The sequence below is a fragment of the Uloborus diversus genome, unplaced genomic scaffold, assembly GCF_026930045.1.
Source record: "Uloborus diversus isolate 005 unplaced genomic scaffold, Udiv.v.3.1 scaffold_17, whole genome shotgun sequence".
Classification (NCBI taxonomy): domain Eukaryota; kingdom Metazoa; phylum Arthropoda; class Arachnida; order Araneae; family Uloboridae; genus Uloborus; species Uloborus diversus.
Window position 1 is genome coordinate 974,944 of NW_026558318.1, and position 72,089 is coordinate 1,047,032.

Sequence of the window (72,089 nt, forward strand, 5' to 3'; positions counted from 1 at the left end):
TAAATTTGCGTGTTGACATCTAGTAGTTACATTGTTTGTATCAAACAGCGCTGGTTTATCTTTGCTCAACTTTATGGAATTTGCATTATGTGGAATATTATGCGACGGAATTCGCATTAATAGTTCTGCGTGAGTAACTAGTTGATACTTCAAACAGGCAAAAAAAGTGTGAAGAATGTTCTTGGATAAATATATACAAAAATCATAGTTTAAATGAACATACGGAAGCAGAGTAGTAAATGCGAGTAGAAAAATATTCGGTTATTTCTTATCTCTTGGTCAGGCGCTTCTATTTATGACTAGTGGCACCCGCACGGCTTTGCCCGTAGTTGAAAATTAAAAGGTCTTTTGGTTCCCCTGTATATTTACAAATGTATGATTAATTTCTCGCCAATTGGCTTGCCCACGTTACGGTTCCACATTATGATAACTTGGTAATTTAGTCGTACATCTTGTGATAATTTTGCTCGGGAAAATGTTAAAATTGGAATAGAGAAAGAACAAAATCGAATTTTCGAAAAATCGCTTAAAGGTGCACCCCCCCCCCCCCCCAGCTATAAACTAATCCTTTGCCAAATTTCATGAAAATCGGTCGAACGGTCTAGGTGCTATGCGCGTCAGAGATCCTGACAGAGAGAGTTACAGCTTTATTAGTAAAGATAAAGAAGACAGAAAAAAATGCGAAAATGAAGAAAAAAAAGTCGGGGAATTTTATAAGAAAATTTGGTTATTTGGGGAAATTTTTTTTCAAAAGACAAAAATATCGGAGGGAGTCGATTCATTTCATAAAAATATTAGTGGAAAAATAATTTTTGAATTTGGGGAATTTTGATAGAAAACATCGCTTTTTGGGGAAAAGTTGGTAGTGAATTGGGGAAATCTGGATTTGACCATCTGGCAACACTGGTTATAAGGTATACGAGTAAGCATAATCAGTCTGCTTGCAAGTCTAAAACTCTTAAGGTAAGTTTTTGATCATGCTAGTTTTTAAATAGCATCTGGAAGTCTCTGGGGGAAATTTTAAACCCGGATATGTTGATTGAACTGAACTGAATATAGTTTATTTTTTTATTTTAAAATACGTATTGTGTTCTTGAAAAGAATTTGCCCATAGTTATGTTACTTGTTTCTGAAAATATAAATACTCTATTCAGTAAGTTACCGCCCTATAGCCAGGGCTAAGGCAGAAATACATGAAATACACCGCCAGCTCAGTCAATTCCAGCCGAGGACTGCAGTTTCGTGCTTATTAGCACTCAGCCCGGCATAGGAGTGACTGACTGAGTATTTACTGAATATACTTGCCTTTGCCTTCAAAATTCGAGTTGAACCGAACCATTATTTCGGTCACTCGTCTGGTCAGTGCTAATTCTGTATTAGTTACCAGTTTGTTTGGCTCTCTTGGCTTCCTTAAGAGGTTTTTCTATCTCCAGCTCAGTCACTCCTATGCCGGGCTGATGAGTGCTAATAAGCACGAAACTGCAGTCCTCGGCTGGAATTGACTGAGCTGGCGGTGTATTTCATAAACATACTCTAGTTTGAAATGCAGGTATCCAGTTCACTGACCCTCAGTGCACTGAGATAAAGGACCGTGAAAACTGCACTTTTAAGCATTTTTCAAAAGAAAAACTGCCAATTTTTGGCAGCGCAGAGGGTGAGCCAAGCGACTAATGAGGGTATTGAATAATTTATATATACAGTCGGACCTCCATATATCGAAGTAGCAAATTACCGGGAAAAAATTCGATATATGGAAACTCTTATTTTATCTTAAAAGTATCCTGAAACTTTAAAATAAAAGCTAATTTTCGTGAATGAAACCAAATTTATAATTTATACGAGTATCGGATTAAATGCAAGTTAATAATTAAAAATGTAATTTCTGTTAATTTTTTTACGCCAACTACACATCTTCATACTCTTCGGCAATTCAACTTGATCGCAACTTTAGGGGATTTTCGTTTTAACAATGTGATCGAGAGAAAAGTAAATCTATCTACTTAACTTGAATGATTTTTACTGAAGCTAAGAAGACTAGAAATGATAATCAACAAACAAAAGCGATAATTTGAAACTGATTTTACAGGTTTACTGGTTACAGCTAAGATTTGAAATAAACTTGAGGGAATTTAAGAACTTCAGAACGAAACAACGACTTAACTACACCCCCTTCAACCCCAGATTTCTTACGAGTTCCGTAGCAACCTTTAGTGAGCGTAATTTTCTCCTAACCTTCATTTTTCATGAGACAGTCTAAAGTGGAAAAAATAATCTACGAATGTCTCTACATTTTTTTCAATATATAGATTTTTTCGATATATAGAAACAATTTTTCTATATAATGAACATAGAAGTTTGCTAGGACTTCGATATGTAGAAAATTTCGATAAGTGGAAGTTCGATATATGGAGGTTCGACTGTATATTATTGTACGAATTACGTACAAAACCCATGGTAGAGCCTCAGTGCATGGAACCAGGTCTCAAACATGACGCAATTTCACTTTCTTCGACCCAGTTTGGCCACCCCTGCCAGGGTCCATTGCAGGTCAATCACAAAATTTAAGATACTTCAATCCATGTGGTAAATGTCATTGTCAACACAAGAATTTTTTGGAGGATGCTCAATACACAGAAGTAATCCACTATATAATTAAAATCTGTTCGCGTCTGTCTGTCTGAAGATCGATCTTCTCGAGAACCGCTGCGAATCGAGAGTCAAACGAGATACCGATAAATTCGAAATTTTCCAAAGAAAACAATAGGAGCAATCTCGTAATTGTGCGACTGTAATTAGCGGATATATTAATTAAAACGTTAATTAACATAACGTTATTCAGGATTTTTTATCTTTCCTGTTGTCATTTTGCATATGCGTGAGCAAGTAAAATTCTAATTGTTTCAAAAGAGATTTTTTTGACTGCTGTCCAAATCTTAAAACAAAGTTTCCATCTAGAATTTCATTTTAAATTAGTTTAAAATTGGTTGCCCTATTCGGACGTAGCCTTTATTTTATCGTCTGTCCTGTTTTTATTTTTTACATTCAACATTCTTAATTATTTTCAGCATATGAAAGTTGTTTCTTTGGCTATGTTTATTGATTGTAGTGTAAGTTTATCATTTACCAGCCTCATATTTTGGTACACTTAGGATGTGCGACTAATTAAGTTTATTTTGTTGGACTTTTTCCCGTCATATGGGGGAGTTTTCGAATTGTAATAACTCTTTTTCCTTCCTGTTTCTATTTTTAAAATACAGTTTATATTGTTAAAAGAAAATGTTAAATTAAGATTGTTTGGATTTCTTTGTGAAACAGAGTTGAACAAAAAAGATTGTTTTTAAGGATTTTAACTAAAGCTAAATTGGAATCTGACTTGGTATTAAATTAATGCTTATTGGTAGTTATTTAGTCTTGGTGCTTTAGTTTCACGTAATAGACCAAAAAGTATGTGCCATTCTATGCAAAAAGCTGATTGTAATTGTACATAAATAGTTCAGATATAGTCTGTCAGATGTAATTCATTTAAACGTGAGCACAGATTATAGTTGATAATGAATATATTTTCATCTTTTGTGCTAATTGAAAATACTCATAACTTGTATCATTGATAACTATGATTAACGTTAAAGAGATTTTTGCCAAAAATATGCTCTACTGATGTTTTGCAAACCTTGCATTACGCGTATTTATTTACTCCTTAGCGCTTTAAAAACTGATGTCAGAGCAATACAAAAACATCAATTGGACATCTCTTTCACTTTTTAAGTAGCTCGTGCAACGCCGGGCACCCAGCTAGTAGAATTTTAAACTCTGATTTGGAAACACCTCTACGTCGGGCTCCAATTTACGAATTTTTACAGATCCCCAAAAATGTTTGGGGAGGAAAAGAAAAGATACGTGTGTTCTAAAATCTTCAAAAGAATCCACCATAAAAATTTGAGCAAAATCAAAAATGGTGTACATCCGAACAACCCATTTCTGCCCGGTTCTTGTAAAAACTGGCTCTTAATCCTTTATGTCAGCTTAATTATTTTTGAAATTATGTAACTTTTATCTTAAAAATGGTATTTTAAGTTTCTGCTCGAATTTAAATGATTGACAATGTGCCCCCACGTTTTTTCTATTCATTTCGGTAACTGCGAAGTGGTTTTTTTATACTATAAGAAATAAAGTAAATTTATTTTTTGAGAAAAGGAAAGTCTTTAAATTGCCTATTTTTCAACTTGAGGGCTCTTGCGCGATTTCAAAAATAATTTAATTTTTCCTGTTATTAGAATGCCAATGCGCAAGTTATCTGCGCTATTAGAATTGGATTCGAAAAGTGTTTTTCGACGCACCCTAAGATGAAAGTATTATCCAGTCTCCCTATAATGAAACCTCCATGATCTGAACACTCCTGTTCAGTCCCATGTGTGTTCAAAACAGGATTGGCAAGTTTTTGCCGGGGGCGGAAAAAACCACGGTTTTTACCGCCTGGCAAAAATAGGTTTTGCCGAAGTGGCAAAAATAGATTTTGTGTTAACAACTTATGTACAGTTTTCCTTTTATATTAAAGTAAATGCATAAAAAGATTTTGATAAAATTTTAAATTATTTCTATAGTTTAAAAGTAAGTTAAACCTTATTTTTTTTTTAAAGTTATGGAGCATTTTTACTTCTAAATTTTTAAACATTAACATAAAATTTCAGTTTGTAAAATCTAAGACAAATAATTAACTTACAATGAAAATATAATTAGCTTGTTCATTATAGCATTTTTTACAGAATAAAAGTAATTAAAAAGCAAAATATGTACACATTTCTTTAGATTGAAATGTCACTTAAATCATCATAGTCTTGATCAAAACTTACCATCTTCATCAAAACCTATTTGTTTAAGCATGGCATAGCAATAAACTAGTTTCGTGAGAGAAGCAACTGACAAACGGTTTCGTATTTTTGATTGTATAAAAGGAAAATTTGAGAAATATCTCTGTATTGCAGCAGAACTTGCAGGACACATTTGAAGAGTTGAGACTAGTGTGCAGAAATCTTTAAGTACTGTACTGCATGTAAATGCATTGTTTCTTTAGTGAGGAAAAGTTAATATTTTTCTATATTCAAGTAAATATTCTGTTATTAATTAAATAGCTTAAAAATCTTAGTGGGATCAAAAAAAGTGATTAATTATATATATATAATTAGAATTCAATCTTTTTATTAATTTACTAAGCTTAAGTAAACATTCTTTGTTTTAGCATTGAAGGAATTGGCTCATTCTGAAAAAAAATGTTTTAACAAACATTTAAAATCTTAAGTTTTGCAATCCCAACATTTGTTTTCATTTATTTTTCACCTTATAAATTAGAAGTAACATGGTGAGACATAATTAAAATATTAAAATTCTATTTATATTATATTGTCACTGTTTCTTAAATAACAATATAATGCTACTTTATTTGCAATTAGGTTTTTGCCGGTTTTTCCATTTTTGCCATGGTTTTTTCCACTGTCCCGGCAAAAATACCTTTTTGCCGGCAAAAACCCAACCCTGGTTCAAAATGTCGTGTCCACTGTAATGATTTTATTTCATACATTTTAATGAGAACCAAGTTCATGGAATAGTCTTGATATTAAAGAAAACATTTATATTTTATTGGATCTTTTAGATAAGTGCTTTTGCGCAAAAACTTATTTGAATTTGGCGCCTCTCGGAAGTTTCCACCCAAACTACTATCTGCGACTTGCCCCAGGGATACATTTCTTTAAAAATTTTCTAACTGAAATCGAAGTAAAAAATCTGTTTGAAAGTGATTACTTCCGTTCAGATTCAAAAACTTTCTACTTCCAAAGTATTGGTGAACAAAACCTTTGCCGCCAGTTGCAATTAGTAGTTAAAGTTATAAAAACAAGCAAACTAGCGAGTCGGTGGAGGTAGCTATTATAGAAAGTGAAAGTTCGATAAATAAGTCGGCTAGTTGCCAATGGCAGTTTTTTCTTTATTACAGTTCGGCGCAAAAGTTCGATAAATAAGTCAGCTTGTTGCCAATGGCAGTTTTTTCTTTATTACAGTTCGGCGCAGAAGTTCGATAAATAAGTCAGTTTGTTGCCAATGGCAGTTTTTCTTTGTTACAGTTCGGCGCAAAAGTTTAAACACAATTAAAGTTTTTGAATAAAACGAAAGCTATTCAACTGAATGCTTTCAAATTTCTTCAGTAGGTGGCTAGTATGATCCTAAATACAGTGAAACCTGTGTAAGTTGACCACTTGCGGTGCACTACTTTAATGGTCAACTTAAACAGGTGGTTAACTTACAAAAGTTGAATAATATAAGGGTTAATTCCGTACCTGAAAAAAGCGGTCAACTTAGACAGGTGGTCAACTTACAATAGTCAACCTCACAGGTTTTGCTGTATGTTTGAAAAATACAACCGTAATGAAAACCAGAAAGTACAAACATTTTTTGGGCTGCCGCAAAAGCTTATGCACAAATCAGATTTTATGCAAATACCTTTTGATGACTGAACAACCAGTGCTGTTCTTTTCAACCAATTATAAAGTGTAGCAATAGCTTAACGTGTTATCAAGACTCCGAAGTCTGTAGTTTTCTCCTGAAAACGTTTAGCAACTCTGGAAGCTGAAAGATAAAGTTAAAACCGTTATGTAAATTTTAGTGATTTTAAATCTGTCTAAACGTGATATTTACACGACTACTCTGAAACGTGGAAAACAATTGAAACCTGCGTATTGCTCAAGAAGGTCGAGAAAAATTACCTTTCATGAGGATAGAAAAATTAAGACTGGCTTTGACTGGAAATTTGTCTCATAATCGAACTCGACTTAGATCAAAAGTTTCACGTGACACCATAGGCAGACGAATAACCGAATCAATCTTTATCAAAAGACAGGTTAGATCGTAAACCTTTTTGAAATAACGATACAAACAATGCAAGACTGCAGTTTGCAGAACGCCACATGAATTAGTGACGAATGGGTTAGTGTTACATTCTCAGATGGAAAAAAATAGAATTTAGACGGTCTAGATGGGTTTTCATACTATTGGCGTGACTTGAGGAAACATCCGAAGTGCATATTCAGTAAGCAACAAGGTGCTGGCTTGCTCATGTTATAGGGCACTTTTTGCATCAACGGACAAACGTTTCTTAGCTTTCTAAAGGGCAGACAAAAATCAGAAATGTATAGAAATACTCTAAGCGAGCAATTATTGCCATTTGGAAAAGTCCTAGGTGGTCCTAATTGGATTTTCCAGCAAGGTAACGTCAAATACAGTGGGACCTCCATATATCGAACTTCCACATATCGAAATTTTCTATATATCGAAATTCCAGCGCGTTTCCATGTTCATTACATAGAAAAATTGTTTCTATATATCGACAAAATCTCTATATATCGAAGTTTCTGTCGAGACATTCGTAGATTTTTTTTTCCACTTTAGACAGTTTGTCTCATGAAAAATGAAGGTTAGGGGAGAAAATTGTTGACTAAAGGTTTCTATGAAACTCATAAGGAATCTGGGGTTGAGGGGTGTGTGGGTAGGTTGTTGTTCCGTTCTGGAGTTCTTAAATTCCGTCAAGTTCATTTCAAATCTTACTTCTAACCAGTAACACTGTAAAATCAGTTTCAAGTTATCGCTTTTGTCTGTTGATTATCATTTTCAGTCTTTTTAGCTTCAGTAAAAATCATTCAGTTTAAGTAGACTGGTTTTTTACTTTTCTCTCGATTACATTGTCAAAACGAAAATACCCTAATGTTGCGGATCAAGTTGAATTGCCGAAGAAGGAAGATGTGTGAAGGTGCAAAAGTGTAATTTCTGTTAATTTTTTAATTAACTTTTTAATCCGATGCTCGTAAAAATTAAAAATTGGGTTTCATACACGAAAATTAGCTTTAATTTTAGTATTTTAGGATATTTTTATGATAAAAACAGAATTTCTATATATCTAATTTTTCCCCGGCAATTTGCTACTTCGATATATGGAGGTCCGACTACATACTTCCCATCGAACAAAAGAATTGCATGCTTCTCAAAATATGGTGTAATGAGCTGGCCAGCACTCTGCTCAGATCCCAATCAGATAGAATACATCTGAGGACTTCTCTCACGTGAAGTATACCAGAATGGAAAGTAGCATTGCTTTGTACAAAAGCTCAAATCGGCAATCGAGGAAGCCTTCACTCCCGAAACCTTCCATAATCTCCTATCAATGGAAAATCGCGTATTACAGCTTATCAGATGCAATGGTAACACTACGACTACTAAAAGAATTTAATGCTTAAATAGAAATATTTAGTTTTTGTGCCGAAAGTTTTGTGATAGCAAATTTTGATTTTCTGATAATCTTATTTTAATTTCTATGAATTATTTCCAAATTAGAAATATGAATTTATAAGCTGATTAAATACAGTAAAAATTTCAAAGCTATTAGTTGTATACTTATCTTTTTATCAAGATTTTGGTTGTGCTTAAACTTTTGCGCCGCACTGTAGTAGACCTTCATAAATAAATCGAACCAATTGGTTGTCAGTTTGTTTTTTAATGTAAAGAGTCAGTAAAAATTAGAGAAAAGCCCGGAGTCGGTTTGACTCCTTTACCACGAAATCAGTCAGACTCCGACTCTTCGACTCGCTCCACAGCCCTGGTAAAAAGTCAAAGCACTTGGCGCGTTGGGGCTGGAAGAAAGGGGGGGGGACAAAAATCACTTTTTTCAAAACAATTTAAAAAATTTTAAAAATCGTTCTTGGATGGACACACCAGAATATATGCTTTAACGTTGAAACGTAAGGTGGGTGTTTTTAGGTCTGTTTCGTTTTACGGGGAGTGGGGCTCTGTAGCATTGGGAGTTGAGCCATCCCTCTTCGGGATGAACATGCTAAATTTATTTATTTTCAAATTTTAAATGAAATGATATTTGAACTTGAAATGCACTCTTAAAATTCCGAGAAAAATACACAACAGCAATTTTTTGATTCCTCCCATTTCAAAACCCGACGCGCAATGGGAGGGGGGGGGGACTTGTAAATTTTCCATTACCCTCCCCATAAGAACAAGTTTCAACTTTTTTGGATGTTGGGGTTCGACCCCTATTTTTACTGCACTATAAATAAATCATTCAGGTAGCATGACGGAGTCGCAAAATTTCAGTTTTCAACTATTCCCCCATTCATATTTTAAGTCTTATTTTATTTCGTATAAAAAGGAATAAACCTAAGGTCTAGTTGTCAAATCTTTTTCAAAATAATTATATTAGCCAGGTCTTACGATATCCCGCAATTCAGGGTCATTTTGAGCCACGTCACAAGTCGGATAAAAGATCAAGTATTTTAACTAAAGGGTCACTTTAGTACAGCGAAATGAAATGTGGAAATGTTGACATTCCTCTTCACATTACAAGATTTCTAAAATCTGTAGAAACGGATGTTTAGGTATTGTTTGTTCCTTATGCAAATCCAGTTTACGTCGGAGTTTTTCTAAATTTGGCACGCAAAACCTCTCATGGGTTTTCCTAATCCAAATTAGGTTTTTGTCGGGTCTGTGCCAAATTCGGCACAGAGGTCCTTTGATGCTCGGGTTCATGAAGGAGTTCCCCCCCTCCCCATAGGAAGAGGATTGACAAGATTCTAAAGCTGAATGTTTACGCCTATCAATAACAAGGACTGAGTTTTTAGAATACTGAAATAGTCTAAATTTAAATGTTGTCATAAAATTGCTTTTCTGCCATGACGGGAAATTTTATTTTTTGAGCAATCACGATTGCTTATTGTTCTCACTTGACTGTTTTTGGCTTTCCTTTGATTTTTCCCACCGCCACCCTCCGCAGCATCACCGTCGACCGGCTCCTAAGGATGCTGCTACTCTAGCGAAAGCAGTCTCCAGGTTGCATCCATGTCCTACACACATGCGCATACATACACAACTACATACACACGCGCATACATACAGACACATACACACACAAAAACACACACACAAAAACATACACACAACTACCCACACATATGCCTACACACACAAACACATACCCCCCACACATTCACACACACAACTACCCATACACTTATGCCAGCACACAGACACACACACATGCCTACATACACATAACCCGTTCACAGAAACACATACCCCCCCCCCCCCACACGGCTACATACACACACTCGTGATTGCGAAAAACATAATTTGAATTAAAGATGTCAAAATTCAAATTATTTTTTTGTTAATTTAAGCCCAATTGTTGAACATACGTCACTTGACACTATTACTCTGGTAGTAGACCGGACAGCACATCTAGTTTATTATATTACTCAGAAGATTACACTGTACGAAGAGCACTTTCAACAACTGATTGTTTGATTTTTGTTTTGAAAATAACTTCAACATCGGAATGATTGAATGTTGCAATAGGCTGTATAAACTTTTGTTAGCATATTGAATAAAAAATTTATTTCCTAATCTTTCTTGGAAACTAGAGCACTGGGTCTTCTATGTTATAAAAGTCCAATTTACTAAAACTTGAAATGACTGTTTTGAAGAGTAAAAAAAAAATCTTTGCCTTTCCAAACATTAATAAATACTAACAGGTGAAATGAAACGCAGACTTCGGCAAAATAATGTATTTTTGTGTTAGCTGCCTTAAAATTATGCTAGTAGCTAGTCAGTTCAGCTGAGAAAAGAAAGGCCGCGGCATTGGAAAAGCAGTGTGTGGTAAACCAAAAGAAAATCGTCAAGATTAGTGATGTGCCGGGTCGTTAAAAAAGTAGATCCGCAGATCCGGATCATTAGTGTCAAGATCCACGGATACGGATCTCGAATTTTTTTTTGCTCAATTCAACTATCCAAGTTTAAAATATTTATTACGGAAGGTATTCCCGTCATAACACTGTTTCTTCAAAAAATGTCATCTACGCCGAAAATATAAAGACTATGAAACTGACTCTTTAAAGAAATCTGCGTTAAAATTGAGGGAGAGTTGGAAGGAACGGGTCAGCGCTGCATTAATGCTTAAACAGAATGTGAAAAATTATTAGGCTAGCTTGCTCGGTAGATGTGGGATACAAGGGCAAGAGTGTAAAGCTGCTACTGGATTGGCTAGCAATAATTTTTCGCATTTTATTTCAGCTTAAATGCAGCGCTGATCCATTCCACCCAGATTACTCCGACCGACGGAATAACTGAGCCGGGAACACCTTTACAAACAGTAAATGGAGAATTTTGTCTCCCTCTTTTAAAGAATGCGGAGAAAAACCAAAATGAAGAATTAACAGAAACCTCGAATCAAAAACAAATACTAACATTAAACTAAAAATTAAAAAAAAATGTCTCAGCTATTGGCATCTGAAAAAATACCTTATAATTTAAATAGGGAATATAACCTAATTTAAGCTGAATTTAAGCGTCTTTTATTCAAATATTTTAGAATTTTTAGAATAGAAGAGATCCGTTTAAGATCCGTCAAAAGAGTAACGGATACAGATCTTTCTTTTCCCTCGGATATCCGCGGATACGGATATCCGGAACATCACTAGTAAAGATATTGTATCATGAATGATGCCGGATGTATCATGAAGATACACCAAGTGACACGCTTGGAAAACATTTACCAGTCAAATGCATTTGCATGGTTATCAGATTTTGTTTTAGCTGTCAAAAGATGCTGCACTTTCTCCTGGTTTTTCTTTACGTCTACTTCAGGCAATGAATACATGAAAAGTTAAAGATTTTTTATTCTTTTGAAACTGATTCATTTCACTTGTTAGTAAGATTGTTATTAGTGTTAAGGATGGTAAGTATCTCTGACACTTCACAAGTGCAGATGCACTTATCCGATTGCCCCGTTTAAGAGAAATGTCTTCAGTATTTCATTTGCATTTTACTTAAGGGGATAGTGGACCTTCCAAATAGCTCAAATCGGTCAAAATATGCTTTTTTTATTCCGTGGAAGTAACAATATATGAAGTGTGCTGAATCGTATGAAAAAAACAGCTTGTTGATCTGACGTTGTATCAAAGTTATATGCGTTTAAAAAAAAGTAAACAGAGCGATTTTTCGATTGAAATAGCTGTAAAACATGTAAACAAAGTCGAAAAACTAAGTGAAACTAGGTGTGAAACGTGTAAACTAAGTTTCAATAAATTCTTACATTGGTATTAATGTCAAATATTTAGTCATCGTGAAAATATCTTTCGGGAGGTTTTAAAAGACGATCATGAAATGTAGGTGAAATTAGACTTGAACGTCATTTATCTCGGACTGGAAAATTCGTTGCTGACACAGATTGAAAAAAGCTCCATGCGACTTCATTTTTGTTAGATAGGCTTCAAATTTCAGAATATGCTACTTTGGTAGTAGTTTGATAAAACTGGGTATGCATTAAGGTTTAAGAGAATTTTATGTTGCATAAAAATATTAGTTTTGATTTTTATGTAATTATTCGCAATAAAAACTATTGCTTTACGCGAAAAAAATACTGCAGTTATTAATGGACCAATCTTAAAATGGATACCCAAAGTTCTTGGCAATGTTCTGTTCTCTGATAAAATGCAAATTGCTTGAGAAAAAATGGAGGCGCGTGGAGCATTTTAAAGTTTTTATTTTAAATTTCAAAATTTTTAATTTTAATTAAATTTTTTATTTTTTTTTGCTTGATATTTTGCATGCTAATCAACTTAGTAACTTTTATGCCCAGTTTCATACTTCAAAATTAATAAATAATAGAAAAAGCTTTCAAGGTCCACCGTCCCCTTAACAGTTTCAATAGAACGTTAACCTGTCTTACTTAGTAGATATTTTATTGCTAAAATCTTGAGCAGCCATCTCTTTCCTCCAGAATTCCGCGCAACCAGATCTTGGTTCGCTTGGGGGAGCATAATTCGACGTCCGGCGAAGATGTTCCCGTTATGGAAATCAAGAGACATGCTCAGTACAATGCAAGGACAATGCAGGATGATATAGCGCTGTTGAAGCTCGCCCGAAACGTCCAGTTGGGAGACTTTGTGGGCGTCGCATGCTTACCAGAGTTCGATGATGACGACGATTTTGATGACAATTACGAAGGAGCTGGGGCTCAACTACTTGGATGGCACGGAATCCGTCGTAAGGACTTTTGCTTCATTCTTAAACTTCGAATGACTGAAAAAATATACTTTTTCTGTTTTGATATTTCTAGTATGTCGCATAAGCTTCGTATTTATATCCCCTCTTTGTACTTGAAATCTGCCAGGGTGTTTGAAGAATAATTTAAGGTCGAGTAGTTAAGGGGTCTAAGGACCTTTAAACTTCAAAATTTTCGATTTTCTGGAAAAAATATGTTATGCACAGTTTAATTCTGAACAATTTGATACCTTATTTATTACTATACGCCAAAAACCTTTTCGAGTTATTGTAAAAATGCCTAAACTTTCCCCATAGAGATTTATGTTAACATTAGCTGTTTAAGCCTCTTTTCTCAGTGCCGGTTTCTTCGGTTTTCTCGTTTTGCGCGCATATCTCAGTTTCCTATATATGTCCGTAAAACTTTTAATGTATGTTTATCTGGTTTATATTTATGACCTGAACCTAAATTTATTTATTTTTTTAAATTATTTATTTATTTTTGAAATTCGGTAAGTTAATACCGAAATTTTCCAAAATTTTGGGTAAAAAAATATTTATTTTTAAATATTAACTTTTATTTTTTAGTTGAAATTTAGGTTCAGATCGTTAAGATGTATCAGACAAACATGCATTAAAAGTTTTACGGAAATATAACAAACTTTCTGAAATATCATGCGCGCAAAACGAGAAAACCGAAGAAATCGGCACCTGAGAAAAAGAGGCTTAAACAGCTGCTGTTAACATAAATCTCTACGGGGAAAGTTTACGCATTTTTACAATAACTTGAAAAGTTTTAGGCGTATGGTAATAAATAAGGTATCAAATTGTTCAGAATTAATATATGCATAACATATTTATTTTCCAGAAAATCGAAAATTTTGAAGGTTAAATGTCCTTAGACCCCTTTAGGAAGAGTAGTTAATGTTGGCTAAAATTAGTTTTTTTTCGGTATTATAATATTTGAATGAATCCTAGCCCCATAAGGTGTTCCCACGTGCACAGATGCTTTCTTTGCAAATAGTTTTTTTTAGAATATTTTAATTTTATTGCTTAACCGTTAGACCATTTATAGATCTTCCGTCACAAAAAAATCGAAAATGAAAAATATTTTATTGCTTACAGATACCTGAAATATTTACTAAAGGAATATAGCAAATATTTCGGGTGTTTTGAAATCTGTTACAAAATATAACTTAGTTTGGATAGGAATTTCTGCAAGACGAGACTGATAAGAAAACGAAATATTAGTTTTGATGAACTGCAATGACCAATCCAATTCGTTCAAAAAGATTTCAATTACTAGTTCGAAAAGAACGATCCAAAGGCAGCTTGCAGAAAAATGGTCGGTTTTGCAAACTTACGGAGGCAATGAGAATTAAACGATTTGCCTGGGCTCTAAAGCATCAACGTATGTTTAAGGACTGAAGTAAAGAGTGGCTTTTGCGAGTTCTTAAGTTTTGACCCTTTTGTATTAAAAATTCCACTTTGCAAACTTCGCGTATGCTTCGCAGAGAAAATTTCAATTGTATGCATCTATATATATGAAAATGAATGTTTGTCTGTATGTCATCCATGAACTCAAACTACCCGGCTGATTTGGCTGAAATTTTCAGTTTGTTATTTTTGGTACTGGGAATGTTTATAGACCAGTTCGAAAAAAAATCCGATCGATAGTTCCTTTTTTATTCCAATTTAAGTCACAATCCATTGGAAAAATCCGAATAAAATGCAGAAATGAATTCGCGTGAAAGATCTCATTGATAAGAAGTTAGCTGTTGCCATTTTTCTTGAGTTTGAACAAATATATTCTTTCTTTATTGTTTCATGGCTTTTCATGCAACGGGGGGATTTAAAACTTTTTCTATTTGATATTTTTAGCGATGGATTGATCTTGCAAACTGCGTGAGTACAAAATTTGAGTATAGTCACTGCTTCACTGAACCGATTATTATCAAAATTGCTATGTATATGTATTTTTCCATGGAGAAGGTGCATAATATGCTCATTGAAGCCACTCGCCACCAGGTGGCACTGCAGAGTAGCAACTTCTGCCCCGTTCAACCGTTTGTCATGAAAATCAGTATAATGATGTATTTTTTGTTGGCGTAGCAACGCGCGTCGGGTACAGCTAGTAGAATCATAAAATTGAAATTCCGGCAGACAAAATTACTCTTGTATGGTGGTTTCCCAGGGAGAAGGGTCATTCTGATTGTATTCTAGAGAGGATTAAGAAATATTGTACTCTCCAATTAGTTCTAAGTCGTCAGATTGTGTCTAAAAAAACAAAGACCAATATCGCAATCTGGCCTCATATAAACACATTTTAGAATAAAACCAGAATGGCAAGTTTTGTTTTGGTTGCAAGTAAGGCCCGTATAACTGGGGAGCCGACGCATCCGCCATTTTGGATCAAAGTGACCGTCTGTTCTTGAGCCATTGCCATAGGGTGAATTATTAAGACGCAAGAAATAATGTTAAGATCGTAAAAATAAGTGAATGTGCCGCAGTGTATTGTGCTAATAGTTCACAAAAGATTTTGTTTCTTTAAATTTCAAAATAAATAACCCAGGATAAAAAATCAATTTTATTGACGATTTGCTGGAAATCCGAAGCTAAAACTCGGCAGTGCGAAAGCAGTAAACATTGTTATGTAAACTCTCCGTATTTCTATTGCTATGGAGTAATTTAGTTTGAAGAAATATGCTTTTTTATACACCTGTTAAATTTTTAAATCGGTTGATAATTGATAAGATCCATAAATGCAATGCTGCCAAAAATAGGACTAATTCACTTTATTGGAAATTCAAGTATATAGTATTAGCACATAAAAATATAGTTATATTAATACGAGCTTTAATAATATAAAGTAATACTAGTTTCATAATTAGCAAGTTAATTAATCATACAAATAACCGAATAATAATATATGTAATATTTCACTAACTGAAATGTTTTCGATTTCTTAATATTTTGGTTTGTTTATTTTTTCAAAATGTGACTCTGTTGTTCTAATGTCATTTTAATATCAACAAAAACGAATGCATTACGCTAACATAAATAAACTGAAAGGAAGTGAAAACACATCTAGTGTGGTAATATTTGACTTTTGATCCAAAATGGCACAGTTCGGCCTGGTATATGTAGGGGCTCTAGGTGCAAGATTCTGCGCCTTGCCATAATGCAAGAGGAATTTAAGTTTTTAGAAAATAAGTACTATCCTAGTTTTACGCTTGACAGAACTTCTTGATATGCAACCAATTAAAAGTTTATAGAAAGTTCCAGAGCGGCAAATTTCCATAGAAAATAGCTCACCAAAGTGAGATTAGATCAAAAATTTAATACTGTATGGCATCCCAGTTACGAGATAAGAGAATGCGCTAAGCTCTGTATAGAAAGTTTCTAGGCGAATGAAACAAGGATTAACGAAACGTGAAATAGTACTCTATTAACTATTTATTAAATGTTCACCCTTTTTATATTCGATGTATTTCCTTACCTCAATGTACCTGAGACATAATCAAAGTAAAATATGCTGAACTACAGTCGAGCCCGCTTATTAGAATATCGGTTAATAGAATATCCCGCTTAATATAATACATTTTCAATGTACCAAACCAATGTAATGTGTTATTTTTATCTCAGTTAATGGAATATCTCGCTTATTAGAATATTTTTTCGTGGCAAAATAGCTATTCCATTAAACGGGTTCGACTGTAGTAGAGTTTTTGAAAGAAATGTCATTACTTTTCCTATAAATCATAAATTCCAGTGTCCACATTGATTTGCAACCCTCAGAGTCAAATTTCTACTGTACTTGTTCCAATTTATTTTTTAGCTGGAGAAATGAAAGAAACGGACGAATCTCTGACTGTGATGAATCAAACGACTTGCAAAAATCAGTTGGGCTTGGCGATTTCGGAATCGATACTCTGCACGGATGCACGGGATGAGAATGAAAGAACATGTAACGTAAGTATCATGGAAATTTGGTAACAATTCATATTTCAAAGAAATTGTATAATAAGTTTTCTCGTAAATAAATCATTATTATTTTGAGAGAAATGCAAAAAAGCACTTTAAAAACACAAGTAAACAGCATACAAGTGCTTCGGTGGTAAAGGGCTCATTTTTAACTCGAAACTTAAACCGATTTCTTTTTAACCGACTTCAAAAAGGAGGCGGTTATCAGTTCATACCGTATGTTTTTTTTTTTTTGTTTGTCCACTCACAGCGTCTCGCCTAGTGAACCGATTTTGATTCTTTTTTTTAATGGATAAGGGATGGCTCAACTTAGGTCCCATTACTTTGTTTGACCATATTTGTCCTTTAGAAAAAAAGTTATGGGCAAAAACAATAAATTTCATGCAATTTCCCTATTAAATGATTAAATTTAAAACCCATTGTTATGAAAGTTTGGTGCCATACGACAGTAACATTAATAGTACTTGTAATGATAATTTTGAATGAAGGCTTCTCTGAAGCAAGCATCAAGTTTCTTCAGGGGGATATTTCGATAATAATCGGGAATCTGGCGCTGTCGTCTCATTTTTGGCGTAAATTAATTTTGGTAACATTGCTGATTTATAGAACAATATGTGAATTATAGAAATCTTCCCTTCAGTGCTATTGCTCCATAGTGGGGGTAAACCTAACCTGGAAGCGAGGTGATGCAGTGATTAGGATCTGCTTAGCCTTCGCAATGCTACCATTAGGTTTGCCTCAACTACAGTAGTATTTTTTTCGCTATCATCTATGCCAATAACAAATGATGGGAGCTAAATAAGAAAAAAATTTTGGAAAAAAAAAAAGAACAGACTACAAAATTGCACTAAAAAGTGAAAAATAATTTTATACTTTAAACACCATCGATAATGCTTTTAAACATAATTTTTGAAGTTGGCGCAAAAACGATTGAAAATATCATTCAGTCATAACTCAACTATAAATTTAACCAGGCCCAGTTTCTTCACTATCACATGAATTATACATTGATGACAACATATTTGAATAACGATATAAATCTGGCTAATGGGTGGTAATTTACTGAATATAAACGATACAAATGTTTCGTTCGTAACTTTGGATGCTTTTCTGAAAAAAATATGAACGAAGTATGGTTATACTGGATTTTACGTTTTTGTTTTTGCGCCAACTTCAAAAATTATGTTTAAAAGCATTATCGATGGTGTTTAAAGAACAATTGCTCTAAAAAGTGAAAAATAATTTTAAAGTTGGTTCAATTTTTTTTTCAAAATTTTTTTATGTAAGCTCTTTTTGGATTAAATTTTTCCTAGTACGGGAAGAAGGTGACGCTCAATTGTTGGAAACTTAAGTAGCTAGTCAAATTTACACATGGAATTTTTTTGATGTAGCAATGCTTTATTGCATAGGCTTCAAAACATATGAAAGTTTGCAATCGACAAATTTCCATAATTTTTTTTAAATTTATTTAATGACATTGATAGAGGGTAATGCCTTACATGGGCAATGATTGCGTTTAAAATTTGGATAGAGCATTTAAGTACGACAGAAGTAACAACGTTGACTCGGCTGTTCACACAACTTCATACGTATAGTACATTCAGTCTCTCGAACTGTGCAGAAACAGCTTTGTCCTTAAATCATGTGATTCAAAATAAATGATCAGAGTAATGCGTCCTAATATCTGGGCTGGTTTCAAAGAAGTTAGCTCCATGACCCTTCATCACCACGTTGGATTTAACCCGAGATTGCTCGCGCAACCAAAACGAACGGGAGGGCTCGCGCAGAGCATCTCATACCAGAGGAGGTTTTTTTAGTATTTTCGAGTTTAATTTTCTTTCAAAAACGTTGAAAATGCAAATAAGAGAAAAGAGTATAATTATAAAATACTTTCTTAAAAGACTTGCATTCAATTTCTACGTTTGTTTGCAAATGCATGGCATATGGTCCATGCAAATGTTTTGGACACAATTTTTACACATTTGGTTTTTGTCTTTTATATTTGGGCTTTCAGTACAGTCTTTGTACGTTGACTTTGCTTTTTTAGCAGGGAAAGCAATGTCTTCACTAGATCCCAGTTTTAATTTTAAGTCTCTTGGAAACATTGCGTATGCTTTAGTTCAGAACTGTAGCAGAAATACTCGCGCAGGGTATGATGCACCCGTAGAAGTAAATTCGAAAGAAACTAATTTTAGAATGTCCCCACCGTTTCTACCCCTTCAAGGTTATGACCTATGGGTCAGCTACTCAAGGAATCGTCCACTTCCAAAAAAAAAAAGTGGGGAGAAACTTGATCGAAAGCGAAGAGGTGGGTATGTCATACCCTGCGCGAGCAATCTCGGGTTAAATACCTTCTAGCCGGCGTAACAAAGCACTGCAACAAATAAAAGCATGAACTATAGCTAAATGGAATTTTTTTATAGATGTGATAAATCATTGAACCTTTTTACGAGGTTACTTGATTTTAAGTAAGATGTTGCAGAATCTATAAATATGCTTATTTGCGTGTGTGTTCCTTATACAAATAAAGTTTACGTCAGAATTTTGCCAAATTTAGCCGAGTCCTTTGGCATACATGAAATCCACCGCCAGCTCAGTCAATTCCAGCCGAGGACTGCAGTTTCGTGCTTATTAGCACTCATCAGCCCGGCATAGGAGCGACTGAGCTGGAGGCGAAAAACCTCTTAAGGAAGCCTAGAGTGCCAAACAAACTGGTAGCTAATTCAGAATAATATACCTTGCCTGCAATATTAGAGTCGAATCGAACCGTTGTTTCGGTCACTCGTCTGGACATTGCTAACTCTGAATTAGCTACCAGTTTGTTTGGTCAGTCACTCCTATGCAGGGCTGATGAGTGCTAATAAGTACGAAACTGCAGTCCTCGGCTGGAATTGACTGAGATGGCGGTGTATTTCTGCCTTAGCCCTGGCTATAGGGCGGTAACTGACTGAATCGAGTCCTTTGACGCTGAGGAAAACCAATTTGTCGGCGCTTGGGCACGTGAGTAATGCATTTAATACCTTTAGGTTCCTATTCCATAATGGTTTTTAACAACCGTTTAGTATTTAAGTAAAATAAACGGCAGAGGCACTAAATACGTGGGTCATTTCGCAAAACGCTATAAATCTAAACTCCCGTAAAATTCATTCGGCAGCGATATACTTATGGTCTCGAATCATCCTTATTTCATGTTCTGCAAGATTGGCAGTCAAGTGCCCATACTTGGGACAGTTTTGAACTTCTACCCGTAGTAGCATATTAATTTTTTCCATTCGAACGAAGTATTCAATTTTTAGGATGTGCCTTAGTACTTCGCCTAAGGGTCTCGATGTGTAGATGTCCCTTTAAAAATAAGACACAAATGTTCCTTGTTCTAAGTTAGGGACCTCCTCCCCTAACTTGGAACATTTATTATTTTGATCTTTCATGTATTAAGCAATACTAGAGAATAGTTTGGGACACCAACTATCATTTTAAAAATTTATTTTACAACCCAATTAAGAAAAAAATATCATTAAATAGAGAAATTATGTAATCCTGAGCTTTTAATGATTTCAGAATTTTCACTTGCCAGTGAAAACGCTGAATGTCTCCCCAGCATTCATAATTCTTTTGGGTGAAATATGTCGGCTTTCTCCTCTATATTTGGAAGCGTAAAAGAAATTCGTGAACCCCAAATAATTATCACTTATTTTAGCTCTCCATGTTCCTTACTTCAAACCTTCACATTTATTTTCATTCAATCATAATACGTGAAATTCACTAGGAATAAATTAGTCTCATCTGTACTTTAAGACTAATTTTTACTATCAGAAGTAATATATGTAATATTTTGACAACTTCTTTTGCTTATCAGGTAATTTTTTTTAACTTCTGTCCTGTTATGGTATGACATATTGTCATCAAAATAGCCTTCAATTTATAAAATTGTGTCTATACGTTTTTGTTAAAACAATTATGCCATAAGTTTCCCCTTTTATGCACACTTTTTATGCTTTGGTAGCCTAACATGAAACAATGTCCCAAGTTTGAAGTTTGACATTTCTCAAATTTATGAATAAATAAGTTCAGCTGAATTAGTTGGGTGGAAATGAATTTGTCCGAATAAGGCACATGTATAGCCGAGATGAATTGCGAAACAAATTCAAACTAATGCTGCTCGGTAAATGTAGGTAACCAAAGTTATTTGCATACTAAAAAATCGAAAATTTTTTCGATATTATCAAATTCATAAAAATAAACCAGAAAGCTGATACATCAAAGTTCAACTTACATAGCCCCTTACAATAACTTTTCATTCATACATATAGCACCATTTAGTTCTTACTGGTGAAGACCAACAGGTGTACCACCCCTTAAAACTACGGCAAAATATCCCGAGTTAGGGTACGGTTCCAAGTATGGGCACTTCACTGTAACAGTAATTGGCTTGCACGAAAGGTTAAATTTGGGAAACAAATTTCCACTGAAAACTAATAACCATCTCATAATTTATAAATCTAATCTTACTATACTTACTAAACATATTCCAGAACAGGGGCGGATACAGAAAACTTTTGGAGGGGGCACTGGAAATTGAATACCCCCCCCCCACGCCTTCGATGTTTCATAACAAAGTTTTGACGACTTTATTTTTAAATGTGCGTGTTTATTTATTTATTTATTATTTTTTTAGGATTCCTTAAGGTCAATGAATCTACTTCTAAGTACATGAATATTATGCACTAATATACTTTGAATGTGGACGGAATACATCTTTAACGTTTCAAGCCATTTAAATACTAAACCCAATATAATGTCACCAAGATGCTAGACAATGAGCGGCTTTACCTAGGAACATTGTCATGATTATAACACGCGGGCAAGGTTATTAAATAAATCCATACCTCTCTTGAGATTTTAAAATTAATTTAATCATAACTTCATAACATAAGTTTCACTGAAGAATTCAGAAACTATTTCTGTGTGAATTTCGAAACAATTGCGGATTTGTTCTTGAAGCCATGATCCAGTTGAGATAACATATGGATACTACATGCCGTTTCTATTAAAAATCATGGTTTTTCTAAGAACCTACCACATGATTTCTTTCATTTTGCATCTTTTATTGGCTGAAAAAGAAATCTATTTCGCAAATAGGTTCCTTGATCAAAATGACTTTTAGGTGCGCCTACACATTAAAAAAAATGTTAATTATTGATTCCATCAAAGAAGAATTAATGGACGAATCGCGATAATGCGGTCTCTTGAATTTGAAGCCAATGAGTTAAATGTTTTCTGCAACTCTGGGCCTCTGACTCCAGTAACTGACTCCTGACTTTAGCAAACAAAAATGCTTTTATTCAAAATATGCTGTATGTGTGTGTTTTGTGTTCTTTTTAATTAGCTACGTAAAAAAGTGCAAAGGAAAGGTCAGTTGAAAAGTAATAAATAAAATAGTGAAATTAATTAATCCTTTGAGGGGGGGCACGTGGCCCCTGTGCCCCCCTAAAATCCGCTACTGTTCCAGAACCCTTATAGGATGGTTTTACTCTTTTAAACGTACCAGATTAAGCAATTTAAGTACAATTCTAACGCATCTTGACTGTCTTGGTTTTATTTCCAAGGGGTTTAAATCAGTTCTGTAAAATTCAGAGCATTCTTGTGAAGTAAAATTTCACCGCATTAAACAATACTTAGTACTTAACAAACTCGATCAAATTAGTTTTTGGTCTCTAGTAAAATATTAGAAATGTACAGTCGGACCTCGATTTAATGACATCCTAGGGAGCGAAACTTTCATACGTTAAATCGGGGTTATTCCTAATATCGGGGTTCGAAAAAATTTCACTTGTCTGAAAGCCCTAGAAATGTACAGTCGGACCTCGATTTAATGAAATCATAGGGAGCGAAACTTTCATACGTTAAATCGGGGTTATTCCTAATATCCAGCTTCGAAAAAAAATTTCAATTATCTGAAAGCCCTAATAAGCAACTGCATAAAAAAAACATAATTAGAAAGTGTAAAATTTTTATTCAGCATTCCGTGACTTATTACACACTAGTTAATTTGAAATTTTAAAGTACTGAGTAATAGGTGTTTGACTATTTCCTTGATGATAGGGAAGTTTTCGATTTTTCAATTTTATTTTTATATGATAGAGTAACATGTATGAACATCATAGGTGAAAAATTTTTTTGCGGTACGATAAGTAGTTCTTTTTAAAATTAATTTTTAAAGTTCAAGCGCTTGTGACGTCAGATGGCATAGGAAGTGACGTCATGCGCTCTTCCGATAGGGGAGAAACCGAAGGACGTGCATTCGACTTCGAAGACGAAACGTAAGGCTTATCTCCTCGCATTTAACGCCTCGCGTTTCTGGAACATTAAACCTCTCATCCTCTCGGGAATATTCGAATATCATCATTGATGTTATTTGAGGAAGATTATTTAGATTGTGTTTTAACGAGTCCGGCCTCCATAGTGTGTTCAAAAGGATTATTGAATTTCTAAAATAAAAGTATCACCGCGCTCAAAATGTCCGTAGCGAAAACAAGGGATCTTCGGCGGAAGGCTGCCCATGAGTGCCCTGTGACGTAGGCTCGTGACGTTTCAGAAGAGCGCATTTTTGCGCGCGGATTTTTTAAAATTCATTAAAAATCAATCACGGTGTTTTAAAATTCGGCGATGTTGAATTTTTAGTTTTGAGGGTCAATTAACAATAGCCAAAATATGAACATTTAATAGGTTGCAACTTCCCTATTGACTCGAAACGGTTCTCTTTCAACTCTATGGAGAGAGAAAAATACTGCCATTTACAGCCTGCTGTATGATATGATTTTAGTTTCCAGGCCATGTGAAGCATTAGCAAGTTTCAATGGGAGTTTTATTTTAGCTTTTCTGCATCATAATCGCTACTCATTGGTTGTCTTTTCTGCTGCGGACAAGATGGATAGATCATTTGGAAAACAATCCAGTACTTCCAAACTCAAATTAAAAAATTTTTTCTCGGCTGTTAAAATAATTCGTTAATTCGGGGTTTATTCGTTAGAGGTTTTTGCTTTTATTTTACTAGAGGGAAAAAGAAAAATTCGCTAAATCGCGAAATTCGTTAGATGTTCGCAAAATCGGGGTTTGACTGTATTAACGTATGGCAAATGAAGAAACTGCACTGGTATATAGGAATTAAGAGTAATTGAATAATAATTAAGGTGAATCATTTTGTAACTTAAGAGGTAAGGTAGTGTACATTACCCCAACACTATTGTATACTCCACAAATTTAGCCAATTAAAGTAGGAATTTTTCAAATTTTTACTTCCTTTTACAAAAAAGAAAGTATTTTATTCGCGAAAAAATTTTTACCCAAAAATCGGCCTTAATTTCCATTTTGCTCCCCCAAATGAATGTTTTTTCAACCCGACCACACGTGGATATGTGCCTAGGAACGTACACACCCGAAATATCCATTTTGACGATCCCCGAGTTATTGCAACGAGTTTTCTCGTGACGTCTGTATGTCGCATAACTCAAGAACGGAATGTCCTAGAAAGTTGAAATTTGGTACGTAGACTCCTAGTGGTGTCTAGTTGTGCACCTTCTTTTTTTGGTTGCATTCGGATGGTTCTAAAGGGGGCTTTTGCCCCTTTTGGGGGGGGGGGAATCCTTGTTAATTTCGATGTAAACTCAAGTGGTGTTATAATTTGTCGGACACTTGGCGATAGATCGCCAGTCTTTTGGCCGCCAAGTTTTGTCGTTAACTTGGCGACACATTTGGCGATTTTTTAAAAATCTGTTTCATTTTGGCCACTGTTGGTGATATTTAGAGAGTAAACTATTGAATCATATTAAAACTGCCAACAATGAGAAAATGACATTAAATTAGAGTAAAAGGAAGTCATGTGATGCACACATCAGCTCGTTTTATTTACTTGAACACAGCAAAACGTACAGCAAGGACATGCTTATAAAGCAGTATAAAACATGGTTTGTCTTTCACCTTTCTACGAAGTTTTCCCCCGTAAGTCCAGTTTCTTTCCTCTCCATTTTAATGCAGAAATGCGTAGTTTCTACGTAGTTTTCCCCTACCTGAAACGCAGAAAATTAGTTTGCTTGTCCTTAATTTGGTTTCTATTGAAGAATCTCGGGTAAGAAAGGTCAAATAAAGGGGGGAGTGGACTGATTTCGCTAGTCAAAGAAAAAGTAATTTCTTGAACTGTAATGCACGCGACATTGTCGGAAGACTTAAATATACGCATGTTACGGATATGTGTGAATACAATGAATCTTTTGCGTCACCAAAGTCATCTGTTTAGTTACATATTCATTTTTTCACTAGTTGCCGTTATGTTTGTTTTTAAAGATGAAGGCTATAACATTTGGCAGGGTAACTTATGTTATACTCTTAGTTTTTGTCCCTTTTGCGTTTTTAACACTTTGCTTTTCTTTCTTCAACTCGGAATTTTTATCCAGATCATTTTTAATTCTTTGGTTATGTAATCTTTCAGCTTGACGCTTTTCTCAACGTCTATCTTCCCTGTTTGCTTCTTTTTAATGTTCGTCATAATATTAGAATTCAAACCAGTAACTAGAACAAAAAAATGAAGAGTTATAACCGTAAGATGAATGTATATTTCAAGTGGCACGAAAAATGCCAGAGAAGTGACCAAATCGCTCATAACCTGTAAAACATCGCGCGTTGTTTTCACTAGAACTTAAGCATTGGTTTCCTAGGAGCGAATTGCCCACCTTCGGCGTCGCTTATCGCCGAGAGGAAAAATTGATTCTTCTGCGCATGCGCGCCCGAGCGAAGTCGACGTCGTGAGTGGCCACGTCGGAATCGCTTGACTTTGATTTCAGCGTCACGCCGAGTAGCGACGCCAAAGCTTGGTGATTTCGCTTCTAGGAAACCAGGGCTTTAAATATAATCCGTGATGCCTACACACAATAAACATTGCATTGTAAAAAGGTACATTTAGGCAACGACAAAATATAAAAACATATGCATTCAAGTGCCCATACTTCGGGCAGTTTTAACTTTTACCTTTAGTAGCATATTAATGTTTTCCATTCGAACCAAGTCCACTATTTTTACTTTTCCAAAAATGGAAGTATTGTATTCGCGAAAAAAATTTCACTCAAAATTCGGCCTTCATTTCCATTTTGCTCACCCCCGAATGAATGTTGAGTTTTTTCAACCTGACCACACGTAGATATATGCCTAGGAACGTACAGACACCCGAAATATCCATTTTGACGACCTCAGAGTTAATTACAACGAATTTTCTCGTGACGTCTGTATGTATCTCGTATAACTCAAAAACGGTATGTCCTAGAAAGTTGAAATTTGGCACGTAGACTCCTAAGGGGGTCTAGTTGTGCACCTTCTCTTTTGGTTGCTATCTGATGTTCCTAAGGGGGTCTTTTGCCCCTTTTTGGGGATAAACCATTGTTCATTTCGATGTAAACTCAAGTGGTGTTATAATTTGTCGGACACTTGGCGATAGATCGCCAGTCTTTTGATCGCCAACTTGGCGACAAATTTGGCGAATTTTTTTTAAATTTGGTTTTACTTTGGCTACTGTTGGTGATATTTAGAGAGTAAACAATTGAATGACATTAAAATTGCCAATAATGTGGAAATGACATTAAATTGGAGTAAAAGGAAGTCATGTGATGCACACATCAGCTCGTTAGGATATGCTTTAATACTTCACCTCAGGACAAGATATATATGTGTAGATATGTCACTTTAAAAATAAAAAGTAGGGACACTTAACATTTTGATCTTTACCTTCATTTATGCAGCAATAAATGATGGTTTTGGACACCACTTGATGGAAATAATATAATCTTGTAAACGTTCAAAGATTTCAGAATGTACACTTGCCTCTGAAAATATTGAATGTCTCCTTAGCCATCTTAATTCTTTTGAATGTAATTTCCGCTCTATATTTGAAAGCATGAAAGGAGTGAACCCAAATCTTAATGCAGCTGATTTTCATTCCTCCGTTCACATCTTTTCGCATTCATAAAAACGTGAAATTCGCAAGAAATAGTCTCATTATTGCTGTGCGACTCATTTTCATTCGTAGAACTAACAAATTTAATACAGTAGTACTTTCTGTAAGGGACACCTCCAAATAAGAGACACCTCTAAGGGACATTTTTTCTGGTCCCAGTGTCTTTGAATTGGGACCTTCAGGTATTGTCCTCTGAATAAGGGACAGTTGCAGAGAAAACTTACAAAAACTAATGCATCGAAGTATTGAATTTACTGGACTTTTAGATTCTTTAAAGTTCAACTGATGAAAGTTTGACAATAACGTGTACAAATATGACTGTAAAATTCTTACCAAAATTTGCATGCATGTTTTCTCCACTTAGTATTTTTTCAAGTAGGCTAACAGCCAAAAGATAAAGGGCCCATGAACAGCTTCGTGTAAAAAAACTTGAAATGTGGACACTGATTGAAATTTATATCATATTAAATTTTAAATTCTATGAAATCGAACATGTTCATATACATTAATGTTCAATCATGGAATTACTTCAAAATCCTGTATGTTACAAAACTATAGCATTACCAATTTTTTTAAATTTTAATTATTATAAGAATGGCGTTTGAAATTAAGTTGGAATTTCATTCACTTTCTAAATCATTTTTAGCATTTTATCTTAAATGCTATGTTTAGTACGAAATTATACGGAGTTAATATACTGCATGCATCATTTCATCTACCTCCGAAGAAGGGACACACCTCTATTTAAGGGACAAAATTTCCGGTCCCTTTAGTGTCCCTTATTGAGAAGTTCTACTGTATTTTGGGAAAATGTCTTTTGCTCAGATTCCCATTTTTTAGCAATGACAATTTTTCTGTCCTCTTACGGAATGATACATTATCATTAGAATAGCCATCAGTTGAAAATAATTTATATTTTTTCGTAATAAAATGGAGCACTTTATTTCCTCGATATACCTTATAGACACTTTTTGCCTTTTGGAAGTGTCCCAAGTTTGTGGCGTATTTGCGATTCCTCAAATTTATAAATAAATTAGTTAAACTGAATTAGTCAAGTGCAAATGAAATTTCCCAAGTAAAGCACAGGTGCATAGTCGAGATGAAATGTGCGACAAATTCAGTCAAATGTTGCTCAGCTAGCGTAGGTAACCAAAATTATTTCCTTACTTAAAAATCGCATATTTTTTGAAATTTTCAAAATCATTCAACCAACCCGTAAAGCTTAGGGTCTGGTAGGGTAAAGTGGTTATGAAATCGAAGGTTTTCAACTTGAGCGAATTATAAAGTTAAATTCTTTTAACACTTCCAACTTTTTGTTATTTTACATTGCATTATTAAAGAACACGGTACGTAGAATTTTAGGATGGAAAATAATGATTAAAGTAGCTCTAACCCTTCCTTTTCCGACTGTATTTATGACTACTTTACCCCATGGGATGGGAGAAGTGGTCAGAACATGGGGTAAAGTGGTCCTAGTTTAAAAAGATGTAACCATAAAAATAACGAAAACATACATATATTAGGGTTATTTATAATGGTTTTGCAAGATAAGGACGATTATATGCGTGAATACACGAGTATATACGTATCGTGTATAACAGCTAATGAATAACGGCTCTTGAAGCATGTAGGAAGTTTCCTGCCCAATAAAATCTGTTCCATAAATCTAACAAAATTTCCAGAGGGGTTTTAGACTTTTTATTAATGCACACATTTTTTTACTAGATAAAATATTGCCAGTTGTAAAATTTCAATCAGATTGGGACTCAATTGACGAAAATATTTATAAACGAGTGCGAGGCAGTATCTTAAAGTGACGACTGGCATCCCGATTGGAGGTCACTGACCTCCCAAAAATTTCCTTATTTAGGAAATTGTCCTATTCGGCAAAATTATTTGGTCTATTTAGATTACCTTTAAAGAAGAAATTCCTAGTTATTTCGTAAGTTTTTGTGTTATTTTCTACGCGATTTTTTTCATGCGGTCCCTATCCATCGCATAAATATAAAAGTGTAGCTCATACAGCCTCAAAAGATAACTATTAATTTATTCTGTAACACTATTTCTTGGTGAAATACAGACACGCTGTACCAGCCCTCAAACTAAATTCGGCAAAATGTCCCAACTTAGGGTAGTAGTGTACCAGCCCTCAAAACTAACTTCGGCAAAATGTCCCAACTTAGGGTAGTAGTGTCCAGCCCTCAAAACTAAATTCGGCAAAATGTCCCAACTTAGGGTAGTAGTGTACTAGCCCTCAAAACTAAATTCGGCAAAATGTCCCAACTTAGGGTAGTAGTGTCCAGCCCTCAAAACTAAATTCGGCAAACTGTCCCAACTTAGGGTAGTAGTATCCAGCCCTCAAAACTAAATTCGGCAAAATGTCCTAACTTAGGGTAGTAGTGTCCCAAGTATGGACACTTGACTGTACTTACCAGGGGTAATACTCGCACAAGCACGCTTTATGCCAGTGCCGTGAGAATTGATTCAATATTTGAATTTGAACATCGTTGACTTGCTTTTAACTCTAGTCTGTATTACACGGAGTATTCGCGGTCAAAAATATCCTTTGGTAGTTTAAATGTTGAATTTGTCTTTAAATTTCACCAGGGTGAGGGTGACATTATTACGCGACTTAAAGTAAAATTTTGTACATCTTCTTTACTAATAATAAAGCTAAAAGTCTCTGTCCGGAGGATGTCTGTAGGATGTCTGTGACGCGCATAGCGCCTAGACCGTTCGGACGATTTTCATGAAATTTGGCACAAAGTGTGTTTGTAGCATGGGGATGTGCACCTCGAAGCCATTTTTCGAAAATTCGATTTGGTTCTTATTCTATTCCAATTTTAAGAACAAAACTATAAGATGGATGAGTAAATTACGAAATTAGCATAACGTGGAACCGTAACATGGGCACAAGTCATTTGGCGAGAAAATTCACCTTACCCTATTTGTAAATGTACAGGCGAACCAAAAGACCTTTTAAATTTTCTATTACGGGCAAAGCCGTGCGGGTACTACGAGTTAATATTTTTACAATGGGTGTGTTCTGATAAAACAAGTTCTGATGTTTATTTAGGTGTATGATTATGATGAAATACGCGTAATACCAGGTTATTTCAAAAAGAACGTTGAACGTGTTAGTATAGAATAAAGGTCAGCCTGGCGAGCATACATTTATAACTGTTTTCAACAATGAATGCTAAAACGAAAGTTGTCAAGAACTGACAACTTTCCTTTCTTGACTTCTTTCACATTGTGTGGATCAAATAAGATAATATTCTTTAAGCATATGATAACAATATATGCAGACTAATATTCTATGCGTCGTGGGAATTAAAGAAGCGAATATTCACCCATATAGCTCTAATGAATGGAAATATGTTAAGTTTTTTGAACTCTGACCCAACCAGATTCTCCTGCCTCTGCGTAACAAACTACTTATTTTTTAACAAATTAAAAAATGGCATTTATTCATAATGACGCAGATGCACAGTAAAGTAGTAAAATCCCAGTTAACCCCCCCCCCCCCCCGTTTATTAAACTGTTGCCTCGGTGTGTTGAAGTGGCTTGTTTTGGTGCCATTTCTGAACATGACTATAGTGATGGTTAAAATGAAAAGACAAAAGAAAAATCCCTGAATTTTGGCTGTATTTAGTCGGGAAATGTAAATTTTAAGCCTCAAAACTAATGGCAAAATAAACTTATTACTTTTATTGGAAATACAGTGGCTCCCAAAAGTGTTCGTACACTTACGATTTTCAATGAAATACGCCGCTATCGATTTCGCGTCATGAGTTATACAGACTGTTTATATAGCTGTGCTGTGGTTGACTTAAGTTCGCGTATTTTTGCCGAAGGTCAAGCACATGTAGCTTTAAGCGGAGTTAGGTCCCTAGTGAGACTAGTTATCAGTAGTTTAAATCACCGCAAGTTACTTAATAGACCTCACGATACAAACTCTCTCAATGAAAAGACAAGATTGCGAAATGTACCGTATCATAATAACTAAGTCAATGAAAATTAACTAAAGTGTGAAATAAAAAATTATTAAATAAAAACAAAAAAACCAGACTGCGTAAAAACAAAAAACTAAAGAAAAATGTATAAGCCAGTAGTTTAGAATGTATTAAGTACTACTGAATAACTGCACCGTTGAAATAGTTTTATAACCGTACACAGATAAGATAAATCATAAATTTAAAAGTAGAATAGAAGGATCAACAGTCGGGGCCCATTCAAATTTTACGGGTTTCTTTGAATCAGAAAGGAGTGGGCTCTGACTGTTGATCCTTCTATTCTGCTTTTGAATTTATGATTTGTCTTATCAGTGTACGGTTATAAAACTATTTCAACGGTGTAGTTATTCAGTAAGACCTAATAACATTCTAAACTACTGGGCTTATACATTTTTTTCGTATCTGCTTTTGGTTTTTACGCAGTCGGGTTTTTGTTTTTATTTAATTTTTTATTGTGCAATTTCTGAGTAAGTGTTCAACCGCACTTGGAGTTTAACTGTTACTAGTTCACTTTTTGTTTCAATGCTGTATTTTTATAATCAAGCCTCCAGGTTTCTCTAAATATGTTAAATTTAGTTTAAATCTGGCGATTGAGGAGATTTCTAAACTTAAGGACAATTTTTTTAGGCACCAGACGCAAACGTTGAGAACAGTGTGCTCCTTATCGTTACCTTGATAAAAAATAAAGTTGTTTCCGATAACCAAATTTGGGGCTAATAGTTTAAAACTGCCTTTTAAAATATTTAAATGGACAGCATGATTGATTATTTTATCACTGAATTCCAAACTATCAAGTCCTGATACTGATGTGCACTCTCACACGAGCACTTTCCCGATTAACTGATCCAACTAAGTTCTTAATTCCTCACATTTTTTTCTTCCAAATGTATAACATTGGAACTAAAATGTTGAATTTCTTTTCATCTATAAATAAGACGTTATCTTAAAGTTTCGAGCTTATTTATCATTGGTTTTTTGACGGAAAGTGTAAGCTTTGTTTTTAACTAGAACGAAAAATTTTCTGCTGGAACTCCCATTTAATCCAGCTCCGCAGAACTCTGCGAATAATTTAAAGTGAAATTAAAATGTATCATTAAAGTCCACTGTTAGAAATTTCATCGTAAAATTACGGTGAAATAACCGGCAGCAGTGTGTCCGTCTGATTAACCGTAAAGTTTACGGTTAGGGTTGATACTTCACATTTACGGGTTCAAAACCATTTTCAACTAAAATGGTTAAAAAACCGTAAACATGTAATTTTACGGTTTCTAACCGTATACAGCTAGTACGGTGAAAAACCGTAAAAACCACAATTTACGGTTTTGTAACCATATTCAAAAAATACGGAGAAAAACCGTAAATACAACATTTTACGGGTTTGTAACCATATTCCACTAGTACGTCAAAAAAACCGTAAAGATACCACAACGTAACATTTTACGGTTTTGTTACCATATAGGACTAGTATGTTGATGGACCGTAACTATACCACTTTACGGTATTGTGACCACATATGATTAGCACGTGGAAAAACTCTTAATGAAACACTTTTTGTAACCATTTAAAATGTGCACAGGCACCTAATTACTAGTATTCACAGTAATTTAACCCATTTGGTCAGGTTTTATAGTATGTTAATTAAATGAATGGATCTCTTTAGTCTATAAATTATAAATACAGGTAAGAAATTAATTCAAGAGAGAGTTTCCTTTTAGAATTAAGGCTTACCATTTCAACTGTAACAGTTACGGAATATTAAAAATAAAGGCATTAATTAAGAGAATATTTTAACTGACTTCAATTTTTTAAAAATCAATAAGTAAAAACCCAATAGATACACTACACAGTACTAACATGTTGTTACACAATGTACAAGATTGATTATCAGTATTTTTTAATGTATAATTAGAGCTGTGGTTATATTCAATAAAAAGTGATTGAAATATGCACTAAAACTATGAAAATATGCAGCAAAAATGAAAAAACAAGCAATATTTAAAAAAATGCTCAGAAAACTTGTTACTTCTGAACTAAAACGATTGGATCTTTCCAATCATTCACACAAAAAATGGTAAGCAATGGTTCTTCAAGGTCGGCTTCTACGAGACATGACGAAACAAAAATTACTTCTTAAATTTTTCTATGAGACATGGCGAAACAAAAATTACTTCTTAAATTTTTTTTCAAAGATAAAAAAGGACCTAAAATCAAGTAAAAAACCCAGCAATAAACATTTATGCATTCAAGTGCACTAACATGAAAAAAAAAAAAAAAGAAGCAAGAATCTGCAATTGCATATGCATTTGAATGTACTACTATGGGAAGGTATACCTGCAGAAATGATTTTTTGAGCTATGTGAAAAAATAATTTTTGAATTCCATACCAGCATTAGGGAAATGCTGAAATTTTACATTTTACTCGAGCTCTATTTTTCGAGTTCCAACCAAATAAGCAAGCTTGTACAAAAAAAAAAAAAAAAAAACTTAAGTACAGTAGATGACAATAATGTAAAATTTGCTGGTACTGAGTTTTACCTCCCAAATGACAGTTTAATCCAAGCTCTCTATTATTGAAAATATTTTAAACACAGAAAAAATAAGAAACCTTACGTGGAGATCTTGTTTATTTTAGAATTTGAGCAATACAAAATAATTCACAAATACATATATACAACATAACAAATGTATTACAAATCGCAACATTTACAAATAATAAAAATCATCTTTTATGTCTTGGACCCAGGCATTGGATTTATTTCCACAAAGCACCTGAAACATAGATTAAAATTAGCCATGTAAAACAAGCCTAATATTATGGTGTTCTGAAACTACAAAATCAGTTTCTGTTAACATTAAATTAAATGCAACAGCAAAATCACTTTTCATCTTTTCCAATATTTACCTCAATACACAATAGAACATACTGGTTTGTTAGGAAGAACGTAGCAAATTAAATATGCTTTCTTAAGGCATAACTTACAAGTTAAAATACATCTGCAGCATTATTAAAAAATTCAGTTGCATTTAAAGCACATTAAAGCTAATCAAATAAAGTACATTCATTATATGTACAGTTTAACTCTCTTAATATGAAATCACGGCAAAAATGAACGTTTTATTCGTTAAGTTTGGTTTGCTATCTAATTACAATGAAAATTTCACGCATAATGCGTAATTGCAAGTCTCGGCTAAGACAAACAAAAATTCCTGACCTCTTACTAAAAACGTTTGTGGTTGAATACTGTAGTATCCTTTTCTAGAAATTATTCATTACTTCGTTTGGTAGTAGAAGTCCCATCGTGTATCAAGAAAATATAGATTATTTTGCATAGAAAATACAGTCCGTACATTTGTTGACCCGCAGAAATTGCAATTTATACGGAGATAAAATTGTTCGTCTTCCATTGCGGATTACAACCTATTCCGTGATTTTCGATCCCATCTTCCTTTTTCAATATTTTCCAAATATATTCAGAAATAAATATCTCGTTTCTTATAAATGAATGTGCTAAATGTACAATTCGTGCAGCAATATTTTTTAAATGTAGAGCAGCATTTCTTCATGTTTTTTTTTCCCCCACAGAATCACTCATTCACAGTAGTTACGAATAACTGCTAATACAAACGAATTCATAGCTTTTTGATACTTCATATTAACCGAGTTCAACTGTATATACAAAAAAAAAATTTGCTATGCAATTTTTTTCTGAGAAAAATAATAAAGCCTCAGACTTTATTTTTCACCTTGCTTGCAAAAAATAATTTTAAAAATTGGAAAATATACTAAATAGAACAAATAAAAATTAATAAAATTTCCTCTTAACTATTCATCAAAAAAAAAATCCTATAACAGATCTTTTATTCTGCTAAAAAAACAAAGCCCTCACTTTGTGAAATTTAAATACTAACCTTACGACAAACTTTTTTGTCCTTTGTTTGAAGAGTATACAACTGTAACTGACACCATTAATTCCTCTTTTAAGTCCACAAGGATATTCTATAAAATGCCCAATAACTTCAAATGACAAAGCAAGAAAAATCTCGAATAATTTATGAAGTAATTTCATTTCAGATCCTTAACTTTGTTACCAAGACTTTTTAAGCCATTGAAAAAAGCTCTCTCTCACTCCCCCCTCCCCCCCCAACCCCGACATTTTTGAAAACAACATTTAAACAGTGATCCAACTTTTTCCCAATGGTTTTAAAACTTGGATTTTGAATTTTTAAAACTGATTTTACATATTCAAATTTTTGGCATTATTTGCAACAATATATAAAAGTAACATTAATCACTATAAAAACAAAATTGCTACTTGGATAGAATGTTATTAGATTTATATAATATCCTAAAGAGTTAGCCTATTCAATTGAAGAATTATTTTTAGTTTTACCTTGAATGATTTTTTTCAAATGTAAAAATAACTGTTAAACTTTTTAATGCAAAAAAAAAAAAAAAAAAATTGCAAACTCCTGGTTAAAGTTAAATTGGCTTTGTCACAGATATAATTCAAATTACGGATGCACCGAAGATTCAGTTTGGTCGATTGTACTTTAATATTCAGCAACGGAATACTGAAAAAATTTAATATTTGACAAATGGAGACCAAAAACATATTTTTTGAAACAATGAATGAAAATTATAGTATGCAAATTCTTATTAATAGTAGTATTATCACACTGAAAGTAAATTTAATGCAAGAGAAAATACTAAGCTCAAGTTGTATTGCTTTTTCAATTTTTCTTAAATCTTATCACACACCTCACTAACCTTACCAAGGACGTGCCCCGAAATTTTGGGGCCCGTCACAAATGATTTTTTCTGGCCCTCCTCCATATTGTTTACTCTTATGTCCCCTACACATATTTCATCTCTCATTTTAAAAATCTCAGGCACCCTTCATGCTCAGGCTAACAGGTGTTTCTCTCTCTCCTCCCCCTGTGCATGCCCCTGAACCAGTGGTTGGAAGTAGCGCGCTACAAGTAGCGACGCTACTGTAGTAGCTACATTTTTTAGTAGTTTGTAGTGTAGCGCACTACTTTTTAAAAAAAGTAGAGTAGCGAGTAGTTCGCTACAAAAAAAAGTAGTTTGTAGCGATTTCTGGAAACTACTTTTGAATAAAGTTAAAAAAAAAAAAAAAAACGCGTTTTCAAACGAATCTGACTGGTGCAATTATTACGCGAGTAAAACTTGCACCAATGAGATTCGTAACACTGAAAAATATGAGCTGACCTCTGATATATTATTTTGACGCCATACGTAGTATCTGTTTGACGCCATACGTTGTATCTGTTTGACGCCATTAGTTTGTTTGGCATAGAAACTTTAACATTTTCCCAATATTCCCCTTGAGTAGAGCATGGCTTAGAAAGAAAAAAACGAATTTATTCCGTTTCATGCAAACTTTGCCCGTTAAGCAAAAAGCTTTCGGTATCAATGCCATTTGCACATGCAGTCGAACCTCAACTTATGCGAGGGATACATTTCTAACTTTAGATAAACAGCCCGCTTATGTGAAATTATGTTTCATCAACTTAATATTTCGAAAAAAAAAAATGCGGAGCGGCGATTTGTACGTTAGCAATCTGATGTTTCGACTCTACGGTGCGGGGAATTTTGGCTTTCAGTGATGCCAAAGGGAAATTCCATTCACGAAACTAATATTTAGTAACCAAGAAAGAGGGTGATATAAACCCTGCGCTTCTGCTCCAAAAATTTTCGTATAGCGGGTGAGGAATTCGCGTCAGCTGCAAAATTCGTTTCTCGAGTAAAACTCGCTATATAGACATTTCGTGTTAGTCGAATTGCGTTGTAGCCCCGAGTCCACTGTTGCTAAAAAATGCACATTGAAGTAAAGTAAGTTTTTAGTTATGTTACATGTTTCGGATAATTAGTAGAACCGTTTGGGGTATTTTTCATATTTCTTTTTTTTTCTTTTTTACTGATTGGGTGTTCATTTATTAACATATTAAAAGTCAATTATTAAATGTTCTGAGTTTTTGAGATTATTCGGTAAAATTGAAAAATTCGTTATTTTATTTTGTCAGGGGCATTAGAAAAGAGATGTGTCCAGGTCCGGAACCGTAGCTTGAAGCTCAAAAGCAATTAATTCCTACGAAATATAAGTTCTTCTAAAATTAACTCACATAATGAAAATTAAAGTTCTTCTCTTTTGTTTAAAAGATGATGCTTTTCATCATCTAAATAAATTTCATGTATATGTATGTCTATGTAAAATTTAAATCAAATTATGACTAGATTTATCTCAATTTCAAGTAGCCGAGTTACACTTCTTGAATGAAATACTATTTACTGTCAGGAAAGGATTAAAAATTTGAAAGTTGAATTCCTTCCACATTTAAGTCCTTTCTTGCAGGGAATATTTGCAAATGGTATACAATGTTTGAATTGACGAATCGTTTCAGTAAAGGAAAGAAAGAATAGATAATTTATAGCAATATTCCATGTTCAAATGAACCAATATATCAATCTCAACATTTTTTTTATTCAATCCGCAAACGGTGTGTATTATGTGTATGTTATTTATTTATTTTTTGAAAAGTAGCGAAGTAGCGACTACATTTCAAAAGTAGTTTGTAGTTGCTACATTTTGAAAAAAGTAGTTGTAGTTGTAGTTAACTACATTTGTGTTAAAGTAGTTGTAGTTCGCTACAAAAAAAATGTAGTTTTTCCAACCACTGCCCTGAACCTTACTCTATTACTAAATCCATAAAATACACCGCCAGCTCAGTCATTCCATTTGCGGACTGCAGTTTCGTGCTGATTAGCACTCATCAGCCCAGAATAGGAAGGGACTGAGCTGGAGATGGAAAACCCCCTTAAGGAAGCCGAGAGTGCCAAACACTTCTTTTATATGAGCTACCAGTTTGTTTGGCACTCTTGGCTCTCTTAAGTTGTTTTCCACCTCCAGCGCAGTCACTTCCTAATCTGGGCTCATGAGTGCTAATAAGCACGAAACTACAACCCTCGAATGGAATGACTGAGCTGGTGGTGTATTTTATGTATTTCTGCCTTAGCTCTGGCTCTAGGGCAGTAATTTACTGAAAATTACTAAATAATTTAAAAACAAAACAATAACCAGAAAAATAACTCAGAATATTAAGTTTTTATAAAAATGTTAAAATAACATTTTAACTATATTCAGTTGATACTCAGTATACTGCCTATTCGGCAGATAAACCAGATATTTGATTCGGCTAATTATTTTAGTATTCTACCATCAAATAGCAAACAAATGTAAATATCTGAGGACAATTGGTAAACAAACACATCTTTCTCTATGGAATGAAGGAAAGTTACAGCAGTTGAAAACCATAGCCAAACTACTATTATCAAATTCAAAGTAATTTTTCTGTAATAGAAAAGCCTCAAATGTTAAATTAAAATTTTATTTTTGCTTTTTAATTTTGCTTAAATTTTACGGCACATTACATCAACCCTACTATCAAACTCATTTAAATATGAAACAGTAACCAGAAAAAAAAAACTTCATAATATTAAGTGTTTAAAAATATATAATTTCAAAAATTAATCAAATAGGTGATTAATAATATATAACAACGAAACACTTGGATATTAACTTTTCAATATTTTAATTCAAAGATTAATAATACCAAATTTTTAGGAATTCTACAAGAATGTCAAACAGATGTCCAGAAAGAGACTAATTGGAAACAAAAAATAAATGAAAATACTTAGTACCTCTTAAAGTTTGCAAATGCATCATTGATGAGTTTTTCCCAATGCCATCAACTGTCCACAAATTCTTAGGATGTCTCTTAGGTGAAAAGAAAAACACTAGTAAGTCACATAAGGATTAAAAACATACTTTAATTATTTATATCATAAGCATATTTTTCATAATTTTAAAATGCTTCATCTGTTTGTAATACAAATACAAAAGAAAAATTAGATAGCAAAACTGATTTTTAATAATTCTTTTTTTTAATTACTTTTTTAACTGTGCATACACAGCTCTCATGGCATTGCTCGGAGTCATGAGATTTTGAAAATTATAGGACATTAATTATAAGTATTTAGTTTTTTACACTTACTTTCTCATAAAGTATGGGGGAATGGGGGCCCATCAACCAAACTGACAAGGGGACCCCCCTTTAACTCTTGGCGGCCCTGCCTGCAGACAAGCCGAATATTCTGTTCGGCCAATTACTTAAAAACAACAGAGCCTCGTAATTTGAAGATGCTTAAAAGCAATTACTGCTAAAATGAAATACATTTGACGACGTAATTGCTCTTCTGTTTGCTGTTGATTGTTATTTGGATCAGAGATGTTCCTACCAATTTTTCTGAGGGTATACTCCCAGTAATCCATTACACACAAAATGAGTAAGCGTTACATAAATAATGTGTCACAATATGAAAATTTTTGAAGCTTGAGATTGGGAAGTATTTATAAAATGGACGAAGTTATTTATGAAACGAACGAACTCTTTTATGCGAGTTTTTTAATGTGGTCCCTATCCACCACAAAAAGAGGTTAGGATGTATTTATCAATTTATACTCATCTTAAAAGGGTAAATATTTTTCAGTGTTATTAACTTATAACTGCGTTCGTTTTTGCAATGGGAACAACAAAAGAAATTAGAGTTAGTGGAAATGTTTTGACAAAATATAAATGCCCCCCCCCCCCCCATTGTTGGCCAAAAAAATATGAATTTATATCTTACGTCAATAATTGTACTTACCAGTGTTTCTGCTTGCAGTTGCATTAATTCTAAATTTTTTCATTTCAAACTAAATTTGGAATTTAATTTGCAATTGCAGGTGAAACGCATTGAGGCATTTAGAAAGAAACACCTTCCCCATAATTTGCCTTATGGAAAGTTATTCATTAACTTTGGATGTTTTAGCATTTCGCTAAAGCTTTTTTTTCACATTTTAGCTTTTTTGCTAAAAAGTTTTGAACTCTGCTTAAACTCTAGTTCTGACTTAATTTATTCGAAAATTTTCTCTGCAAAAATATTGGGAAAGCTAAACAATATTATTCGATTAAGCTGGGAACTTGAACACTTGCGTCTAAGTGGAAATATTTGGTTCCGGGAGGATTTTTAAAATTCGTATAAGTGGGGGTTTTAGTTTATCCGTTACCTAATAACTTATTTCTTAAATCTTACGACACATAACATTAACCTAACTCTTACTTACTCATTTATACATAAAACAGAAAAAGTAAAAAAATAAGACATCATGATATTAAGTGGTCATAAATATGAAAAGTCAGCTTATTACTGATTTTTCATACTTCAAATATCTAAAAGTTGATTTACAATATAATAAATACTGCTAAAAAGCAATCTAATTTAATTAATCACAGTGATCCAAGTTTAATAATAGTCATGGTGCAGAAACATTTGGTTTCCTGCAAGATTTATTTACATAACATTACCATGATTGTACGCTGTAAAATCATACATCTGAAGCAGTAGATTTTCAAATAAATAAAGGAATTTAAATTTGTGCAGAATTGCAGATAAACTAACCAAATTCGACACATATCATACTACACATGCAATATGGAAGACAATTTTCAACCGTATACGATTGTAATTCTCGGCCAAATACTCAGTATTTCGCAAAATATGGTACAATTCCTAAAAGATAATTGTTTTTTGCAACTTGAACAGTATTTTCCCTGGAAGGGATAATAAACTCAGGGAAATAGAGAGGGAAGAGTCGAAGTTTCAAATTTACTACTGTAAATGCATTCAGCATTCAACATTGCTTACGTATATGTATAATCTAAAGTAAGAAAAGAATAGGTGCAGTGGCACTCATTGATATGTTATAAGTGCGTTTCAGCTCTTAAAATAAGTGTTAGTAGAGATAACATTAAGTACACAACAAATAACTAAAAATCTAATAAATGAAAAATGTATTTACCTTTCCAATAGAGGCCGCCATGTTTGCTTTGCTATCATCACCCTCGCTTTTCCATTTCCGGAAGATGGCGTTGCGCGCGCTGAATTCCTATTGGCTGTCAGTCGATCCGATTGGCTAAACTTTACGGTAAAATAACCGCTTTCTCAAAATACGGTGAAAATACTGTTTTTCTTTCGATTAATGGTTTGAAAACCATCTTTTTTATGGTTATTTGACTGTTGAGGCTGAATACGGTAAAATGACAATAAAATAAACTGTTATTTAACCATTTTTTCAGTGAAATTTTTAACAGTGTCTGTAGGAACTTTTATAGCACTCAAATGTGTTTTTCATAAATTTTTAAACTGTAAATCTGTGATCACTTTAACTTTGCCGGTTGATCCTTTTTACCTAGTTTTCGATCCGATTCTTTTCTTTAAAGGATTTTATCATGCATTTCAGTATAGAATGGCATAAGTTAACAAATTTCGGAATATTTCGAACCGATTTACCCCTACTATGATGGCAATAATCGAATTTCGAATGGAGTTTTTTTGTTTGGAATGCCAGTCATTTTAAAGTAGTAAGCAAAATATTCTTTACTAATAAAGCTGCATGTCCCTCTGTTTGTCCGGATCTCTGTGACGCGCCTAGACTGTTCGGTCGATTTTCATAAAATTTGGCACAACGTTTGTACCATCGGGGTGTGCACCTCGAAGCGATTTTTCGAAAATTCGATGTGGTTCTTTATCTATTCCAATTTTAAGAACAAAAATATCATAAGATGGACGAGTCAATTACGAAATTATCATAACGTGGAACCGTAACACGGGTACAAGCCAATTGGCGAGAAAATTCACCATACATTATTTGTAAATATACAGGCGAACCAAAAGACCTTTTAATTTTTTATTACGGGCAAAGTCGTGCGGGTTCCACACTAGTAGGGAATAAATTGGAGTAGATTACGAAAGAATCTAATAGATTAGGATTACAGGCTTGACAAACAGAAAATTACGATTATAATCTGCCAAAACGTAATTACGGTTACGGCAATAATTAGATTATTTAAAATGTAATAGATTAAAATTATGATGTGCCGATCACAATTTTGGTTACGATTAGACTCGTGGGAGAATACAACATGCATTATTCTCATTGCTCGTTTGAGGTAACTACGTCATAGTTTAAAACTTGGGACTTTTGATTGTACATTTAAATACTACATAACTATTTTGACAATGTAGCCTGCATAGGTAACACTGTGACAAAATTTCACTTTTTTCTATAACTTTGAGAAAAACTCTATGTCAAGTTGGGCTTGCTGAACATGAATACATAAACTAAATTCTTGTAACATACCATTTTAAAGTTATGACAAATTTAATTTCCATAAATTGCTAAAACCTGATTTTTTTTAAATCTAATCTTAACATATTTATCTACTTCAATTTCGAATCTTAATGCAATTATAGCAATAATGCGCACTTATACATTCATTGTGAGGAGAAGTATCACAGGTTTAATCGCAGAGTAGGGATTTTTCTTGCTAACATTATTCTATACGTTTAATATCTTGATGAAAGTGTTCACCTTGCTCATCACTCATCGTTGCAAGATTAGAAGAGAGAATGGAAGTGAGAATGCAAAAAAATAAAATAATTTGAATTTTGTCATCTTGAATTCAAATTACGGTTTTCGCAATCACGAGTGTGTGTATATGTAGGCTTGTGTGTAGGGGGTATGTGTGTGTAGGCATGTGTGTCTGTGCTGGCATTAGTGTGTGGATAGTTGTGTGTATGAATGTGTGTGTGGGGTATGTGTATGCGTGTGTAGGCACATGTGTTTGTCTGTGTGCAGGCATGAATGTGTGGGTAGTTGTGTGTGGGTGTCTGTATGTATGCGTGTGTGTAGGTGTGCGTGTGTGTATGTATGTGTGCGTATGTATGTGTGCGTTTGTGTGTGTAGTTGTGTATGTATGCGCCTGTGTGTAGGACATGGACGCAACCTGAAGATGGCTTTCGCTCTAGGAGCAGCATCGTGAGGAGCCGGTCGACGGTGATGGTGCGGAGGGTGGCGGTGGGAAAATAAAATGATAGCACGCCAAAAACAGTCAAATGAAAGCAATAAGCAATCGTGATTGCTCAAAAATGTAAGTTACATTCTGCACTCAATCGTTTCATATCGTTAGTTTTTCACTAAATTGGAATTTTTAGTTTTATAACTAGAAATCCTCGAGTGACCACCTTTAGAGACAAACAAGTCGTTAGTTCTTTTCCGTTGAGATTTTCATCAAAATCATTGTTCTATTATAAGCATGCTTATTTGTGGGCCGACAAAAATGCCTTTTAATTTCAAATCACTCACTTTGAGAAATTCTTTTCAAATGCAAAACTCCTTTGCCAGTTTTATCCATAGGTTTGAAAAAGTTTCGTCAAACCGACTTATATGTAAGGATGGAAATTTTTTTTTTTCTTGCGGTATAAGAGGTAAATTAAAATATTAAGTGTTGCAATTTCAAAAACTTACAGCATAATTCAAATAAAATATTCTATTAAGCAATAACTGTTGCAGATATATTCCACAGTATATATTAATAGGCTGTTTTATACTTCTAACTAGCTGTACCCGACGCGCGTTGCTACGCCAACAGAAAAATACATCATTATACTGATTTTCATGACAATCGGTTGAACGGGGCAGAAGTTGCTATTCTGCAGTGCCACCTGGTGGCGAGTGGCTTCAATGAGCATATGATGCACCTTCTCCGTGGAAAAATACATATACATAGCAATTTTCATAATAATCGGTCCAGGTATCCAGTGAAGCCTCAAATTTTGTACTCACGCAGTTTGCAGGATCAATCCATCGCTAAAAATATCAAATAGAAAAAGTTTTAAATCCCCCCGTTGCATGAAAAGCCATAAAACAATAAAGAATTTGTTCAAACCCAAGAAAAATGGCTTCTTATCAATGATCACGCGAATTAATTTCTGCATTTTATTCGTATTTATCCAATGGATTGTGACTTAAATTGGAATAAAAAAGGAACGGATTTTTTTCGAACTGGTCTATAGACATTCCCAGTACCAAAAATAACAAACGGTGAAAGTTTCAGCCAAATCTGCCGGGTAGTTTTTGAGTTCATGGATGACATACATTCATTTTTATATATATATATATATATAGATTGAAGTAATCTTCTCCTTTATCCGGATCTCATCTCCTTTATACCATTGTAGAATCTCATGTAATAAATTTTCATTTTTGCAGCAAGTCAGGATTGCATGATTACAAGGCTAAATAACGATTATTGAAATTTAGATTAGTTACTATTATGCAAGAAACAATTAGATTACGATTACGAGTGTCTCATTCCATGATTACGATTACACAAATGCAATCGATTACCCATATTAAGATTACGTAATCGGCGATTACTCCAAACCTGGTCAATACAATACAAAAGTAATAAAAAAACGACATATGATTTTAATTATGAATTTATTCGGAAATATTTCTGTGTACGATGACTTTTGTGGCTTGTTATTTCTCTGCGTGTTTTGACTAATTTCAAAAAGAAAATCCGTCAATATTTTGAAAAACTACCGTGTTTTATTTAGAACGACGTAGAAATGATGTAAAAATGTTTTAGATTTCATATTCCAATTCAGTTTTACGTTATTCTGTTTCACCACAGAATTTCAAGGTGCACGAACACTTTTGGGAGCCATTGTACGTAGGAATTTAGTCTTTATAGAATGAAGTTTGAATTTCAACTCTGTTGAATGGAAAAAAGTATAAAGACAGATGTGTGATCTATAAAGCAAAATTTGCTGGGTTTATTTTTCTGCCTACTGCACTACATAACCATATAAATGCTTAGTAAGATTGAAGACATTGCATTCTATTTTTACAATCATGCCGTTTTCACTCATTCTTAAAGAATTTGAGAAACAAAGTGATTGCTTGAAAAACTTCACAACCTGCTCTACGTAAAGTAGCAACAAATCTGAATAGATAGGGATCGGTCATTTAGAACTTTCCTAAATATCCTACCAAATAAGAACCACAAAGACGAACAGGTGGGAAATTTTCAGTTTCTGTATGCGTTGAAGACAAGATAGTAAGACGAGCTTGCTCTAAACAAAAATCACGAGATATTGGATGGGAATTCAAGTTACGATGCGCATCTTGAACTGTTTAAAACGTTTGTGAGGGATGTCACGACCGACTCTTAAAAAGGTTTACTAGGGATGAAGGGTTGAGCTTGCCAAAAATGTGTTCCTATGGGTACTTGTTTTGTCGTTTGTTGAGCAATCACGATTGCTTATTGCTTTCATTTGACTGTTTTGATGTCCTATCATTTTATTTTCCCCCCAGCACCCTCCGCACCATCACCGTCGACCGGGTCCTCACGATGCTGCTCCTATAGCGAAAGCCGTCTCCAGGTTGCATCCATGTCCTACACACACGCGCATACATACACTACACACACACCTAAACACACACACCTACACGCATACATACACACACCTACACGCATACATACACACACCTACACACACTCATGCCTGCACACAAACACATATGCCTACATACACAACTACCCACACATTCATGCCTGCACACAAACACATATGCCTACATACACATACCCCGCCCCCACGCACACACATTCATACACACAACTACCCAGACACTTATGCCAGGACACAAACACACATGCCCACATACACACACTCACCTACCCCCACACACAAACACACACGCCTATATACACACACTCGTGATTGCGAAAAACATAATTTGAATTCAAGATGTCAAAATTCAAATTATCTTTTTTTATACTTTTGTCGACTCGTTCAGATTGAAAAGTTTAATTGGCACATTTTAATGATACCCCACTGTGGATTATCTCTTATACCCTCCTCCCCCGCGCAGCAGTTATAAAGACTCTGTAGTCTGTACCAGTGTAGTAAAAATGCAATAAATCTTTTAAATAGTATTAAAATATTTTAAAATGTTTGACACTTGAGCCACTGTATTAGCCAGCGAGATGATCGTGCCATTTCTTAGTCAACTCTTCAATATCACTGAATTTTCAAAGGCAAATACAATTGCCCTAGTCTGGAAAATTTAAACTTGTTACAATTGCAACACATGTTCAAAATATTTTAAATTTGAATGCTTTTAAAACTGAATTTCTGTCAAGTAATTTTAAACATCGTCGTCAGTTGTACTTAACGAATGCAGCTACAGGAGTTTTCAGATGAAGTGCACATATTTCTGCCACTTACCCAATCACTAAATGAAACTGCTGTCCAAGTGAAGGTTTTAAATACAAATACAAAAGTGACGACCAGCAACAGGCTCTGGGCCCAGCTAGACTGGTCCTAGTCCATTTACAATCCCCAGTGAAGATCAATGGCCCTCTTAAAACTGTCTACTCCTTTGCTCATGACCACCTCTTCGGGTAAGCTGTTCCAAGGTTCCACTACCCTGCTAAAATAATTTTTCCTAATATCCATGTTAGCCTGAGATTTAAATAGCTTAAAACAATGACCCCTTGTCCTGTTTTCAGTGCTAAACTTCAGCCCCGTAACATCTTTCATTTTAATAAATTTAAACAACTGAATCATGTCCCCTCGGTCTCTTCTTTGCTCAAGACTGTACATTTTAAGCCTTCTAAGCCTGGAATCATAGTCTAAGTGGGAAAGTCAATTTATTAGCCTTGTAGCTCGCCTTTGAACCCTTTCCAATACATTAATATCTTTCTTAAGATAAGGAGACCAAAACTAAACAGTAATCTTGGTAACTTTTCTTTCTAGGCCGATTCTGGAGCTCCTTTGCTTGTGAAAGTAGAAAGCAAATACGAAGTGATTGGTGTCTTGTCATGGAACAGAAATGATTGTGATCCACGGTTTCCTTCAACTTTTAGCAGCGTACCGCACTATCGCAAATGGATTTTGAAACATTCCAAGTGAACCTTACAATAACTTTCTTCAACGTATCATTTTAAACTTCAATTTTACATCGAAGCTTTTTCTTTGATGTCCGATTATTCAATTTGAGAGAAGCTTTTTAACTGTACATTTTATGAATAAAGGTATTTTAGAGTAAAAAAACTTCAAGTGTTATCAATGACCAGAAAACTTTTGTTTCGACAAATAGGGTTGGGTATGGTCGGCTTATGAACGAACGGGTGTTAATACGACTCCTTATTAAAATTAATGAATCTTCTAAATTATTGAATGTTCTTTTGAACTATTAGTCTTCTCATTTTATTTCTTCGTTTATTTCTATCTCTTGATGTTAATTCAATACTTTTCACATTCGGCCTTTTATTTTCAGTTATCACTACATTTGGAGGTGCGTGTTTAGATTCATAATGAATGAACTATTTAACATAAGTTATTGTTTTTTCTTTTTACATTACTATATTTTTAGCATGAAAATGCTAATGAATGTAAATAATGCTGCATTCATCAAGTATTTTGAATGATTAATGAATGTAAAAATTAGAGTTGGCAAAATCTGTGTTTAAAAATTTTCTGACGTCACCTAATTTTACGATTCTATTTAAATTTTTACCAGCAGAAATCTAACTCAGTCTTATGGGAAAAAAAGATAACTTAACCCTCGGTCATCGAAATACCTTAACAAAATGAGCTATAATTGCTTTATATCCAAACCTAACACTATTTTTCCTTACTATTAGCTAATTTTAGTTATTCTGTAAAAATATTAATAAAATGAAACATTTTCAATGTACCCGAGTAACTCTCGCAGGGAACTGACCCGCAATTTTATCAAATGAACGAAGCTGTTCAAATGAGTCAAAAAAACTGGTTAAAAAAAAGCTCTGATTGGTTAATTAGATATTGCTAATCTCCAGTTAAGTTGAACGGGGACGCTAGTGTTAATTTTTTTGAAAATTAACTGCTGTCACGTGAAACCTAGATAAACAATTGTTTTGGTATCAACATTGCTAAAAGATGACACTGAAGAAAGTGCTTTTTGGAGTCGAGTCATCTTATGTTTTCCTCTCCAGCAGGTCTACTCATATACAGTCGGACCTCCATATATCGAAGTAGCAAATTGCGGGAAAAAAATCGATATATAGAAGTTTCGATATATGGAAACGATCTTATTTTATCATAAAAGTATCCATTAGAGTATAGTTAAAAGTATAATATTAAAATAAAAGCTAATTTTCGTGTATGAAACATAATTTATACGAGCATCGGATTAAATGAAAGTTAATGATTTAAAAATTAACAGAAATTAAATCTTTACGTCAACATCTTCATATTCTTCAGCAATTCAACTTGATCGAAACGTTAGGCGATTTTTGTTTTAAGAATGTGATCGAGAGAAAAGTAAAAAATCAATCTACTTAAAAACTTGAATGATTTTTACTGAAGCTAAGAGTAGGAATGTAATTAACAGACAAAAGAGAACTTGTAACTGATTTTAGTGTCCTGGTTACAACTAAAATTTGAAATAAACTTTAAGGAATTTAAGAACTTCAGAACGGAACAACGACTTACCTACACACCCTTCAAACCAGAGATTCCTTAAGAGTTCCGTAGCAACCTTCAGTGCACATAATTTTCTCCTCTAACCTTCATTTTTCATGAGACACAGTCCAAAGTGGAAAAAATCTACGAATGTCTCGGAAAAACTTTCGATATATAGAGATTTTTTCGATTTTTAGAAACAATTTTTCTATATAATTAACATAGAAATTTGCTGGGATTTCGATATATAGAAAATTTCGATATGTGAAAGTTCGATATATGGAGGTTAGACTGTAGTTTCAACCAGGACTGCGGAGGGAAAATGACTCGCTCCGGAAATCACTCCTTTACCCCATAATCAGTCTCAGATTCTGACTCACTCTTGGAACTTTTAACCTTCGACTCCAAACTCTGACTCCTTTTCCCCAAAATTAGTAAAACCGACTCTTCAGCCCTGGTTTAAACTACTGTTTATTTTTTTTTGTAGTAAGTTACCGCCCTAAGCCAGGGCTAAGGCAGAAATACTTAAAATACACCACCAGCTCAGTTATTCAATCCGAGGACTGCAGTTTCGTGCTTTTTAGCACGAAAGCTTTTTTCGTGCTTTTTAGGCTCTCTTGGCTCCCTTAAGAGGATTTTCGCTACCAGCTCATGTGATTAATATTCCGGGCTGATGAGTGCTAAAAAGCAAGAAACTGCAGTCCTCGGATGGAATAACTGAGCTGGTGGTGTATTTTAAGTACTGTTGATTGTCATGTGAATAGCTACAAAAACATTTCGTTACGAATATAATCTTCCGAGCTATTTTTTTTGTCTTCCGTAAGGCAGTGTAAGAGGCCATAAGTCACTCTTGCAGCATTTTTCTAAAGTTACAGTAGAAAAAGTGTTTACATGAGGCATGCAAGAACATTGTATGTAGCCCATTCAATAACAGTTTTGTGTCGCAATCAAAAGTCCCGACCTCCACTTCTCTTGCTCCCGCCCTACCCCCCCCCCCTTTTCCGAAACATTGCAATAGCAGTTCTATATTTCGTAGTAAGTTACCGCCCTAAGCAAGGGCTAAGGCAGAAATACTTAAAATACACCACCAGCTCAGTTATTTCATCCGAGGACTGCAGTTTCGTGCTTTTGAGCACTCATCAGGCCGGAATAGGAATCGCATAAGCTGGTGGCGAAAATCCTCTTAAGGGAGCCAAGAGAGCCAAACAGGCTGATAGCTAATGTAGAATTAGCACACCAGATGAGTGACCGCAGCAATGGTGCGGTTCAACTCAAAGATTGATGGCAAAGCCAAGGTATTTTGTAGTAAGTTAAGTTTGGCTCTCTTAAGAGGATTTTCGCCACCAGCTCATGTGATTCCTATTCCGGGCTGGTGAGTGCTAAAAAGCGCGAAACTGCAGTCCTCGGATGGAATAACGGAGCTGGTGGTCTATTTTAAGTAGCAAGTACTATAGTTATATGCTTACAATTGGAAAAATGACATTACAGGGGTGTTCCTTTCTATTTTACTCCTAACAATATTACAAATACAAATGTGACGACCAGCAACAGGCTCTGGGCCCAGCTAGGCTGGTCCTAGTCAATTAATGAGTCCCCAATGAAGATCAATGGCCCTCTTAAAGCTATCCACTCCCTTGCTCATTACCGCCTCTTCCGGTAAGCTATTCCAAGTGCCCACGACCCGGCTAAAGTAGTTTTTCCTGATTTCCAAGTTAGCCTGAAATTTAAATAGCTTAAAACAATGACCCTTTGTCCTGCTTTCCCCGCAAAAATTTAATCCATTTACATCTTTCATTTTGATAAATTTAAATAACTGAATCATGTCCCCTCTGACTCTCCTTTGCTCCAGGCTATACATGTTAAGCCTATTAAGTCTGGTATCATAATCTAAATCTGAGAGTCCCCTTACTAATTTAGTTACCCTTCTTTGAACCCTTTCCAATACAAAAATATCTTTCTTCAGATAAGGCGACCAAAACTGTACAGCGTACTCCAAATGAGGTCTTACTAAACTCCTATATAAAGGCAGAAGAACTTAGATTTGTTTGAAATAGATCTATTGATGAACCCAAGCATTTTGGGTTCATCATTGTTACACTTTTATGTTAATTACCAAAGGCCATATAGCTTCGCATAAGACTGGACACTTCCGTAGAGATGAATGCTTTCGCGTTTTCCCACTTCAATTAGATTTAGTTATCACAGAAAAAATCTTTACTGGCTAGTTGGCGATTCAACTTTGGCGGGAAAAGGTTTTATACCATAGACTAATAATAAGAGTAGACCGAGCTATGGCAACCCTTTTGCTGCTCATAAACCAAACCATGTGACTGGTGGATATCCTAGCAACAGCGGGCGTTAATCGTAGCAGACGATCAACGCCAGCGCGAAATAAAATAAATAGAATTGATGGAACACGGAAGAATGATCTTTTATGGAGTCCGATTTGTAAATTTGTTATTCTAAGTTGTAAATATTTTGTTAATATTGTGAGTTTTTCGTTTAGATAGTATTTTGCATTTTCTTTAGTCAATTTCAATAACTCTCTAAGCAATAAAAGATGCAAGCGACCAAGAAGAATCAGCAAACAGTAAGATTTTTACCTACAGTTTCAATTTAAGATACCGATTAGTACATTTTTGCGTTAACGCAAAACGTTTACGCCATTTCGTTCACGCCAACGCTGACAGCTCCAAATGAAATAAAAGTTACCGAAAGCTGATCAAAAACTATTACTAATGTCAAAATAATGCATAACTAAAAGAAGAACAGTTCAATCTCTGCACCTGGAAGTTTTTTTTAATGAAAACACATTGTCTTAAAATACATGTCGAGTGCCAAACTATAGTTAATGCTGCCATCTAGCAACCATGCTGCCAAAGTCTTCGCCAAGCCCTTCCACTAGTCACATGATACATCTATGAACCAATTTTCTTCATCAGCAAGAATGAGAAAGCTCGGTCTACTCTTATTATTAGTCTATGTTTTATACTGTGCGCAGCGGTTATTCGATTAGTTCTGCTACTGTGCGTCGTATGCCGTGTTAGGGTCCCTCTCATTTCCTTTCTGGCAAAGGGTGGTACAGTCGACGCTCATTATAACGAGCATACATTATAAAGACCATCCCAAAATAACGACCAATGGTAAAAGCCCCAACTTTATCCCTATGAATTGTATGTTAATTTGGTTTCGTTATAACGACCGTTTTGTATTGTCTAATTCAATACAGCGACCGAATTTAGCGGTCGCTATTTCCGATGCTTTTTCCAATTAAAAGAAAGTAAGTTATTCAGAAAGTAAGTTATTTGTTAAGTGTGTAGTATTTTTCCCCATATTTTCTACTTCAAAATCTGCTTAATATTTTGCGCACATGATTTTTCTAAAAACTCCTATGGTAAAAATAATTTGGGCATTTAACTGGAACAACGGGACATGAATGATGCATGTCTTTTCTTTTTAATTCTGCCTCTTATAACGACCACTCGTTATAAAGATCTTTCTCTCTGGGACAGAGATGGTCGTTATATCGAGCGTCGACTGTAGTTACATGAGTATTTAAGCTTCAGAGAGGGTCTTAAGGAAAAAATGAAGGCGAATAAAAAAAACGCGCGCGCGCGAAAGTAACACAGGGGAAGTTCGTTGTATCAATAACAGGCTGTTGACAAAGATGTAAAAGTAAGATCTCTTTCATTTATGTTTTTGCTTCTTAATTTATTCTCATTTTCCTTTTTTATTGAAAGTTTATTTTTATTAAATTCATCCCACCAAAAACATTCTGTAAAAAAACTAGCCAAGTCTCGATGGAGCTGTTGGTTTATCTCTGAAAAGTAATGAAATCTAGACAAAGTCATGACAAGTCGAAGGTTCCTTACTGCGATTTCTTTATTGTTATAGTTAATGATGTGTGACTTGACCGTTAAACATTCTTTATACGTTAGTGGGTACAAGTCAATTTTGTTTATACGTTTTCCAAGTGGCAATTTTCCATCGTCAATGGGTAGCGGTTCTGGCGACAGATTGGTGCAATCGTGTCATGGAGCACCTAGTTTTGTACCCTTGTGTACCCTTTAACGGCCAAGTCACACAACATTAACGATAACAATAAAGAATTCGCAGTAAGGAACCTTCGACTTGTCATGACTTTGTCTAAATTTCATTACTTTTTAGAGATAAACAAACAGCTCCATTGAGACTTGGCTAGTTCTTTACAGAATGTTTTTGAAGGGATTTCACTTCTTTTTGTAGAAACATTTAATTTGTGTAATATTAGAGTAGACTAAAGTTAGGCTAAATTAAATTAGAAGATGTGTCCTATTACGCTGGACTTTTGCAATGACAGTCGATTTTTTTATGTACCAATAGTAGAAGGGGGCATTACCATATCTCTAACACAGCTGAGACCAGCTGAAGGTTCTTCATTAGATACTTCAGACTTTCGATTTTTGACATCAAATGAAGCGGCCCACCAAGTTGAATATTTTTTGTTAAGGCGGTATGTCGATCTCTAATAGTTCGGTTGGGCTCTTGTGTTTTCTAATCAGGGTCACTCCAGATCTTCGATTAGCCTAGTTTTTATAGTTTTCCCTTTATGTGCACTGTTAAAAAATTCAGGAAGATTTTCTGGTAACTGTTACTGTAAAATTGCATCGCCGACGCATCGCTGATTTTTACGGTAATTTATACCGGAGAAATAAGCGATCCCAGCGCCAACTGGTTGCTGTGGCCTACCGAGGAAACCGTAAAATTTTACAGTAACATTTGATTTTTACGGTAATAGTTACTGGCAACATGGATGCCAGTAACAATTACCGTAAATTTTCCGGAAATTTTTTAACAGTGTGGCCATTAAACCCTAACTCTGTACCAAATTTCACCTCTCTGAGTTTATGGGAAGTATTAGTTCTATTTTGATGATCGCGAGTGAGTGTCATAAATGCGAAACTTTGCTTTCGCTTAACTTCGGAACTAAATGACCTACAGACTTGAAATTTCGGATTTTAAGTATGTGATTATAGCTTACTGGATGACGGAAATTTCTGCGTTCTGGTCTTATCAGAAGGTTCTGAAATAGGGGCCTAAAAATGTGGCGAAATGGTTCCAGTAAAGGATGGTACGGCATTGTTCGCGCTCGACTTGGCGGGGGCCCCCCGATTTACTTTGTATTTATTTTTGAAATGAGTGCCGAGATGTATTATTTTCGTTACAATTGTTTAACTTAAGTTTTTTTTCACTCACCACATTTTGTAATTAATACATGACAACAATTCATGTATTAAATTGCAATTAAGTTACAATTGCGATAAAGATGAGAAAGTAGTAGAATGAAAAATATGTAAACAATGTATTTAAGTTGGGGGAAAGTGTTCGAGGAAAATGTGGGCTTATAATCTGTCAACGGTTTGGGAAGGGTCATGACCTTCCCTTTGAACGGGGTATTGAACGGGGGTATACCCCCCGATCAATACCGTTTACCCCCGTTCAATACCAAATATTAATCACGTGAATAACGAAATAATTTAAAAATAGAATGGCTAAGTATTGTATTCAGTTCAGAGAAAATTGTCGACGAAACTGAAGTATTATTAATGCATATTAATTTTTCGCCAATATTTTAGGTATTTTGATGCATATTTGTTAGAATATGTTAATGATTTTTTAATACATATAACATGACTTACTTTTTGTGCTTACTATTGAGAAATCGTGTTCTATCGCGTGCGTTATCATTAAAACTCGTTTCTAAGTACAGCTGGAAAATAATTTTAAATAATTGTTTCTAAAATTCGCAGTTACTTACGGTTCCTTATTTTCCTTCTGTTTACGTTAAATTCCTTACATTCAGTCGAATCACATTTCAGGTCATTTAATCGACAACCAATTGATTTTTTTGAGCAATCACGATTGCTTATTGTTCTCACTTGTCTGTTTTGTTGTCCTTTGATTTCATTTTCCCACCGCCACCCTCTGCAGCATCACCGTCGACCGGCTCCTCACGATGCTGCTCCTCTAGCGAAAGCCGTCTCCAGGTTGCATCCATGTCCTACACACACGCGCATACATACACAACTACACACACATTCATGCCTGCACACAGACACAAACACATATGCCACATACACATACCCCCCCCCACACACACATTCATATACACAACTACCCACACACTTATGCCAGCACACAAACACATATGCCTACACACACATACACATACCCCCTACACACAAACACACGTACCCCCTACACACAAACACACATACCCCCTACACACACACAAACACACATACCCCTACACACACACAAACACACATACCCCTACACACAAACACACATACCCCCTACACACAAACACACATACCCCCTACACACAAACACACATACCCCCTACACACAAACACACATACCCCCTACACACAAACACACATACCCCTACACACAAACACACATACCCCCTACACACAAACACACTTACCCCCTACACACAAATACACTTACCCCTACACACAAACACACATACCCCCTGCACACAAACACACATACCCCCTGCACACAAACACACATACCCCCTGCACACAAACACACATACCCCTACACACAAACACACATACCCCCACACACAAACACACATACCCCCCACACACAAACCACATATCTCCTACACACAAACACACATACCCCTACACACACACATACCCCCTACACACAAACGCACATACCCCCATACACAAACACACATACCCCCCACACACAAACACACATACCCCCTCACACAAAGACACACGCCTACATACACACACTCATGATTGCGAAAAACATAATTTGAATTCAAGATGTCAAAATTCAAATTAATTTTTTTCTCTTTTTCCTCCTTTCATAACATAGGGATCAAGGATACCTTCATAATAAAGTTTAGTAACCTAATTCCGATCTTTAATGTTATGTCCTTTGACTCGGCGAATGTTTTTCAAAAAATAAAAAGTAAAACAATAATAATCACATTAAAATTATCAAACTGCTGAAAGGTTGTAATAAATCTCATTAAATTAGGGTACATAAAGCAATAGAAGTAGTAGTTTTTGTTCTCACTTTCTATCTGTCCCAGCGCCCATTCGTTGCTATCTAAGCCGTACGATTTTGTATTTTACTGTAACAGTAAACGTGAATATGAATCCTCCCTTTACTTGGCCTACCTTTCATGAGTTATTTTTACTTCCTTTTACAAAAAAGGAAGTATTGTATTCGCGAAAAAATTTTCACTCAAAAATCGGCCTTCATTTCCATTTTACTCACCCCCGAATGAATATTGAGTTTTTTTTTCGACTCGACCACACGTGGATAAGTGCCTAAGAACGTATAGACACGCGAAATATCCATAATGATGATTCCCGAGTTAATTACAGCGAATTTTCTCGTGACGTCCGTATGTATGTGCGTATGTGTGTATGTATCTCGCATAACTCAAAAACGGCATGCCCTAGAAAGTTGAAATTTGGTACTAAGACTCCTAGTGGGGTCTAGTTGTGCACCTTCCTTTTTTGTTGCATTCGGATGTTCCTAAGGGGGTCTTTTGTCCCTTTTTGAGGGGAAATCCGTAATTTCGATGTAAACTCAAGTGGTGTTATAATTTGTCGGACATTTGGCGATATATCGCCAGTCTTTTAGTCGTCAACTTGGCGACAAATTTGGTGATTTTTTTTTTTTTTTAAATTTGGTTTCAATTTGGCCATTGTTGGTGATATTTAGAGAGTAAACTATTGAATCACATTAAAAATGCCAGTAACGGGGAAATGACATTAAATTGGAGTAAAAGGAAGTCATGTGATGCACACATCAGTTCGTTAATTGCAATTGTACGGTTAAGAAACTTTGTTCAACGGCTCTGTGAGACAAATGCAACACTTATATTGCTGAAAAGTATGAAACCAATCTCACGGGATTGCGTTTTTGACGAACGAATCTTGTTACATCGCGGTTTCAGCATTTTAATATTTGTTTTAACTTTCAAGAAGAAAATTTAATTTTCAGGATAAAATGATGAAAAACAAAATATATAAATAAAGCATATATTATAAGAATAAATGATTCAAAAGGAACGTGATCAAGTACTTAAATGTTTCAATTTTTAATACATTTAAAGATAAATTAATCAAAACAGTGACTACTGCTTATTCCAAGGGACTATAAATGCTATATTTACTAGATTATCAGTATTCAAATGTGTTATTCCGAACTTTATGTATTTCGCTGACTCCTAAAAGTATTTGACAATAAAATTAACTACTCGGAAGGCCAGGGCCGTATCGGCGGCCAGGGTCGCCGAGGGGGGGGCGACGACCCCCCCCCCCCCCTCGAAACCCGAAATATTTTGTACCGTAAAACAGAAGATTTTTTTTTAATTTCTCATGTCAGAAAAGGAAAATAACAAAGTTTTTTATTTTTAATATTGCAACTATGAAACGAGTGAGCTCGTTAACTGCAAAGCATACTTGAAATTTAGACCCTTAACCCTTAATAACCTAGAGTTTCAATTTTGATACCAATCTTTTAAACCGAATGTTCACATTACTATTAGTTTTTTTTTATAGGTTGGCTGTACGTATTTTACTGTTGTATAATATTCTTTCCAACGAAATTAAAAAAAAAATCAAATGTCATTATTGTTTTATTTTATCTATGACATATTACTCGCGCGGCAAAGTGAACAAGTAAACACATTTTACTAAAAGTTTTGTTGAATACAAAATATTGTGTATTGTAAATATTGTAAAATAAATATTGTGATTTTTTTAGCTATTTTTCCCTTCATCTAGACCCTCAAGCAAACACAGTAATATTAAAAATAAATCATTTTCGTAAATCAGGCTACTAAGGGTTAATTAGGACTTCCTGCTCTTTCCAAATCCCATTCAGGGCCGTCCAGAGCTAAGGCAGGCCCTTGTCAGTTTGGTAAACTTGCCCTCCACCAGGGGAGTGCACAGAAATTTTGGGGCCCATCACGAATGACTTTTTCGGGCTCCCCTCCATATTGTTTACCCGTATTTTCACCGCTAGTTTTAAAAATATTGGGCCCTCTCAGGCTCGGGAAAACAGGTGTCCCTCCCCCCCCCCCCAAACTCTTATAAAACTTACACTGCACAGATTTCGACTCGGGGACTACCCAAAGACCTGGCCGCTAGTTTCCGATTAGGCTAGTATCTGGTTACCAAGATGTGCCAAATTGAGCTCCTTGATACATTCTGAGTAAAAAAATGTAAAATCATGATTCTCGCGCTTTTGTAGCAAATTTTTCAAGACAAATTTTTGTGACTGATATGTTCCATGTCCTGCCATTTATTTAAGGGGGTCCGGGGACACAAAAATCGTCAAATTTTGCAATTTTTTTTTTTTTAATCATTTGAAAAATTACTCAGTTTTCATCTGCTTAAAATGACGTTGAAACCTTGTTTCTATCTTAAATAGAATGAAAAATATAATTATTTTTGTTGCATGCACCTGACTAATGTGTATTTAAAACTTTAAACGCGTTTTTCTCCATGATGCCATTTTTCCCGATTTCTTACATTCAAACTCTTATAAGTCAGGAACCGATAGAGATAAAGTAATGAAATTTGGAGCGTATCTTTTTCTTTTTAACAATTTACTTTAATTTTTATTCGACGACTTTGAAAAAAACGTTTACTGCAAATTTTTTTTTTTTTTTTTTTTTTAAAGTATCTTCGAATTTTTCGAAATTTTTCTTCAAATATTTTCTATTTTTAAAATCGCTGAATAAAAATTAAAGCTTAGATATTTGTGCATAATTTTTTGAAAAAAAATTGAAAATTGACCAAAAATATTTTGAGTTATAGCAATTTAAAGCAAGCCCATTTAAAAAAAATTAAATTTTTTTTTTAGTATTTATGTTGTGATTTTGCTTATTAAATAGATCGTGAATAAGTGCAAAAAATTTCAAATCTCTAAAGTATTTAATAATTTTTTTTTCAAAATGTATCCCGAACCCCCTTAATACCGAATTTAGTATTTTGGAAGTTCTTATGTTATTGCTTGATTTTTATCTTACTTCTACTGCATACTGTTAATATCTTAAGCATAAGGAAAAAAAAACACACTTACTCTGGTCTATTTCATTTTTTTGCACTACTTGTGATTGGGAAAAAAAATGTTTGTTTGGAGAAATATTTCGTTACATTTATTTTTAACTTGTGTGTCTTACATAGTTATAATCATTTTGTAAGACTTTGCAATCAACTTCTGAAAAGTGTAAGTAAAGTGCTTTAAGTAATTTCGACTGTTCTAGAGTCTTGGAAAATTATTTAAGTTTTTGAAATTCCTTGGAAACTTCTTCAATTTTGTCTCCTATCAAGAAAATAATGTTTGAGTTGTCCAAATGGCCAGAATATTACTCTTTCGTTCTTATTTTCTGAATTTCTACACCCATTTCTTTTAAACCATTTAATACAGTTTTTATACTGTAGGGCATTTGATGAAAAGGGGGGGGGGGGGTGTTGGTGAAGTGATCAAAAACAAACTACACTAAGAGTCAATATGAGCAAGTAACGATGTGCTTCTCTTTTCTCCTCTCTCGTCTTCCCTCTCTGTCGATTAATGTCAATGATTTTTCGATCAAGCAATTTTTATTTTGATTAATCTTGATTTGCAAAAGAATGCATAACTTTTAAAAGACTTTCTTTGCCTATTTTTCTTCAAATTTTTGTAGTCTCAATTACCCTATATAAGGCTTCAAAATACAGATTTTTATATCTATCCCCCCCCCCCAGACCCCTTGAAATTATGGATGTTCTACACCCGGCTTAAAAGGACACTCTCTTGTTATCCTTAGCACTACAAAGGTAAATGAAAAAAAAAAAGAAATTAATTTGAATTAATTTTGTCATCTTGAATTTAAATTATATTTTTCGCAATCACGAGTGTTTGTGTGTGTATGTAGGCGTGTGTGTTTGTGTGTGTGTGGGGGGGGTTGTGTGTGGGGGGGGGGTATGTGTGTTTGTGTGTGGGGGTATGTGTGTTTGTGTATAGGGGGGTGTAGGCATGTGTGTTTGTGTCTGTGTGCAGGCATGAGTGTTGGTAGTTGTGTGTATGAGTGAGTGTGTGTGTGTGGGGGGGGCATGTGTGTTTGTGTATGGGGGGTATGTGTGATTGTGTGTGGGGGTATGTGTGTTTGTGTGTAGGGGCATGTGTATTACAAATGTGTGTAGGCATGTGTGTTTGTGTCTGTGTGCATGCATGAGTGTTGGCAGTTGTGTGTATGAGTGAGTGTTTGTATGCGTGGGGGCGGGGTATGTGTATGTGTGTGTAGGCATATGTGTTTGTGTCTGTGTGCAGGCATGAATGTGTGGGTAATTGTGTGTAGGTGTGTGTATGTGTAGGTATCTGTATGTATGTGTACGTGTGTGTATGTATGCGTGTGTGTATGTGTTTGTGTGTGTATGTATGCGTGTGTGTATGTGTTTGTGTGTGTATGTGTATGTAGGTGTCTGTATGCGTGTGTGTATGTGTGTGTATGTGTAGGTATCTGTATGTAGGTGTCTGTATGCGTGTGTGTATGTGTGTGTATGTGTAGGTATCTGTATGTATGTGTACGTGTGTGTATGTATGCGTGTGTGTATGTGTAGGTATCTGTATGTATGTGTACGTGTGTGTATGTATGCGTGTGTGTATGTGTGTGTGTATGTGTTTGTGTGTGTATGTGTATGTAGGTGTCTGTATGCGTGTGTGTATGTGTTTGTGTATGTGTGTGTAATTGTGTATGTATGCGTGTGTGTGTAGGATATGAATGCAACTTGGGGTTGGCTTTCGTTAGCGGTGCAGCATCGTGAGCAGCCGATCGACGGGTGGTGCTGGCAGAGGGAGGCGGGGGAGGGGGAAATAAAATGATAGCATGCCAAAAACAGTCAAATGAGAACAATAAGCAATCGTGATTGCTCAAAAAAAAAGAAATAAAAATAACAGTGGAATCATTCAAAATCGAGAAAAAAAAACTTCTACGTTAAATATTTTTATTTGTGTGTGTTAGGGCAATATGCGAATCCCCGGGCCCCTCCCGGAAAAAATAAATTCTGGTTACGGTCTTGCGGAAGGCGGCTATTCAGTCTGCATACACCTTATAAAGTGAGTCGTTTAAAGTGCCAACATTCTAAAAGAAATATGAAAATGAAATTTTATTCGCAAACTTCCGTTTTGTGCTTGAGATAGTAATAACTAATGCAAAGCAATGTATTCGTTACGCATCATGTTTGATTATTTATCATTTGAAAAAGCGTATACGTAACTGCAACAAAGATTTCTGTATAATTATGACACGTTGTTTCCATGGTTATTTGCGTGTTCACTTTTGGTGTTTACTGAAAAGTTTTTATGTATTTTGTATTCAAATATGTTTTCGTTATTACTTTCTATAATTGTTTTGGCAAAATAAATAAATAAATAAATAAAAATTTAAAGAGTTCGGAAAGTAAGGATAACTTTCTCTTTTGTGCCTATTTTCTACCTTCCTTTTACAAAAAAGGAAGTATTGTATTCGCGAAAAAAATTTCACCCAAAAATCGGCCTTAATTTCCATTTTGCTCAACCCCCGAATGAATGTTGAGTTTTTTTTTTCGACCCGACCACACGTGGATATGTGCCTACGAACCTACAGACACCCGAAATATCCATTTTGACGACCCCCGAGTTACTTACAACGAATTTTCTCGTGTCGTCTGTATGTACGTATGTGTGTATGTATCTCGCATAACTCAAAAAACGGTATGTCCTAGAAAGTTGAAATTTGGTACGTAGACTCCTAGTGGGACCTAGTTGTGCACCTTCTCTTTTGGTTGCATTCGGATGTTCCTAAGGCGGTCTTTTGCCCCCTTTGTGGGGGAAAATCATTGTTAATTTCGATGTAAACTCAAGTGGTGTTATAATTTGTCGGAAAATTGGCGATATATCACCTTTTTTTTTTGCTCGCCAACCTGGCGACAAATTTGGCGATTTTTTTTTATTTGGTTTTAATTTGGCCACTGTTGATGATATTTAAGAGAGTAAACTATTGAATCACATTAAAATATCCAATAATGGGGAAATGACATTAAATTGGAGTAAAAGGAAGTCATGTGATGCACACATCAGTTCGTTATTTTTAAAAACAATCCCAAGTTTACACACGGTAATTCTATTTCCCTTGTTATGAAGCGAAGTCACGATAGTTAGCGATGCTTTAGATATTTTGCTATTTATTTCACATAGGAGTTTTTTCAGCTTTGCTGCGAAATTATTTTATATTTGAAGTTGCTAACCTGGCAAGTGGAACAATAGATCTTAGAATCGTTAAAATAGCTTAAAAAAGCTGTCGAAATTCTAGTCTTTAACGTTTGTAAGGCATTTCTCATTAACATTGCGTCCTATGAAGGATTTAAACTTCGTTAAAACTCAGCAATATTCCTCACAATCATTCCGTCTAATCAAGATTTTGTACTGTAACGGATTCGGTGCGACTTCCACTTTTTTTGAAATGAAGACACAGTTCTTGATAAAAACACAGGAAATTTATTTACACTATGTACAGGAAAGATCGTCAACAACTGCTAAATGAATCATCAGCAATTAAGCAAATATCACTCAACACCGTAAACTCGACGGTTACACACGTATTTACTTCCAAATACGAAAACAACACAGCGAAATGCCTCGCAATAAACAGAGCAAATGCGCTCTCAGTTCGAAATCTCAATCGAAACTCACTCTTTATCCAGCGTAACGGTTTATATACACACCGAAAGAAATCTCTCAAATATTCCAAACGCTTCTAGAAAATAGTAGACCGTTATCAAATTTTATCAATGAACAAAAAAAAAAAGAAATTGGGGGGTCGTATACTTTAGCCATATGTTAAGGGGTTGTATATTCATTACGGGAAACTATTTACAGGTTACGTTACTACAATAATTACTATTTACAGGATTTGTAACAGTACATTACACCAGCAGAATATTGCAAGACTCTGCACTTATTTCCTTCTAATTTATATCATCATGCTGAAAAAGTCAGTTGATGGCATGGCAAAAGAAATAAATATAATTTTTTTAATGTTCAATCTTTTCTTTAAGTATACTACATAAACAAATTTTCCTCAAGACAAAATACAACCAAAAATATCGTTACAGAAAATAAGACTTCAGCTAAATTTAAAGTATACGGCACATTGATTGATGGAGCTTTTTTTTTAAATCAAATTTAACACTACACCAAGCGCTATTCCACCACATGGGATTTTAATTTGACAGAGAATCTTAAGGGGACCGTCCAAATAGCTCAAATCGGTCAAAAATATGATTTTTTCATTCTGTGGAAGTAACTATATACGAAGTGTGCTGAATCGTATGAAAAAAACCTCTTGTTGATCTAACGTTTTATCGCGAAGTTATATACGTTTAAAAAAAAGTAAACAGAGCGTGTTTTCGATTAAAATGACTGTAAAACATGTAAACAAAGTCGAAAAACTAAGTGAAAGTAGGTGTGAAACATGTAAACTAGGTTTCAATAAATTCTTACATTAGTATTAATGTCAAATATTTAGTCATCGTGAAAATCTCTTTCGGAAGGTATTAAAAGACGAAGAACATGAAATGTAGGTGAAATTAGACTTTAACGTCATTTATTTCGGACCGGAAAATTTGATGCTGACACAGATTGAAAAAAGCTCCATGCGACTTAATTTTTGTTCAATATGCTTCAAATTTCAGAATAGGCTACTTTGGTAGTAGTTTGATAAAACTGGGTATGCAGGTTTAAGAGAATTTTATGTTGCTTTAAAATATTAAAGTTTTGATTTTTATGTACTATTCGCAACAAAACATATTGCTTTATTCGAAAAAAAAAAAATACTGTGCAGTTAATAATGGACCAAACCCTAAATGGATGCCCAAAGTTCTTGGCAATGTTCTGTTCTCCGATAAAATGCAAATTGTTTGAGAAAAAAGCAAAAATTGAGTCACGTGGAGCATTTTAAAATTTTTATTTTAAATTTCAAAATTTTTAATTTTTATGAAATTTTTATTTTGTTGCATTTTTTTTTGCTTGATAATTTGCATGCTCATAAACTTACTAACTTTTATGCCCAGTTTCATATTTCAAAATCTTTATCTTTACTAATAATAAAGCTGAAAGTCTCTCTGTCCGGAGGATGTCTGGATGTCTGTGACGCGCATAGCGCCTAAACCGTTCGGCCGATTTTCATGAAATTTGGCAAAAAATTATGTTTGTAGCATGGGGGTGTGCACCTCGAAGCGATTTTTCGAAAATTCGATTTTGTTCTTTTTATATTCTAATTTTAAGAAATTTTTTCCGAGCAAATGATCACAATGTGGAATAGTAAATTACGAAATCATCATAACGTGGAACCGTTATGAGCCATGGGCAAGCCATTTAACATAACCAATTAGCGAGAAATTCATCCTCCATTATTTGTTAATATACAGGCGAACCAATGACCTTTTAATTTTCTACTACGGGCAAAGCCGTGCGGGTGCCACTAGTTAATAAAGAAAAGAAAAAGCTTTCAAGGTCCAAAGTCCCCTTAACTTGCCAATGTTCATATGAGATGGGAACATCCAGGAAGGCTTTTTTTTTTTTTGTGAAGGAAGTAAATTAGTGTGTGATTGAAGATAAGAATGAAGTGACTGAATATACCTTGCCTCGCGTTCAATCTTCGAGTTGAACCGAACCATTGCTTCTGGTCTGCTAATTCTGTATAACTCATACAACTCTGTTCTGCTAACTCAAAGATTGATGACAAAAAGCTAAGGTATTTTGTAGTAAGTTACCGCCCTGGCAAAGCTAAGGTATTTCGTAGTAAGATACCGCCCTAAAATTTAGGGCGGTAACTTACTACAAAATACCTTAGCTTTACCATCAATCTTTGAGTTGAACCGCAATATTGTTGCGGTCACTCATCTGGTTTGCTAATTCTATATTGGCTACCAGTTTGTTTGGCACTCTTGGCTTCCTTAAGAGATTTTCCATCTCCAGCTCAGTCACTTTCCTATGCCGGGCTGATGAGTGCTAATAAGCACGAAACTGCAGTCCTCGGCTGGAAATGACTGAGCTGGCGGTGTACTTCACGCATTGAAGATAAGAGTTTATAGATTCTTTTGCGTGAAGCCCAGGGTACGGATCTACGCGCAAAAGTGCGCTCTTCTGAAACGTCACGAGCTTACGTCACAGGGCTCTATGGGCAGCCTTCCGCCGAAGATCCCTTGTTTTCGCTACGGACATTTTGAACTCGCTGATATTTTTATTTTTTAGAAATTCAATAATCCTTTTGATCACACTATGGAGGCCGGATTCGTTAAAGCACAATCAAATAATCCTCCTCAAGTGACATCAATGATGATATTCGAATATTTCCGAGAGGATGAGAGGTTTAATGTTCCAGAAACGCGAGGAGTTAAATGCGAGGAGGTAAGCCTTACGTTTCGTCTTCGAAGCCAACTGAACGTCCTTCGGCTGCTCCCGCGGCGGAAGAGCGCATGACGTCACTTTATGTGCCATTTGACGTCACAAGCGCTTGAACTTTAAAAATTAATTTAAAAAAAAAACTACTTATCGTATCGCAAAATTGTTTTCACCTATGATGTTCATACATGTTACTCTATCATATAAAAATAAAATTGAAAAATCGAAAACTTCCCTATTCACGCAAATGGCTACTGCACATTGAAATACTGATTGATACCCTGAAGATGAACTCAATCCTTCAAAATTTGAATGCTGGGCAGTTTGACAGGGAGACAATGTTTGCAAGCGTAGATTAGGAATTATGAAAAAAGTCTTGTGATTAAAAAGAAAAAAAAAGTTGATTACATCCACAATTACGGGGGAGTATGACACGAAATTTTCAAAAATGTTAACTGGAATTTAAACTTTATGTTTTTCCAATTAGATATATCAACAAATTAATATTGACGCAATTCATGTACATGCGTGTGATTTCCTTTCAAATTTGATGAAATCGTAGTTCTAAGCGAAAGAAATTTTCCAAATTGAAGTCGTAAAATCGGGAAAATGCCAAAGCAAGCCATCTTTGGTAACAAAGTATAGAAATTCGAAACTCTCCCCATGGCATTCATTTGAATTTTGACGTCTTGAATTCAAATTATCGCAGCGATAAAAGCCATTAGTGGAAACAAGAAATCCAATGAGTAGGGTCCTATCTCAATTCGTGATTTGCAAAAAATATAATTTGAATTCAAGATCTGAAAACTCAAACTAATTCCCCGCCCGCCCTTAGTACTATTTTTTATACAAAGGTAGTTTTAAAAAAATCATAATTTTTTCGGGAATAATCTTTTGAAATTACCACCCCGTTTGCTGTTGCGCCCCTGGAGAGAGCCACTCCGGCTAATCCCTATTTACACCACTGTTTACAAAGATTACTTTCACAAATTTCTCAAATATAAACTATACTAGCTGTACCCGACGCGCGTTGCTACGCCAACAAAAAAAAAAAAAAAAAAAAAAAAAAAAAACATCATTATACTGATTTTCATGACAATCGGTTGAACGGGGCAGAAGTTGCTACTCTGCGGTGCCACCTGGTGGCGAGTGGCTTCAATGAGCATATTATGCACCTTCTCCGTGGAAAAATACATATATATAGCCATTTTCATAATGATCGGTCCAGGTATCCAGTGAAGCCGTGACTCTACTCAAATTTAGTACTCACGCAGTTTGCAAGATCAATCCATCGCTAAAAATATCAAATAGAAAAAGTTTTAAATCCCCCCGTTGCATGAAAAGCCATAAAACAATAAAGAAAGAATTTATTTGTTCAAACTCAAGAAAAATGGCTTCTTATCAATGAGATCTTTCACGCGAATTCATTTCTGCATTTTATTCGTATTTATCCAATGGATTGTGACTTAAATTGGAATAAAAAAGGAACGGATTTTTTTCGAACTAGTCTATAAACATTCCCAGTACCAAAAATAACAAACGGTGAAAGTTTCAGCCAAATCTGCCGGGTAGTTTTTGAGTTCATGAATGACATACAGACAAACATTCATTTATATATATATACAGATTATTATACACAGGTATACCATTATTGTATCAGGCATACCATAATTTATGGAGCCCTCTCATATTTTGGCTCCCGGGGTGATCCCCCCCCCCCCCGCTTGCTCCCCTCTTCGAACGGCTTTTCATGGCCGTCCTAAAAATTCACGGTGACCGAGGCGAATATTTTCTGTCGCACACACAGAATTTTGGAATAAAGCATTTTCGCATTAATTATTAGATAATGGAACATGTGACCCAAAATCTATGTGTACTACAAAATATATACTTGAATTAAATCTAATATATTTCATTCTAAAAACTATTTTTTAAAAAAGAATAATACTTAAAAAATGAATTAATTTTCGATTCCGAGTCACAACTGACTACAACTGTATCTATGTCGAGGACTGCATACTAAGTGCCTTGCCTCCATTATTTTTTTATACCGATAGATGGCAGCACCATCACCGGATCGAACAGTTAATGAGAATTTAGAACTGGAGCAGGAGCTTATAGCTACCTATTGCTAGCACCCCCAGAGGTTTCGTTTCACTTCCAGGATATTGAGACCGCGAGCATATTTAACGTCGCCCAGTCCCCTTCAATGACGACGGTGGATCTTCGACCATCGAGGTTCGAACTCAGGAACCTCCGGCCTTGAATCCGACACTCTACCGATCGGGCTACCACGGCCCTATAATACTTAAAAATGAATTAATATTAATGCAGCAAAAGCTTAGTTTATTGCGCCCTCTCTTATATCGGCGCACGGAGTGATTGTCAGGCTTTCCTCCTTTTTCAGACGAATTTGTTGTCAGATCCACCGTAAGAAATGACTGCGCCCGCGGCGAATATTTGCTTTCACTCCCCCCCCCCCCCTCCTCCCCGTCCCAGAACGGTAGGAAACTAACTGAACATTTTTTTATCCATTATTGGAGAATTGAAAATGTAATCCGAAATTTATGCGTACCACATAAAAGGCAAGAATTAAATCTAATATATTTGCGTTCTAGGGGCCGTGGTAGCCCGATCGGTAGAGTGTCGGATTCGGGGCCGGAGGGTCCTGAGTTCGAACCTCGATGGTCGAAGATCCACCGTCGTCATTAAAGGGGACTGGGCGACGTTAAATAGGCTCGTGGACTCAATGTCCTCCAAGTGAAACGATACCTCTCGGGGTAGCTATAAGCTCCTGGTCTAGTTATAAATTCTCATTAACTGTTTGATCCGGTGATGGTGCTGCCATCTATCGGTATAAAAAATAATGGAGGCAAGGCACTGAGTATGAAGTCCTCGACATAAATACAGTTGTAGTCAGTTGTGACTCGGAATCGAAATTTGAGTTCTAAAAACCATTTTTAAAAAGAAGAAAATTATAAATAAATAAATAGTCATGTAGCAAAAGCTTCGTTTAAGGCCCTGTCTCAAGGGGCGATGTTCTCAAGGCGTCATTATTTTTTCCCCTTGACTTCTTATTTAAATAGAAAATATCTGGTTACTTCATGGAAAAATCTCACCTCACTGCCCCTCAAGAAAGCGGAATGGTCATTAGGTCAGGCCACCTGCATCAGGTGTAAAATCTTCGCTGGTACAATTGTCCCTTTGCGCACCCTTTGATACATCACAGCACTAATGATCAATTTGTTATTTCTTGTTAAACTAGCTGTACCCGACGCGTGTTGCTACGCCAACAAAAAAATACATCATTATACTGATTTTCATGAAAATCGGTTGAACGGGGCAGAAGTTGCTACTCTGCAGTGCCACCTGGTGGCGAGTGGCTTCAATAAGCATATTATGCACCTTCTCCGTGGAAAAATACATAGATATATAGCAATTTTCATAATCGGTTCAGGTATCAAGTGACTCTACTCAAATTTTGTACTCACGCAGTTTGCAAGATCAATCCAACACTAAAAATATCAAATAGAAAAAGTTTTAAATCCCCCGTTGCACGAAAAGCCATAAGACAATAAAGAAAGAATTCATTTGTTCAAACTCAAGAAAAATGGCTAACTTCTTATCAATGAGATCTTTCACGCGAATTCATTTCTGCAGCCGATCATTTTATTCGTATTTATCCAATGGAATGTGACTTAAATTGGAATAAAATAGGAACTATCGATCGGATTTTTTTCGAACTGGTCTTTAAACATTCCCAGTACCAAAAATAACAAACGGTGAAAGTTTCAGCCAAATCTGCCGGGTAGTTTTTGAGTTCATGGATGACATACAGACAAACATTCATTTATATATATATAGATTACCTAATGATTCGGAACCTCACAACTGTTTTTCCCGCAGTATTTTTAGAACACGAGTAAATAACCTTGAACCTTGAAAGCAATTTAATTTTTTCATTCTCCAGTAAACCGTTTGGTTTTTGGTTTTTCAAATTTTCTGTATTGTTTATTTTTCACAGCAGTAAAGAAAAGGTGCGCCTTGCAAAAACAGTTTTCCTGAATTCTACAGAGCTGAAAATTGATGTTCCAAAAAAGGAAAATGTACTAATGTTTCTACACCTTTAAAACTTAGAATAGCTCCAAATTAAAAAAAAATCAAATTTTAAAATCGCATGTTTTCAACATTTTGGCAGAATTTGTATTTTTATTACCTAGTACATTTATATCAAGATTATCTCATGATTCAGAAAAATTCAAATATGTAATTTTTAGCCCATGTTTGGAGCACATATTGAAAAATATAACCCTTCTGGTTAACAACGCACTTGAAGAGATAAATCATAAAAACCATTTTTTTTTAATTTATTAAAAATAAGAAATAAAGTAATTAATCATCCATAAACTAATTACTAAACAGAAATTTTGCACTTAAACATTGCTACGATTAACCAAGAGTAAGGCCTACGCCAGTGGCGCCCACAAAATTTGCAAGGGGAGGGTCCATAGTTGAAAGCCCCACTTTCATATCATACCCCAATATGCCGTCAAACATATTGACTTGATTTTATTGATTCTTGAGAACAAAAACAGTAAAAAATAAATTATTGAATAAATAATTAGCACTACTTAATAAAAAAAATATTAATAACAGATACTTAAATTACCAGAAAGCAAACGAATTTATGCAATGTATTTACTTTTATCATTGTTCATAAATGAAAACAGATGCCCAAATTCAAGTATAAGAAGCATCAAGTCTGAAGAACAACAAAAATCTCATTTTAACCTGTAATTACAAAACTAAAAACATTATTATTACTCTGTTTTCATTTACAGTCACCCATAGTCTGCCTCTATAGGTTTACAAAACATCGTAGAATAAAATTCAGTTTTCTAGTTCATTTTTCGATTTTATTTATAACTTCCTGAATGTGTGATGGTGACATTGCTTAAATTCAGCAGTACAAGAACACATTAAACGTTCAATATACATAGTTCTATTTAAGTATGTTTATATCCTTCTCCAAAGTCGAGAAAGATCTCTCGCTTGTGCAATTCGTTACAAGAAATGTACACATTTTCTAAAAAATCTTTTAACAAGAGGATTTTTTCCCCTATTATTAGAACTGAAATTCTTGTTTTCTTTGTTTGGAAATATTTTGCGTATAAAGTACTTAGAACCATAATCAGTTGAAATAAGAAAAATGCAAGAGCTACGGGAGGGGTTCGGACCCCCTGGACCCCTCCCTTGTGTGCGCCACTGCCTTTAGCATCACTGACAGCGAAAGTTCTCACACCAAACTAGACTATGCATTGCGTTGTTAGTGCATCAAATAAACGCTCAACGTCTTTCATTTTTTTTCATTCTAATTATTACTGTTGATGAAATATAATGACACCTGTTTCATCCTAAGTTTGAAGAAGGGAAGAAAAAGAAAGTTTGTGCCAAAAAAAAAAAAGGTTAAGATTCTAGATATGCTTGAACTACAAAACGTCGACTGTATCAAGACAATAATTATGAGTGAATCTTCCATACGTACAATTAGAAGTCAAAAAAAAAAAAAAAATAGTATAAAATATTAATTTGAATTTTGACATCTTGAATTCAAATTATGTTTTTCGCCATCACGAGTGTCTGTATGTTGGCGTGTGTGTTTGTGTGGGGGGGGGGTATGTGTGTTTGTGTGTAGGGGGTATGTGTATGTGTGTAGGCATGTGTGTTTGTGTCTGTGTGCTGGCATAAGTGTGTGGGTAGTTGTGTATATGAATGTGTGTGTGGGGGGGGGGGTATGTGTATGTAGGCATATGTGTTTGTGTCTGTGTGCAGGCATGAATGTGTGGGTAGTTGTGTGTATGTGTATGTAGGCATATGTGTTTGTGTCTGTGTGCAGGCATGAATGTGTGGGTAGTTGTGTGTATGTGTGTGTAGGTGTATGTGTTTGTGTGTGTGTGCGTGCGTGCGTGTGTAGTTGTGTATGTATGCGCGTGCGTGTAGGACAAGGACGCAACCTGGAGACGGCTTTCGTTATAGGAGCAGCATCGTGAGGAGCCGGTTGACGGTGATGGTGCGGAGGGTGCTGGCGGGAAAATAAAATGATAGCACATCAAAACAGTCAAGTGAGAACAATAAGCAATCGTGATTGCTCAAAAAATCCGTTAAAAATTCAGAACTTGGTTTTAATATTGAAGCTTGCAGAGTAGTGTCTAAAGTAAATAAGTATTATGAAAAAGGAAGCTGCTCTTGTACTGTGGATTAAAGAGTTCATAAAGAGAGGCTGTTGCCATAAATGGAAACGTTATAAAAGAAAAGGCGAAGCAGTCGTATTTTAAAATGTATTAAAAAAGAAAAGCGATTAAATCATCATTATTTTTCGACTCATGGATATTATTATTGTATCTACTGTAAAGGACTATTATAGTGCAGCACTTTATTATTACTACGAACTGTGCTGTTTTTTTTTTTGAGCAATCACGATTGCTTTTATTTGACTGTTTTGATGTGCTATCATTTTATTTTCCCGTCAGCACCCTCTGCAGCATCACCGTCGACCGGCTCCTCACGATGCTGCTCCTCTTGCGAAAGCCGTCTCCAGGTTGCATCCATGTCATACACACACGCGCATACATGCACAACTACACACGCTCGCACACAAACACATACACACACATACACACACCTACACACACATACACAAGCACATACACACACTCAAACACATACATACACACAATCAAACACATACATACACACACTCAAACACATACATACACACACGCGTACATACAGACACCTACACATACATACAGACACCTACACATACACAGAGACCTACACACAACTACTCACACACTCATCACACTCATGCCTACACACAACTACCCACACACTCATCACACTCATGCCTGCACACAAACACATATGCCTACACACACATACACATTCCCCACCACACACAAACACTCATACACACAACTACCCACACACTCATACCTGCACACAGACACAAACACACATGCCTATTGCCTGCACACATATACACCCTTACACACAAACACACATACCCCCCCACACATAAACACATATGCCTACACACACACACACACACACTCACACACACACGCACTCG

General features: G+C 35.0%; 1 long non-coding RNA gene across 1 annotated transcript; it reads right to left on the reverse strand.

Moving 5' to 3' along the window:
- Window positions 1-32,441: 32,441 nt before the first annotated feature.
- Window positions 32,442-41,049, reverse strand: LOC129233100 (uncharacterized). Its single transcript, XR_008581427.1, has 3 exons — window positions 41,004-41,049; window positions 38,804-38,877; window positions 32,442-33,852 (listed from the first exon to the last, which is right to left on the reverse strand). It is a non-coding gene; the product is annotated as an uncharacterized LOC129233100 (long non-coding RNA).
- Between the last annotated feature and the right edge of the window lie 31,040 nt (window positions 41,050-72,089).